Source organism: Hoplias malabaricus, chromosome 10 (assembly GCF_029633855.1).
Source record: "Hoplias malabaricus isolate fHopMal1 chromosome 10, fHopMal1.hap1, whole genome shotgun sequence".
Classification (NCBI taxonomy): Eukaryota; Metazoa; Chordata; class Actinopteri; order Characiformes; family Erythrinidae; genus Hoplias; species Hoplias malabaricus.
This window is the reverse complement of record NC_089809.1, coordinates 9,546,720-9,618,808: the sequence shown is the minus strand read 5'-3', so window position 1 is coordinate 9,618,808 and position 72,089 is coordinate 9,546,720. Positions and strand designations below refer to the sequence as shown.

The window sequence follows — 72,089 nt, the reverse complement described above, 5'->3', positions numbered from 1 at the left end:
ACTGATGCCTTAAAACTTACAGCCAAGAGGGTAGTCCACATGTACACTACTAAGAATTCTGAAGCATCTGCAGAGATTTTTCATGAAAGAATTTTCCTCAGATTAAGGCTGGGCAATTAACATTCAGAAATTATATTTGAAGTAGTCTTGTATTTATCAATGAAATCAAATTATCATTTAATGTGATTTAATAAATTATCATGTCGAGGCCAACCAAGCCACTTGTGCAGAAAAATGCTGTCTGTCATTTAAACATATTTCAACACTTGAAGACAACATTGGACATAAAGAAGTCAAATGTAAACAAAAACAAACAAACAAACAAATAATTTTAAGACAAAAGAATTGTTTCCACTACCAAATGTAACACCACCTGACTGTGTCAACACTTGAAGCACAATCACATCACCAAATTTGGACAGTTAATGTGGCTCAGAAAAAAGAAACTGACAAGCTCCCACCATCATTAGAAAAATAAGTCCCTGCTTTAACACTTGAGCAGATTTACAGTAGAGAGAAAAAACCCAAAATGAATACTCATTCATTAATCATTATCGAGGTAAAATGTTTAATTTATCGTGATACTGATTTGTTTCCATTTTGCCTAGCACTACCTCAGGTTTGCCCAGAAATCTGAAAACACCCGTTTCAATGAATGAAATATACACACACAGCTTGTATAATCTCCATACAAAAGCACTGATCAATTTACTGAGCTTATATTCACCGTGATCAGACCCCTGCACTGAAGCAATGGAACTCTATCCTTTTTCTGATGAATTAGAGTGCTGTTTGTAATCCAGAACTAATTTTTTAACATCAGTACCTGACCTCGCTAATGCTCCTATGGCTGAATGCCATCAAATACTCACAGCATAAAAAGCTTCCCAAAGAAATGAAATTTATTTTATCCAATTCTATTATCCAATACTACTACTACTAATAATAATAATAATAATAATAATAATAAATGAAAATATATTTTTTTCTAAAAAGATAATGTTTTCTATACATTTTTAGGCACATTTCAACATGTTCTGTATTTTATGTAGCCAATGTAATTCTGACACATTTGTTCCATTACTCCTCAGGACTTTTTGAAAACCCACGCCTCGTTACTGGACAAATGAGGGGGCAGAAAAAAAAGAACAGTTGCGGTGGAGTTCAAAACCAATGCCAAGGCAGCTTTGTTCTCACAGACAATGACTGTCTAAATTCAGTAGTTACAATGCAGTTATATACTAGAATTACAGTGTATATACAGCAATGTATACACACTACATACACAGTAAATTCACCAGTGTTAAAGCAACACTATTAGTGTTAAATTAACACTGTTAGTGTAATAATTTAACACTCTCGGTGTTAACACTAAGTGTTGCTTGAACACTGGTGATTTTAGTGTGTATGTCAAAAGTTAACAGGGGGACAAATCGAGAGAAGGAGAGAAAGTTAAGGAGGGAGGGAGTAAAAGAAACAGAGAAGTAGAAGTAGAGGGAAAAACAAGAATTACAGAGAGCCAAACAATTATGTGAAGAAATATTAAGAGATAAAATGAAAGAATTATATATATATAAAATCTACAAGAAATGACAGACAGGAAAATAGAGCTTGATAGACAGAGGGATACAGAGAGACTAAGAGAAAGAAAGAGAGAGTCCATACATATAAAGAGGGAAAGAAAGAACAACAGCAAGACAAACTAAACAAACAAGGAAAGAAGGAAAGAAAATATCTAAAAAAAACCAGAGAGCCACGAAGAGAAGAGAAAGTGAGAGGGAAAAAAAATGGAGAAAGAAATTGTACAAAAGCATAAAGATGGCATAAAGAGAGCGAGAGAAACCAAAAGAGAAAATTAGAAAAGAAAGAAAAAATATAAAAAGCTAGATATAAGAAAAATATGTAAGAAATTAAGAAAAATATGAAAGAAAATACACAAAAAGGAGAGAGCAAAATAAGAGAACGTGTGTGTGTGTGTGAGAGAGAGAGAGAGAGAGAGAGAGAGAGAGGTAGTAGATAGAAAGGAGAAAGTGAGAGACAGATGTGCTCCTACTTAGTTACTTAAGTTAGTAAAGTCCACTTTAAACTGTAAAACACACACGTTCACGCGAGTTACACCCAGACAAATTGCTACAGATCGGTTAAATTAACACGTTTAAGTCAGTTTTATGTTTTTATTATTCGTATCAGACACAAACCGGAATATTAGATGATTTTAAAGCATACAGCCCTGAACTGTGTGTAATACTAAAGAGCAGCATTAAGGAGGGGGGGCGCTCCCTAAGATTACTCACGCGCAGCCTGACGTGACGACAGTTAAGGGGTTCGCGCACATATAGGCGTTAACACGGGGCTTATAAAATGAGACTCTCGTGGAAAGGGCGCATATTTATGTCTGGACCGAGCCAAGAAAGGAACGAAAAAGGCTGAGTAAATAACAGAAACCAAGGTAAAGCACTGCAGTGATTGATCTTTTCAGGCGCGTGGGGGACTGATGATGGGATGATGATTGAGGGCTGATTAATTGGTGATTGGTTTTTTCATTGGATTGAGATCGAAGAGATTAATGCTAATTTCATCCGGGCTGATTAAACAGGTTGATGACGTCACGGCGGCAGCAGGTAATTCTTCTGAAACGGGTTTGAATGAAAACAAATCTCCGGCTGCTGCCGTTAGTGAAGCGATTATTATTATTATTATTATTATTATTATTTAAAGGTAATAAGAAAGCTCTTTCCAAAAAACGCAGTGCTCGTTGTTGGTCTGGCAATTTGAGAAGATGACGGTATCCTGAAGTTTTTTTGTAGACCCTTTCAGGCAAGAGTTCTCCTGAAGAGCATCAATGTATGTGTGTGTGTGTGTGTACGTGTGTGTGTGTGTGAGAGAGTGAGTGTTGGGCTGAGGAGGGTTTTATTGGGCTGTCTTCAGAAACAGTTTTTACTCCTTGGGGAAGGCTTTCTTGGAACATTTCTGTGAGGGTATGATGGCATAAGAGTTCAGAGAACGAGTTCAGTAGCTCAATAGACATTGAATGGAGCTTCATCGATCCTCCTTAAAGTAACCTTAGCTGAATTCACTTTGGAATTCATATTGGAAGGAGCGTCTACAACCACATAAAACTAGTATACTTCTAAAACGGAGGTGAACTTCACAGGTAATTTCCAGTAGTAATATTTGTCAAGCATTTGTTTCTTGTTTCTTCTATAATTAATATGTATTTTTTAACAATTTCTTCAAAATGAAGTGATTTAGAGTAGTTCATTGTGAAATGTTTCATTCTAGAGAAATGTTTTCATTTAGAATAACTCAGAATGGTTGAGATAGAAACCAGACGCCTAGCATTTTATGCTTTTAAAAGCTTGATCATAGAAAGTTATTCCAAGTAATTGTTTAGAAATAGTTGGCTAGTTTTAATATATATATATCAAGTGGGAAAGATGATGAATGAATGAATAAATATTTATTTATTTATTTATTCATTTTAATAAAATCAGTTTAATGAACTGCCAGTTAATTTTTTTAGCTATTTTTGGAAACTGAATAACCCAAATTTGTTATTAGCTCATTTTGTAGCATTGTGTTTAGTGATGGGGCAGAAGGAAGGCTATGGTGTCTTACTATGAGGGAATCACTGCAAATGAAAAACACGGAATGTCTCTGGAATTTTCCCAAGTTTGGTAGATCATAACCATTAAACAGGACAACACTGTTTTTCAGGAATATGGAAATAAAACCAATTTTAAGGAGGCTTGTCTCTGTGGTTAGAGCCTTCTTCACATTCCTCTTTGCCCTCCTCGTACTCGGTCTGGTAATATGGGCCTACGTTGCCGGGATTCCCATCATTTCTTCCCCATATGGAATTGTCTCCTTTGGCTTCTATGGCCTCCTCCTGAGCCTCCATCTTCTGGTCCAGAGCATCTTTGCCTTTGTTGAGCACCGACAGATGAGAGCCCGTTCCAAGCCTTGTTCCTACACTCGGACCATTGGTTTCACTATCTCTGCTTTTCAGGAAGACCCTGTATATCTTCGTGAATGTTTACAGTCTGTAAGGGCCCTTGAGTATCCATCAGAACTCCTCCGGATTGTCATGGTGATTGACGGCAACTCGGAAGACGACCGTTATATGATGGAAATGTTCCGGGAGATCTTCGCCGACCAAGATCCTGGCTGCTATATTTGGAAGAACAACTATCATACATGGGATCCCAAGGTTCAGCAGGGTCAGGTGGCTGGACCCTGGGGGGACAGTGGGCTTGGATTTGAGGAGGACCCTCAGCGCCGGGAGGTGGAGCAACTAATCAACAGCAAGAGGTGCGTTTGCATCATGCAAAAGTGGGGAGGCAAGAGAGAAGTGATGTACACAGCCTTCAAAGCACTAGGACCAACTGTGGACTATATTCAGGTAAGTGAGACATGGTTACAAAATAAAAGTTCATAAAATTATATATGGCTTAGTCATATCTATAATATTCAAAAAAAGTAGGTAGGTTTCATGTAGCCTTTAGAATGGTGCCCTTCAGTATAGTGGAGAACACTTTACTGTAAGTCATTGCTTATTAGGATCTGTTGCAAAATAAAAGTCCTAACAATTTTTCTGACTTAGAAATATACTCTTTAAAGCAACACTGGGTAGTAGCATTACTTTAAATGACAGCTTCCTGATCAATGTGATTCTTCCCTGACCTGTAATAGGGAGAATTTAAAAATCTTTCACATTCCCATTATTGCAAGAGAAGGGCATGAATTGAAAAGGGATGCTATAAAGTTACCACACTCAGTGACAAGTGTCAGGTAGACAGTTGTACGTCTCTCCAGTGTTGAGCTAAGTGGAACTGCATACTCTGGTGTAATGGAGATGCATTCCTTCTAATATATTGTCCAAAGCCTTCAGGTAATTACTGCTGAAAATATGTGATAATGTTTTTACTTCAGGTATGTTCTCCATTGTTTTGTTTTTTTATTCTTAGGTGTGTGACTCGGACACTAAGCTTGACCCTTTGGCCACAGTGGAGCTGGTGAAGGTGTTGGAGAGTAACCAGAGGTATGGAGCAGTAGGTGGAGATGTGATGATCCTGAACCTAAAGGATTCCTACATCAGCTTCATGAGCAGCCTGAGGTATTGGATGGCTTTCAACATTGAGAGGTCCTGCCAGTCCTTCTTCAACTGTGTCTCCTGTATTAGTGGCCCCTTAGGTAAGAACACATTCATCTGAACTTCTTACTCATTTACTGACTTACACACTCACTCATTTGCATTCCGATTCACTCCTCTCATGCACTTGCAGACCTCAAGTCCACACATGTAGCACACGGTCAGTTACTACAGAAAAGGGTCTTGACTTCTTTCCCTGAACTTTCCCTGGCATTCCCAAAATGAGTCAAGTGGGTTTCAGTTCTTTTAAGGGGAAATTACCATCTGTGGTAATCATACAGAGTATATGCAAGACCCTGGGACAGTTTCCCAGATGTGGATTAAGCCTAAGCCTCGGCTAAAAAACTTTCAAAGGTGATTCATCACTGGTGCTGCAGTTTAGTCTAGGCTTAATCCACACATGGTAGACTCAGAGTGATTAGGTCGTATTAATTTATTACATTTTATAGAATTGTATATTTTTTTCATTGTTTTCTGTATAGTCACTGAAAAGTAATCCTTAGTATGTGGATGTAATTATGTTTAAGGTTACACTGTATGTTAAAAAATATCCAGGCACAGACTTCCATTCACCTATAATATGGAGCAGCCACACACAACCCTAAGGCCACCATGCCTGGTGCCAAACATAGGTGAAGGAGTATATACTACTTTTGCATTAAGTTGTGAAGCAGTGGAACTAAATTTGGTGAAAAGTAGGAGTGTTATTTTGGACCCTTGTCTGACTTTTTGTGGCTAACTCCAATCAAATTTTTACATCGAAGTTCCAACATCCTCTGTTACACTAGAACAGCTTTGCTTAACAGAGGTGCTGGAGCACCATGGGGTGTCATCTGGTTTTGTCAGGGGTGCAATTAACCCAGTATATAATGGCGTAGCGTAGCTGACTTAAAAAAAAAAAAAAATAATAGTTACAAAATGTATCATGAAAATGCAGCATATAAATGGAAAACATCCCAGAATAAATTCAGAATATTCTGAGAATAAAGTCAATTTTTTTAAGATATAAAGTCTGAATATTTTGAGAATAAAGTAAAAAAAAATCACAATGTTCTAAACTTATCTCTCAACAAAATGAGTGTTAGTCTGTATTTTCAGTGGAACTGGACAGTGCAAAAACACATCTCATTCTAAAGCAAATATTTCAATAAAAAATGCAATTTATCGGTTTTTTCACAATTTCGTTTTCAACAAAATATTTTTTTAAAATGATGTCTGCTGGTACCTGTGTGTGTGAGAATATGTTTTTAATACATTTTTGAATGGGGTGACTTGTAATTTTGCCTACTTTAAAAGGGTACCATGATTGAAAAATGCTTGAGAAACTCTGGAACAGAGGTTTTCATATCCAAATTTTGGATCCAGATTACATGCCAGGATTTTAAAATGGCCGGTCATATTGACATTATAGCTGCAACTGCTAATGTACCTGACTGGCCAGGTGTAGTGTCATTCCGAGGTCTGGATTTAAAACTGCTCTAGAAACAATTAATTCCCTCAATTCCAGAAGTCAAACTGGATCAGGTGATCAACTGGAGCAAGTGTCTACACATATGTGGGCATATATTATACCTACCATATTATATTTAATAATAATTAAATTTTAAAAACTAACCCAGTGCTTCATTCTGTTCTTCAGGTCTGTATAGGAATGACCTGTTACAGCAGTTTCTGGAGGACTGGTACAACCAGAGTTTCCTTGGGACACACTGCACCTTCGGGGATGATCGCCATCTTACCAACCGTATGCTGAGCATGGGCTACGCCACCAAGTTAGTGTTTTTACTTTTCCTTTTATCGTCATATCATATGTACAGAAAAAAGGGGGAGTAGGATTTCAAATGGGAATTCTGAAAACATTTATTTAGAAACAAACCCCAAAGGGTTGTATTTATCTCTTAAATGTACAGCTTCAAAATCATTATAATGCTTCACTGACCTGTAACAGGGAGAACAGAGCCTCTGTTATTGCTACTCCAGGCTCAGCCTTGTAGAAACTGCACTATTTTGGCCAGTTTGGAAACAACCCTACTCCCTCCCCATTTCACTTGATTTCAGGAATTTGCTGTAAAAAAATTACACACTGCAAATGTAGAGGGAAACCAGGAGCAAAAATACCAAATCATACCTAGTTTTCCTTAAGTGACATACATATGTAAGTGCCTTAGTGAGGTAAAGTATGTTGAATTTAGATGATTAGTTGTAGATAATTTTTTTATTTACATTTGCAGCGGCTCCAGAGAATTTGAAATTATACGCTATATACCAGTAAATCTTTGCCTAGGCCAGGGGTCGGCAACACGCTTGCGGCTCTTTGATACCTCTGATGCGGCTCAGGTTTTGAAAATAATTAATGAGTATTTAATTAAAATGTATTTCATTTTGGTTTGTTCATTTTCAAAATGTAATTCTATGAAGATTATGGTGATCTTGTAACATCTAAAATATTTTAATATTTAATATTTAAAAGATTTTTGTCGCTCTTAACACACGTCACAACTTCCAATGTGCGACACCCGCCAGTGTGCAGTTTCTTTAACTTTTTGACAGCGGACTGCACGGTGCCAGTAAAAGGATGATCAATTGTAACCAATCACATTCATCCCCATCTGTTGGATGGTAGCCAATTATGTTCTTTCTGCCTCAAAGGCAGCGTTGCCTCCAGAACCATCTGAGTAGTGATTTTGCATATGTGTTTTGTAAGGGCTAACGTGTACTAGATATGTTCATGCAAGAACAGTGTCCCTATCATTAATTGTCTCACTTTACTCAGGTACACGGCTCGCTCCAAGTGCTACACAGAGACTCCAGCCCAGTTCCTCCGGTGGCTGAACCAGCAGACTCGCTGGACAAAGTCCTACTTCCGGGAGTGGCTGTACAACGCCATGTGGTGGCACAAGCATCACCTATGGATGACTTATGAATCAATCGTGTCCGGTGTCTTCCCCTTCTTTGTCACAGCCACCATCATCCGGCTCTTCTGGACAGGCAGCCTTTGGGACATCTTGTGGGTCCTGTGCTGCATCCAGTTGATTGGACTCATTAAGGCAGCGTATGCTTGCATCCTCAGACAGAAAGCAGTCATGGTCTTCATGTCTCTGTACTCTGCCCTCTACATGACCAGCCTGCTTCCTGCCAAGTACTTTGCTATTCTGACCATGAACAAGAGCAGCTGGGGGACCTCTGGCCGCCGCAAGATGGTGGGCAACTACATTCCCCTGCTTCCACTATCTGTGTGGGGGGCAATCTTGCTGAGCGGCTTGGGCTACACTATCTACCGGGAGAGCCGTCTAGACTGGACCACAGCTGAGAAGCAAGAGGAGATCAGGTTTCTGATCTTTGGCTCAATGGCTTACGTCACCTACTGGCTCATAATGTGTCTCCTCTATTGGGTGTGGTTCCGCAGAGTGTGCCGGAAGCGTTCGCAAAGTTATAATGTGAGTGTGTAACTTTCGTTTACAGTAATATACCATTTGTATTATTATTTTATTTTATTTATTACCTTGTGTACAGAATGAATATGAGGTGTTTTTGTTTTATTTTTATTTATTTTAATTTTTATTAAGATTTTTGCGTTTTTTTTACTACTAAGATCTTACATTTAGGGATTTCAGACTGACACTAATCTCAAATATATTGATGGATGTCAAGTTTACAGGACTTTGTGCAATTCTGATGAATATATAAGTAGGACTGGATTTGTACTGTATTTGTAAATTTTGTCATTTGCTTACTTAAAGTGCAAGAGATTATCCTCTTGTTTTAAAGGGGAATTCTAGCATTTATGAATAAGAAGGCAGTTAAGGCCTGAACAAAGTCAACTAGAATGGTTTGATATGAAGTGTGCCACAGTAATGCTGACAGGAATCAGATATATGAAGCTTTTAATGCCTCTAAACAAATATAATTGTTCCATGAAGTGATACAGAAAATGGTCATTTATGGTATGTTTGCCTGGGAATCAAAGAATCAAACCCAATTATACTCTATGGAAGGTGCCGTGCTATCCACTACGCTGCTGTGTATATATGACAAATATTCTTTTTTTACAGTAGTTTTAGTTAAAAATGTATTTTCTAAATTGGTAAATAATTGTCTCCCAGGTTTTTTCCTCCATATGTACCACATCTGTTCCATCACTGATATTAAATAAAAACCCAAAAGACCATTTAATATTTATTGCATAGTGAATAATATTACTTTGGCATTGTAGACATCTGGTTCCTATCTCCACCACTGTATGGAAATTTTATGTTCATCTATAGTGAATCATTTCATGTCAAAAGGCTCTAACTTTAACTAACATGACAGAATTGAGTTATTAGTGCTCTCCTGCAAGTATGTTGAACTCACCAGTGATGTTGCATTAACAGCAGTTTGAAAAAAGTAGTGGCTGCCTTCACATGTCTAAAAAAAAAGGAATTATTATATTACATCTCAAAAAATTAAATGATATGCCAATATATGACAAGTAATGAATTTCACTGTTTGAAGTAGTGTTCATTCCTATCAGTTACTCTGTTTTTTGAAGCAGCAGACTTGCTACAATCAGCAATGCCAATTTCAGTATTAGGTGAAATTATTCTACTGATGATGGCCTTAATGCATCAGTTACTATTTCTGTAATATTTCCAGTGACCTCAAGTGACTTTATACTGTTCTTTTAATTAATTAAAGGCACTTTATGTGGAACTGTTTGAGCTGACAAACATGATCTCAATGACAAAACCGTAATGGGATGCACTCTGTACAATTTGTAACAGAACACTGTTTGTTTTTCACTCTATGGTCAAATGTTTATAGACACCTACTGATCCACTATTTTTCTAAAATGAATGGTATTAATAGGGACGCTTCTCCTCGATGCTGCTCTAATGTCTTTCACAGGCTCTACTTCTTTAGGCTACATGTTGGAACACTGCTGTGAGAATTTTATGGCAGCCATGAGAACAATAACAACAGAGAACCCATTACTGCTGCTCCCAAGATTAAATGGCTTTATGTAGTTGGCACTGAGCATGGTGACCTTGTTATCCAGGTCTCATTCTAGTGGTCAGTGCATTTTATGGAGATTATACAAGCTCATGTGCCATTAAAGCTGCAAACATAACTGTTTACATGGGGTGTCTACAAAATTTGGACATAAATTGAATTTCTGTAATGTCTATTTATGTGTATTTATTTTATAGGAAGTTTTCACTGTGTGTGTGTGTGTGTGTGTGTGTGTGAGAGAGAGAGAGAGAGAGAGAGAGAGAGAGAGAGAGAGAGAGAGAGAGAGAGAAAGTCGTTGGGTTTTATTCAACAGTAATGAAGGCTTGAAAAATGGCTGAATGTTATCATTATCAAACAAATAAAATAAAAATGTTAAAACATGTTATTTTGTTACATTCTGTAATATTCTGTAGTATTATACTGGTCTGAATTGACAGATATACTTGACTTGATCTTGTTATATTGTATTGTTTTTGTGTTATTTTCTGTCAGTGTTTTCTCGCTCTAATACCTAGAATGCATTAAACATTATGTAGTTCAACATTTCTGAATTACTCCACCCTCAATATAGAAGTCCTCACATTCCTGGCATTACCATTACTATCCTGTCTTCAGCCTTAAAGTGCTTGTAGTCTCGAAAACTACCCCCTTCTTCAAGATGTGTCATCAGAAATGGGGATTTTCTAGATTTTAAACCTGGAAATATCATTCCCGAGACTGGAGATGTATGTTGTCAAATGCTGTTGATTCTGTAAGTGAGAAAACACACCATAAATACAAATGTTGGTAGACACCTGTGGCTGGTTGCATAAAACACATACTGTTCCACCTAATAAGATGCAGATCACCTGAACATAAACAAACCAGAGAGAACAGCATTTCCCCACTAATGTAGACAATAATAATAATAATATGTAATAATGTGTCATTGTACAATGTACAATTTAACCGCATGTAACAATTTAATCTGCATTTAATCCATATGTGGCAGTGAACACACACACACTAGTGCACTAGGGAGTGTCAACACACACCCAGAGCGGCGGGTGGCCATCCCCGGGAGTGTTTGGGGGTTCAGTGCCTTGCTCAAGGGGAAACACACTGGAAACCCTCTGGCACCAAGCCCGGTCCTGTAACCATTAGGCCAATGCTGCCTTAAAGGTTGTCCTTAAACCTTTAGTGCCTTAAGTGATACCTATGGGTTTTTTTTTAAAGAAAATTGTGCCTTTAATTCCCATAAAACGTTTAAGTGTTGCTTTAAGCTCTTTAACTCTCAATTCCCTTAAAATTAATTAAGGCATGTAAAAGACTGAGGTTTTTGATGCTGATTTTGTAACTATATGCACTTTTTACATAGTCCAAGCCAAGGATAGAAACCAGTGTTTAATGTGAATGACTTTACAACCCTCAGACAGCTCTAAATGAAAAATCATCATGATACTGTGAAAAATGTAGTGATCTGGTCTTAGGAGTTCTTTGGTAAAGCAAATTTAACCTTATATTTGGAGAAGGTGATGTTGCAGAAACCAGAAAGTGTAAGCCAGTTTTGGAGCGGAGGCATTAGGTCATCCTCTTTGGGTGGGCATTTGGATAGTTTAGGTGGGCAACAACAAGTATTTAAAGAGGTATATAAAAGGGTTGTAAACAAGGGTGTAGTGTAATTTGAGAAGAAGCACACCATCCAGTTTCTGTATGAGGGTCTGAGCCATTAACCTATGAGAGAGAAAAAATATCTATCAAGCTCCTTCTCACACAGATCCAGGGACCTGGAGGATGTGGATTCGATTCCTGCTCCGGGTGACTGTCTGTGAGGAGTTGGTGTGTTCTCCCTGTGTCCACGTGGGCTTGCTCCGGATGCTCCGGTTTCATCCCACAGTCCAAAATCACATGCTGGTAGGTGGACTAGTGACTCAAAAGTGTCCGTAGGTGTGAGTGTGTGAGTGAATGTGTGAGTGTGTATGTTGCCCTGTGAAGGACTGGCGCCCCCTCCAGGGTGTATTCTCTCTCTCTCTCTCTCTCTCGCTCTCGCTCTCCCCTTCACACTCTCTCTCTCTCTCTCTCTCTCTCTCTATATATATATATATATATATATATATATATATATATATATATATATATATATATATATATATCTGTATCTCTCTGTCTGAGTTAATTTCTTTTTCTCTTTGTCTTCTTAACTCTCATTTTTCTTTTTTCTCACTTCTTTCTTGCATTCTCTGCTTGTCTCACTCCAATGGCTGGCTTGAAGCTAGTGGCCTATGCCAATAGGAAGAAGAAGAAGAAAAAGAAGAAGAAGAAGAAGAAGAAGAAAGAAGAAGGAGAAGAAGAAGATGAAAGAAGTAGAAGAAGAAGAAGAACAACAACAACAGCTCAACAACACAGTAAATAAGACATAGGTGAAAATGTGTTACAGAAAAAATAAAAATAGGGTATGAGACTCTGAATGTTAATAACATAATTATATCCATGATTTTTATCCAGGATAGATATATGAGTCCTCTGGTTGGGCAATGTCTACTTCAGCTCTTCCATAAATATGCTCCAGTCCAACAGAAAAAGTCCCATCCTCCCACACTCAGGTTCCAAAGGTTCCCCTAAAACATAAACGTGCACGTGGCTTGATAAATCACACAGAGAGAGGAGCACAACACCTCGCTATCCAACACCGTTAACCTACTTCATGACTCGTTTACATGTAAGAAAACACCCAAATGCTACAGCAGTGTTCACTTTGGTTTACCCTCTGGCTTCATCCAGCCTTTGAAAGTCTTCTCTTGCTTTCAGAGTGCGAATTATACAGGTACAATTGTGGGTGTTATATCTTCTCCAGAACATAAAGAAAAACCAGTGCAGTACAGGCGTGTGTTTTACAGTCCTTATTGAAGCCGTGAATGAAATATAATCTGAGTCACACATTTGAACTACAGTACTGTGCAAATGTTTTAGCCTTTTAAATGAGATTTAAAAAGCTATTTGTCTGAGCAGTTATTGTTTATATGCCAATAAACAAATAAATACCCCCTCCCCCTTATTAAGATAAAAGCAGATATCATTACTTTAGTAAGCAGTGATATTCTGTATGTGAATTTGTTGGTTTAACCCTTTCCACATATCTCATTCATGGCAGTCCAATATTATTTGATGTTATCATCCAATACATAATTTGACCTGGGTTAAAAAAAATTATTCATTATGTTAAATGAAGTGTTATTAATTAATTAAACAATTTATTAATTTAACAAATCCATGCAATCAAGGAGAATGTCTGGAAACACACTTTGTTCTTCACACTATCAACACTTACAACACAACATCAATTTACTTTTACTGTATTTATGTTTGTGTATCTATTATAATTTTATACAAGCAACAAACGTATCGAGAAATTAAATCCTTTTTTTATAATAATTACCTTAGGTGACTAAGACTTTTGCACAGAACTGTACAATTACCAATTAATATTGGGCAACTACACATACAGATTCCAGAATTCCAGAATTCCAAAACAAATAGTGTGCCAATTATAAAAGCAGATGTCAAAAAGGCAAAAGTCTTATTACAGCACCAGAGTCACACCAAAGGCTATTGGCTATAAAATTTTAATTATAGTGATGTTTCCTACCCTCCTCCAAATGTTACATAGTGCAGCTTCTGCAGGGCTACGCCCAGACTAACAATGACAAAAACTGTATTCTTCCTATTACAGCTCAGTGTAATATCACAATGATTTTGAAGTATTTTGAAATATTATGTAGCATTCCTTTAATAAAATGCATGACCAAAGAGTGAGACAGGCAGACAAGATGAGAAATGGTATTACAGAATGTATCCAGACCTGAATAAAGTAAATATATTTGAAATTAGAGGTAAGGAACCCTTACAAATGCAAACTGATTTATTTACCTTTACATTACAAAATGGAATATTCAGATTAGCAAAAGGTGCAAAAGTCTACTGATGTTGAGGTGTAAATATGAAATTTATAAAGACCCTGCTAAGTCAGTTATGATTTCAGCAAAACAATGCCAAACTCTATTCTGCATTATTTTTGGATGTTTAAAAGTACATTCATGCTATATGGAGCTCACTGCAGAAAGTAAAAGAGTTAGTAAATTAGACTATCTCTGAATATGTTTGTATTGTAACTGTATGTAGGAGTAAATGACTGCGTGTGCTCAGTATTTCAGTGAGTAGTAATGACAGCAATGAAAAATATTATTAAATTATTAAATATTAAATTTGTCATAAGAATATGTAATAAACCTTTTGTCCTACCATAGGTCAGTGTGATATAATGGATGAAATGAAGCATTACTTCTACACTGCATTACTTTACTACTTCTAAAACAATTGTGCAAACTGCTGATTAATGGCTCAGACAATACACTCTGAAAGTAAGTCAATAAACAAAAAAGCAAGTCAATAAATAAAAAGTAAGTGAAATTTTATTTTGTGTGTGAGTGTGTGTGTGTTTGTGTGTGTGTGTGAGAGAGAGAGAGAGTGAGAGAGTGAGAGAGAAAGAGAGAATGAGAGAGAGAGAGAGTGAGAGAGTGAGAGAGTGAAAGGAATGTTTAAATGCATCAGTATTAAACTTGTATGTGCCAAACATAAGAAATGTGTAATATGCTTTTGCAATTATACTTAGGAATATGTAGTAAGTGTCACGAATTTGTTTGAATCCTCAAGAATGTGTAATTATCCTCTTAGGACTATGTTATAAGGGGTTAACATGAAATACCACTCTCTTTTTGTCAGAGCATGTCTTTTCTCACGAGCGGAAAAAAGTAGGATGTGGGCCAGCCAACACAACTGTTACTCATTCATGTCTCGGTATGTGGTCTTGCATCATCAACATCATCACCTACTGAACGGGAGGTTTCCCATCATGTCCTGAACATCTGTAGGACTTACTGCGTTTTGATAAGGCTTTACCCCGATTGGTCATTCATGAGTAGTGCCTTAATCTGGTCAACTGTGTGTTTCTCAGATAAGAAATGGAAAAACTCTGTAAGAAGAGCCAAAATGATGGAAAACCTCAGCTAATTCCTTGAGGGTGAATCTTACCAAGGAGAGTGGCTTGCTGTATGTTTGTAATTATCTACCGCCCTGTTTCGAGCCCCCATCCTATTTCCCTGCGTCACAAGGCTCTGAGATTTCTTCTATGGCACATCTGGAACTGATTGGCAAAAGGAAGCTGAGTTGTATGCTGACTAATCAAGGCCTCACACTACCACAGCCATCCCCTTCCCCCTCACTGACCTGCTCATAGCAGTGTCATGGTAACGGTCACCATCATCCCCTCCCAAAAAGACAAATGGCTATGATGCCAATGTCTAATATGTTTAAAAATACAGTCAAGAAAAAAGTATATTTGAAATACACCATGTTGACATTTTTTTTACATTACATTTACAAACCCCATTTACAGTTGGGACATTTTATAAAATGCTGTAATAACAATAAGATGATTTGTTAATTCTCTTGAACATTTATTTAACAGTCAATAAGAAAAAGAAGAAGAATTCCCACTGAATGTAAATTTCACTGAGCCACTTGATGGTATTTTGGATATATAACCACATTTAGAATTACATGTCTGCAACATAATACAAAGCTGAATCATTTGGGAACTGAGGATACAAATTGCTAAAGTTTTCAAGTGGAATTTTTTCAAGTCTCTGTGGTTGCCATTGCCTGATTCTCCTCTTCATTATTGTGCCATAGCAGGCAGAGCTGGACTGCAGGCAGGTGACTCAAGCACATGCATTCTGTGTCTACGAAGCCATGTTGTTGTAGCATGTACAGATTGAGGCTTGGCATTGTCTCGCTGAAATAACCATGGACTTCCCAGGAAAAGATTTAATTCTAACAGCAACATATGCCTCTGTGAAAGCCCAATGTTTGAACCCACATCAATGGAGAATTTCTCGCATATGTAAGTCACCCATACCATAGTTACTGATGCATCACCGTACCATGCTTTTACACCTATTGCTGAGAACAGTCGGAATAGCCTCTTTCATCATTAGCATGGAAAACATTCAATTGTTTTTCATAAAAACACACTGAAACATGGACTTCTCTGACCACAGCACACATTTCTACTGTCTTTTGGACCACCTGAGAAGTGGCCCAGAGAACTTGGTAGTGGTTCCACATAGACTTTATATATTGTCGCTGGCCAATAAAACATGTATCTCCAGTTTTGTAGATTTTATTTTACAACACCCTTTGAACACAGTATCTGTCATTCGTGTTGTGCTAAACTGCATGATGAATGAACCAATAGAAATGCTCCAAAATTACTTAATAATATAATTTTAATAATAAAATCTTTCATTGAAATTTGAGGGATTTTCCGTTCTCTTGTAAACTTAGTATTTTGGGAGACACGTGCTTTTAACTGGACAGTGAAAATATGTCTTCCTCCTTGTGTAATAGAGTTTCAGGCTGCATTTCTTGATGCAGTGGCAGAGCCTTTTAAGTGACAATTTTTTTCAAATACTCCCAAATCCATGTGGCTTTATTTATTACTGTAGTATGACAGTTTCTTATGCAGTGCCATCTGAGGATTCGAAAGGTCATGCTCATTTTAACATTGGTGGACATCTGCTGAATCCTGAATTTCCTGAATCGTTTCAGAACTTGAAGTACACTAGATGATAAAGGACCTAAATTCTTTGCAATATTACACTGAAAAATGGTCAGATTGAACTAGTAGAAAATTCTCTCATAAACTTTGGAGTAAAGTGATGAGCATCAATCTTTTTTTTTTCTTGCAAAGACCTTGGTGAATGCACCTTTTATATTCACTTGCTTATAGTGAAATGCTTATAACTAATAAACTTATAAAATGCTCCTAACCTGGTCACACTAATGCTTTTGTGATTGAATGCTATCAAATTCTCATAGAAATGTTCCAATATTTACTCAACGTTTCCCAGGAGTGTAAAAAAAATTTCTGCAGCATAGTGGGACAAATCCTTTATTGATATATATAAAAAAGATTTGATTATGTATGGCTGAGTGAAGCTGTGTAAAATACCAAAATGACACGTATAACTGCCATTTGAAATATCAACGGCATCTAGATTCAATCCACTTTAGAGACTATAATTGGCAGAGGAAGAAAGCAACACTAATGGCAGCTTGTCAAGTCTCAGTTGGAACTTAACCGTCTGAATGAAAATTACTAGGTTCCCTCCGAGTGACATATTCTGAAATTCTTCCAGCCTTACTTGAATCTGATCAGTTTAGCTCATATGTTTATATGGGCGTTTCTACTCCCACTTTATAGCCCGTTGCCAGGAGTCCTAGGATACAAGGAAACAAACTACTGAGCCAGTTTTACGCTAAATGGGTGGGGTTAAGTATTAAGTCAAGTCTGGCTAAATTTAGTAGCATGAGTCCAGCTTTAAAATCATCTGAACTGTTCAGCAGGCCATTTCACAGCCCAGACGTCCAGGGAGAAAGTGCCTTTCATTCATGTTTCTCAAGTCATACACATGATTTCTCAAACAAAAGAAGCAAATTTGAGGGTTCCTGCTCACCTCCTAATTACAGCTCCGTTTTTGTTTTGTTGAAGAGGATGGACCCCTTTTGAATCCTGGTTCTGCTCAAGGTTTTTTCCCTCTTTTCTGAGGGAGTTTTCCCTTTTCACTGTCATCTTGGCTTGCTTAGTTGGGATAGGACCTGGAATTCTGTTTAACTGATTTGGGATAACAGAGGTTATAAGAAGCAGTTTGTAAATAAAATTTAATTGGAATCGAACTGAAATTTCATTCATGCTACTCTTTAAAAAACAAAACAAACAAACAAACACTCTCCAAATGTAACAACATACACTAAATCATACTATGGCATCATTAAATCTCTATAGTAAATATTACTATAAACTCTCAGAATACAATGTATGATATTTGATATATGATAATGATATATGATTATTGGTCACTGAAGGTAGAAACAGTTTAAATGTACTTTCAAAAAGGTACAACAGTGGTTTTCAAGTCGAGTTTTGTTCCCTAAAGGTACATTACATTTTCTTCTCCAGAAGGCAGAAGGACAGGTGAATATTTGTATGATTTCATTATAGAACTGTGTAAAAATAAATACAAATAATATATATATATATATAATTCTACAATCATAATAGAATAAGGTACAGTTATGTTCCCTAACTTAAGGCACTGAATATGTACTCTTGAGGGTACCACCACAGAGAAAACAAAAGGTACCACAACATTTTCTGACCATTTTTTTTCTAACTCACTAAACAGTACCTGATAACTGTAACTGTAAAGAGTACTTAATCATGTTCTGCTTTCTTATAACTCTTTATTTTGAATACATAGGTATAAACACTGATAAGGTATTGCTTGTTTCATCATTGGCCCTGTTATGGCAGTGTTTGAACAGCAGTGTATTTTAGACTCTATCCTATTTGTACTAGCTAGGATACAAAACATGACTGAACACAAATCGTTTTTTTATGTTGCTGTAGTAATTGCTCTAAATATAATTGTACTATAAAACCACTAAGGCACTTCTGTAATTATTACTATAATAACCCAGTAAATAGTAACACACAAGAGTGAGGAAACCCACACAGACACAGGGAGAACACACCAAACTCCTTACAGACAGTCACCCAGAGCAGGACTTGAACCCACAAGCTCCAAGTCCCTAGAGCTGTGTGACTGTGACACTACCTGCTGTGCCACCATGCCACCATAAGTATTGCTATTACTACTGATATGTACATTGTAGGCTGCGTTATAGCACCACTGAAGCACCATTGTAAATTTTACTACACCACTATTAGAGAACTGCTGAAAATAATATTAAACAACAGTTAGTTCTGGCCAAACAGTCTGATTAGCTGAGAAGCATTCTAAGCATTTTTTCACAACCACTGTAACACGCTGGTGACAACTGTGTTTATGCTGCAGGTCTCCTTAAGAAGTGCAGCATAATGAACTAACAAACTATAACAAATCTAAATGGTTAAACAGCAAAGCCAGGCTAAGAACAGAATGCGAGGGCTTTTGACTCGTGCCTGCGCCTCAATGCAGCCATGCTGTTATTTCATGATAACGCACTCCCTCTGGTGTTTTGTAGCTACAATATACAACCACTGAAGTACTACTGTATATCTATATTACCAATAAAGAAATACTGTAAATAATAGCACCACTAAAAGGATTACTATAAATTTGTTTTACTAATATTAATATTACACCACTAAAGCACTGTTGTAAACAGTATTTATTATAAGTGTTGACATACAGGTTTGGTACTATGTCCTTTAAGAATTGTTTGACCTTTTGCTGTTAGGACAATTTTGGTGTGTCCTGGAAAGTCACCATACATTTATGTCTCGTCAAATGAACCACAGACCCTTCCACCCAGTGTCTGTGAACTGTTGAGCCTACAGCTGTCCAGCTGTCAGAGGGCTTTTAAAATTGCTCTACTGGAATATATTAAAAGATGGATTCCATTCATCCATACAGCATGTAAAACCCCCTTCAAGAATTTGCGTGAAATTGTAGAAGAAGCTGCAGTGAGAAACACTGACTAACTCACATTTTTCGCATTCTGCCAGGGAAATATCACAGATGTCAGAAACTGGTGTTGGATAATTAGTTCTGAATCTTAAAAGCCACTCTAACTCATATGAAAAGTACTAGATGGAGCTCCATCACTACACAGAACACAATTCCACCACTCTACAGCCCATTGCTGGGGTCTTTGCACCCCTCTAGCTGACTTTTGGTCTGTTCCTTTCTGTGGAGATTATACAAAGTTTTTGGTGCAAATTCTGAAAACTGGTTTCTGATTTCACTTAACTGTGATGTCCACAATTTTAATTAATTCAAAATGTTAGTCACATAACACTTTTAATAAAATTCTGGGAATGTTTCCTCACCATTTGCTAGCTCTCCGGTCTGTGGGAGCAATGGAAAAAGGTTCAGTGTTTGTTCAAAGCCCTGGCTCTGTGAATGGGAAACAAGCTAAATGTCTTGATCCAAACTGGCTCAGCAGCTTTTTTGCTCAATTGCCTGCTCAGGTATTACTGAGAGCATTTGGAGGTGCTTGGATTGAGGAGAGACCTCCGAACATAGAAAAGCATGAAAAGAGATGAGGATGTTGCTTTATTCTTGTTCCCCAAGTAACATTGTATTTGTCTGTGAGACAACCTCAATAAACCACACCTGTCTGGTCAAAACTGAGTCATTTCATAGTTTCAGTGAAGTTTGGATCTTATTCATTTATGCTATTTATACTGCTTCACGTTGCAACAGTTATGCTTATTTCTCCTCTGTTAACAGAAAACTAAAGAAAAGTCTTAAAAACTAAATATGATATCACATTTGTCACTAAGTCTAGGCTCTGGAACAGTCAATCTGTAATTCTTTAGAGAATAGGAGGCTTCTCTATTTGATTTGCAAAATCCCTTGTTTTGTATCTATTTCCTTTTCTCATTAATGACTTTTTGACAGTTACACTTCCTTTCAGACCCAGTGTTGTGAACTGGAACATGTAATAACTGTTCACTCTGCTAAACCTATGGTAATACCTCATATAAGTAGTGGTAGTGACCTCTAGAGGGGACTCAATATATGCAGCAATTTGGGGAAGCATTTTATTGAAACATTTTTAAGCATTTTATTCTCTAGCAGTTTGAAGAACATATCTGTTCCGGTGGCCTTTATGTTCTTCATTAACTTCCTTGTCTTTACTCTTGTAGGTCGTCTTATAGTACAGCACCCTAAAGACAGAGGTGTAGTGTTTCATTAAAGGATACTGATGCCTGGTGACCTGCTTGTATTTGCTGTAATTTGTATTTGAGATGCTGTAATAAACCGATTGTAAACATGGTCACTCTCTTTAAAGCATATTTTGGTTTATTTAGTGACTATTAAGCTATTTAATTAATCTCATGTTAGTTGCAATTTATAGAAATACATTTTGTTTCCTTAACTTAACAATATAGGTTATCTTAAGAAGAATCATGATCTCTCAGTGGTACAGAGTGGTACAGAATGTGGTAGAGTGTTTTTTGTTGTTGTTGTTGTTGTTGTTGTTTGTCATCAGGTCACAAGAGAAAATTACCATGGCCTCTTTAGACTTCAGTAAATAATAATGATAGCTATGTCCACAATGGGTTGCACCTTAAAGTAGCTGAATTCACTAATTATAAAATGTGTGTACACAAACATTTTGGCCTATAAGTGTATGGAAATTACCCCAGAGTAAGGAAGAGCAGTACTAAAAGTGAGGTCAGACACACAGTGAGAAAGTCTATCGTGGGCAGTAGCAGCACATTGAAGTGGGGCTGGGGCTGTGTTAAAGAGAACTGACCACCAGACAGAAGAGACTGGTCAAACACATCCTGGAGCTTTACATGACCTAATACTGCATCGGGAGTAACTGAAAGAGAGGGAGAAAGTTGTGTGGGTGAGATAAAGATGGGGAGGAGAGAGAGAGAGAGAGAGAGAGAGAGAGAGAGAGAGAAAGAGAGAGAGAGAGAGATATGAGTAAACTGTAGAGCTTGACCACACACATTTTGGGTGTGTGCACCATCTACTGGCCAATTCTTGAATTTGGCTAAGACATTTTATACAGAAATAAAATCTGGGTATAAATGTGTGATTTCTGTCTTACGGATAATAAAATGGCGAGATTATTGGAAAAAATATATTACTTTTAGTATTATATGCCAAGGAAGAAAACAACACATAATATTTTATACAACTTTCAAATAAGAAAAAAAAGATAAAAAATAAATGTTCATGGCCGAAACAAACCATAAAAATAAAGCTTAATTTAAAGCTAATAATAATAGCTTTGGCTATTATTGTTATTATGGATAATGTTGGCTTTCTTTTACCGTCCCGACCCGACACGTAAATGCTACTGCGTGATTAACGGTTTAAGTTTAGGCTCAAGTTGACTTTTTATTCGAATTTTCCTTTCCACCTTAAATGGAACCGTGTGCAGTCGAACAAAAACGTGAAGCCGGTGTTTAAAAAGACAAATACAACGTCATAACGTCAATTTAAGGTGGAACGGCTAAATTAAGCCCCCTGACATCAGAAAAAAAAATTAACAAGAAGCTAACATCTAACTCGCCTGGTAAAGTGCCCATTTGTAATGTTAAGAAGCTGTAAGTCTCAATTTAATGTGGAACAGGTAAAATACTTCAGATAGTTTGTTCTTATTGTCAATGTAAGTGTATTTGTTGAACTAGTTTTAGGCGAAATGTTGCTTTGACATTGTTTATGTAATCTGCTCAGTCTGTACAAACACGGAGAGTGGATTATGGTGGCATTCATAACTGGAATAAATGTCAATTAATACAAAGTCTTATGCGCGCTCATAACAAGTTTTCATGGACTGATTTTTCAAAGACCAATGGTGCAATAGGTAATGTGGGTGACACAACTCCATGGTCCTTTGGCTTAGGGGTAAATCCCTGCCTCTGGTCACTGTGGGGAGTTCTCCCTGTGTCTGCATTGGTTTACTCGAGGTTTTCTGATTTCCTCACATAGTCCATTCATTCATTCATTCATTGTCTAACTGCTTATCCAGTTTAGGGTTACGGTGGGTCTGGAGTCTACCCGGAATCACTGGGCGCAAGGCAGGAACAAACCCTGGAGGCGCCAGTCTTTCGCAGGGCGACACACTCACATTCACTCACACCTACAGACACTTTTAAGTCGCCAATCCACCTACCAGTGTGTGTTGTTGGACCAGGGAAAAACCACACCACACATTGGTAGGTGAATTGGCTGTGCAAAAGTGTCATAGGGATGAGTATGTGTGACCTGGATGAGTGTTTGTTCTTGACTTGCACCACTGAGGCCAGGTTGGTTGCCGACCCCTGGCTTGTGTCCCAGAACAGGATGAAACAGTTAAAGAAAATGAAATAATGAGTCAATCATTCGTTTTTGTCTATTCTTGCATGTTTGCTGGTGTATGCTACTTTATTTCCTGTGGAGTTTTTAATTAATTTTATTTTATTTTATTTTTCGTTTTCCTCCACACCTGCACACAATCAAAATCAAACTGATGGTCATTTACATCATCAGTCAGATGACCTTTCCCTTTTCTGTCCTATCTACTAGACATTGAGGAAATTCTCTGTGAAGAGATACCTGTGAGATGGTAGTAGATGCGGACCAGGGACCGTTCCTGGGAGAAGATCTCACACTGGTATGTGCCTGAATGTTCTGGACGGGCAGAGGGTATTGAGTAGAGTTTGTCCACACCAACTGTCACCTCCTTAAACTGGTTCATCAGCACAGTCTTCACCTTAAAACAGGTTAGTAGCTTCATGAGGAAACTTCACATTCACCTATGTGAACTGCTCAAAGCAAAGTAAAATAAAAATATTTGGGAAGGTTTATACAATTTTTTCTGTTACCTAAATTGTAGCTCTGTGGTGTCCAAAATTAGTTTTTCTTTTTTCAAAACTGGTTTAACACTGGAGCTATAAGGATACTGTAACTGGCAAGTGGTGTATATTTACAACGTATCATTTTTACAGATAATACTGTATTGTAGTGTCAGAAGCCACATAAGGCTGTTTGAGATTACTTTACATTACTTTACAATTCATACTTTGAATTATAGTAATTCTTTATTGTAAGCTTCCACTAAAACTTACATACAGAAAAATCTTTGCTGGTTCTCCTGGGGTGAGCTATCTAAATAAATGTGTTATTTACATTTTTCACAAGACTTTTTTTCTTTAATATTACTACTTAGCCAGCAGGACACATTATGGCCAAACAAATCTGGGACTGGAATCCCCAAAACGTCCGTAAGAAACAAAGTATCCAAAGAGAAAGAAGAATCCGAAGAAGTACTTAAATATTCTCATAAGAAAGTTTGAAGTATTTTCCTCAGATTTTTTCTTATGCTAGCAATTTGTTATGAGTCATTTCCTGCTGCATTTAACAGTTTATGAATGTTGTGCTGTTATTGCCATTATTTATATACATCTGTGCAGTGATTAGCAAAATGCATGAAAAGCAGAATCAAACTAAAGCGTTCAAATTTTTTTGTAAACAAATAGAGGTGATGGTGGAGGAAATAACCAATAGGAAAAAAGGCTCAAGTTTGCCATTATTTTTCTTGTGTAGAAGCTAAGGATGCTTTAAGAACAATTTCCAATTTTAATGTTAAGACATTATTGATAGTAAGCTATTAGTCAGCTATTTATACTGATTATTTTAGAGACTTGCCTGAAGTCATACTCTAGCCTAAGTGTGAGGCTTTCATATGGTTAAGAAAATAGTTAAGAACATATATTTGGAAAGAATACAAGGTGGTCTTAGAATTAAAAAAATAAGATTTTCTTAAGAATATTTTTGAAGAATAACATAATGCTCTGGTTTCCTCCCATGGTCCAAAAACACACATTGGAGAGGTGCATATTTGTAAGCCTTCGTTTTAAAATTATATAAAATAAGACATAAAATCCAGGAGATGAAATCAATTGAAAATCTACAATTAATATAGAATACGGCAACATTGTTTTCCCTAACTAAAAGTGCTGAATATGTTTACTTCAGGGTACCATCACATTGACAGTTTTTCTGAGGGTATATGACTTGTGATAAGGATTAAAAGATTCATACTTGTGTGTCAGAGTGTAGGCTGGAAAATATTTTCACCTACAGAAGGGGAGCACTGAAGAAAATGATCTAAAATAGTAGGCTTTTTGTGTGAAATATTGTGATCTATGTTGAGCTGCTAACAAGCAATGAGGTGTGAAAGGAGAGCAGTTGATTATGTTAATTTTAATGAATAATTTAAAGTAGTACCTAAATATTAAATTCTATTGCAAGGAAATATTAGGAAGAAATTATGGATTTACAATTTTGTGAGCATGAGAACACTAAAATGTGTTTGCCTCTCATTTTGTAACACCTCACCTGTGAATATCGCCATACTATCTGGATATCGCTGGGCAAAATGAATGGCACTTCACACCACATCTGAGTCCTGTTGTTTTCCTCCACGGTGATTTCACGTACTGTTAATAGAAAGCCAAACACACATTTGGGTGTCTGAATTCTTCAGCTCCTCACCTTGCAACAAGGCCTCTCTGGTAATTATAATATTTAAGCAGAGCCTCTAGAGAGAGAGAGCAGTTAAAAGGGATGATGCGCTGAACAGTAATTGTAGCTGTGCTGGCTGGAAATGAATACCACTGCATGTGGGTGTGGGGGGGATGGGGAGGGGGGGATGGGGAGGGAGGGCCCTGCCACCTTACATCAAGAAACCAAGGACTTAGAGGCTGCCCGTGGGGCTGTCTGTGCAAAATGATATTATGCATGAAAATGTGCCAAGGGATTGGTTTTAACAAACTCTGACGCATGCTTAAGAACGTTTGGTTAGGGGTTTTAAGGAGGGGCTACAGATGGATGTTTGTGTCAGGCGCATTCTATTGTTACGTAATTGCGGTTCCAGTGCTATCAGCTTGCATTAGAACACTTTTGTCAAGTCACAGGGGACAATGTGCTAGAATGGTATTGCAACAGAGAGCAAGACCGACTGATACATGTGTCGTAACCAAACCTAATGGTAAAAATTTAGCTGTGGCCCTGAGGAGTCTTAGTTTATTTTTGGCACTTTGTATACTTTTATATGCCACATTAAACAATGTTTACCATATATATTTCAGCTGTCTCTCTCCTTTGCACACTCTATACATCTCTTTCTCCACTGTCTCTCTCTGTCTTCCAGCTAGTTTGCCTCTCCCACACCCCCTTACTGTGTTCAGCTTGTAGTAAATAGTCAGAATATTCCAACAATTCCTTTTTCTTTACAAGACAAAAAATCTAAATAAATGCTGTGCCAGAGAGCATAATTTTTGATCACATTTCAGTTCAATCTCTGTTTCTACTTTGCCTATCTTATTAAAACACAAAGCACAACGTGCTTCTCGTCTTGAAGCGTCTCGTTTTGAACCAGTAACGGGGTTTGATCATTGTGATCAGTGATTTCTGAGGGTTAAAAGTAATTTCTACTGATTGTTTTTCACTGAATAATGTAAAGGTTAAAATGTAAACACATCCATTATAAGACCAACACATGATTTTTCTACAGGTTAAAAAAGTAGTCCTTATACTGACACCTAGTGGAGAAATCTGAACTTTTGTACTTAACATATCTTAAACACCCTTGTGGGGGACCTGGTTATGCCACCAATAAATAAAAAACGTACAGACAAGTTAAACTTCAGGTACATGCAAACAAATGCCGTTTTTTCCCCTGCTTCTTAATGTAAACAAATCAAAGAACAATGTTTCCCCACAATTGTAAACGTCCCATTTAAAGCTGTAAATGGTGCATTTGTGACATTTAATTGGCCCAAATAGTTACTTACTAGACACAAGTTATTTATTTTATGTATTTCCAATGAAGATTTTCCAAGCTCTTTATATGCATTTGAATAGGTGCACTTTAAAATGGTTGAATTAATTAATTATAGGGGTGTCTAGTTTCAAGATTTCATGGCAATTACTACAGAACCTTTTTTGTCCCATTTATCTTCAAATCTTAACACAATGTGAAGATTAGGTTTAGATAGTAAGTATTTATATGTATAAGTGGAAATTACTCACAAGGGCAATCCAGTGGTAATTCACAAGTGTCATATTGACAGGTCTTGCAGTTGTAGACAGCACCTAAATTCTGAAATCCTGTGCAAAAAAAACCTAGTTAGTATTATAAACATAATTGTTTTGTCAAGACTGCGTTCAGTTTCAGCACCTAACAGGCCCAAACACCGCAAGGGACAACGCAAACGATTTTATTTGGCAGCCACAAGCTCAACAAACAATAAGCAAGACAATAAACATATTTTCAAACATAGCTGCCTTTCTCCCATTGAGACCATTCAAATACAGGAGGGGGTGTGAGGAGGTTTTCTCGTTCTACAGCCAATCAAAGTGAAGCTCCTGCCTCCCAACACATTCTGGCATTTAAAGGGGTAGAGTACTGGGTTAGAAATGAGTAAACAAAGCAAGCAAACAAACAAAATAAATAAATAAATTACACTTTTTTTGCTGGATAAAGATAAATCAACAAAAGCATTTAAGTATTTTAAATAAAAGCATTTATGTTGACATGCTTTCATTTCATTGTTTTGTTTTGTTTTGGTATTGATATTGGTATTGAGAATCATTGAATTTTAGCGGTATTGGTACCGACTAATGAATTTCTGGTATTGTGACATCCCTAGTTAAGAATGGTGTTGTGACAACATGTGATCACAACATACCACAGACATTTTACTAAGACCCCAGGGAAATGTGTTACATTGTGGAAAATGGGTATGTCACCTTTAACAGACTAGCTATCTATACCATGGAACATAGAAGAAATGGTACCAAAAGTAGTAATTTACCCCCAAAATTACCCCCCTGCCAATGCAAAGTCGAAATGTGTTCTAGGTATTTGCATGTGCTAGTTGAGTAGTTAGTATTCTCCTCCAAGCGTGATGAGCCTGACTGGCATAGTTATAGTAACAAGTTGAGAAGAAATTTAAGCTGGCTCCACATGGTTTAGATTAGGGATGTTCTCAAGGACCGGTATTAGGGGATCACAGTATATTTTACTGATCTGTATCGACTTTATTGGGTTTGATCTTAAGTCAGATCCTCCGTTACTTCTAGGTGGTAAGCTCACACTCAGGAAAGAATTCAGGGCTTGAATTCCACTCTGGGTGACTGTCTGTGAGGAATTTGATGTGGTGTCCCCATGTCTGTGTGGGTTTCCTCCGGGTGCTCCTTTTTTCTCCCACAGTCCAGAAGCACACGTTGGTAGTTGCATTGGTTACTTGAGAGTGTGAGTGGATGTGTTTCGCCCTGTGAAGGCCCCCCCCCCCCCCCCCCCAAAGGGTGTGTTGAATAAGCGATTACAGACAATGAATGAATACAATTTGGGAAAATATTTTGAGAGCCAGTGTATATGTGCGTCATTACAGATTATTAGTCAGAACTCATAAAGAGATGTTAAGTCACTTACCACAGGGAGGGAAACATCCAGATGCTGTGAAACAGGCATGAAAAGATAAAAAAACATGAGCAAACATGGATTTTATGGATATTGCAGAATGAATATTGTACTTCTTGCTAATGTCAAATTTTGAGCAAAGTGGAAAAAACTGGCAGGGAATATTTGAGACAATTTGGAATAATGTGTGCTACTTTCATATTAAACCTCGTTTATCACTTCCAATTTTTTGCACAGATCAGATTTGGCTGATCCTGGCGATTCAGATTCATACATGGAAATGGATCTGTTTTTATAGTAATGAATGTGTCTCTGAAATGACACTCATCTGTACATAGACATGTTTAAGCACATCACCACTTTCACAGCAAGAAAAAATTGGACTTAATTAATTAAAACTGGAAAAACAGACACATTAATAGCTTACATGTGCATCATATTTTACCCGGGAGGACAGAAAACAGATATTTTACTATACGTGATTAGGACAAAAGAGATCAGCTCAATCCCAAATATCCTACACTCTACACCCCTTATAGTGCACAGTGTAGATCACAAAACACTAACATAGTGCACATATGTCGAATTACAACACAGTTTGTAATTGGCTATAAGCTTCCCATCTTACAGTCGTGCTGTCTGTGCTAGCTGAGATTAAAACTCCATGCATACAGACAAAAAGATGCATGACATCCGATCTGACTGTTCACATTCATGTCGCAGGTCCGGATCGGATATTTATCGATCTGATTTGACAAAGTTGGATTTTACATGATCACTAAGCCCTGAAAAGGTCAGATTTGAGTCCTGACAGCCTGGAAACGTATATGTAGGCTTAAGAAATACTTAGGCTAGGTAAATAAATAAGAATAGAAAGCCGCTCCAGAGCTGTAAAAGAAAAATAGATCCAATCATAGACTTCAGATTAACCTATGTTTGTAAAAGTTTTGATACCACTGGTCAAATTAAATGTTATTTTAATGCTGATTTTATAGCTGAAAATAAATACATTCCCTCTACATATTTTTATACACAGTTAGATGTTATTTGCTGAGTACGAATTATTGAATGTATAACATGCTTTTTTTACTTATGGTTATTTTTTTCCAATATGTTACATGATTCGTGTGTTCAAATGATTGCATCTGACTGTAGGTAAGATATGAGTTATGGGTGCCATATAATATGTACTTTGCCCATTGCCACCTGCAGCTTAAAGTTAGTGTTCTCCTCCAAGCACGTTGAGGCCCAATTACTTTGTGTTTACTGCAGTTTGTAAAGAAGTGGTGGTGGTTTCACATGTTTTGGAGAAAGCATGTGCTTGCCTCACTCTCCTAGCTTAGTAGCATTGTGTGATTCAGGGAATCCTAACAGATTGAATTGACAGTGACAACATTTAGAGGAGAAATTGAGTAAAAAAAAAAACCAACTATATATATATATATATATATATAACAAAATAGACCCAGAGCCTCTAAACATTTGTACAAAAAAAATGAAAAAGTAGAGAAGTCACCTCTAGGCAGACCCATGGCCATTATGACAAACTTATCTGCAGCAGCCTGTAACCTGTCTTCATACACTGCATCTGAAAGAGAGAGATTTATCTCAGTAACAGTCTAGAGTGATGTTAATCACCTCTGCTTTCCTCTGACCTGCTTCACACGTTCATAAATAGATGTGGTGTATAAAGAAAGTGCTTTAAAATATCACACTGACGTGAATGATAAAAAGTGCTTTGTTCTGGAAAGGTTCTGACAGAACATAATTCATATTTTGTGGCGGTTTAGAGTAAATTAATGTTTTTTTTTCTTTATCTTTTATTCTTTGTAACTGAAATTGAAAAAAGTATGTAAAATGAAAAGGAATGTTTTATTTGAAAATTTCAAATTCACATTTTCAACAGAATATTCCTTATCATATCTGAGGTCAAAAAGACACTTTCACAGGGAGCACTAGACTTTTACACTGTTACTTTTTTTTTGTAATGTATTTTGTGTTTATACACTGAATAAACATAGACCATTATGGATACACAGATCTTGCCATCAAATCTCTCTACATAGTGTATATAGGCTGCATTCAATATGCTATATTGAAAGGATCATGCTGTTGCAAACGGCCTTCTGTAATGTAACAGCTGAGGAATGCAGCTTTTGAATGTACTGTAGCTAATGTGCTATGCGTGAGAAATAATTAAGCAAAATGTATGAAGAGGTGTTTCAAGGCAAGTGGTACCGTAATTTAACATCTGATCAAATTCTTGTACAATAGGCATGATTTCTGCTGTCAGGAGCTCCTTTAGCACCACGTCATAGCCTCTACCTGACAAAACAAACAACAGACACAAAGACAGAAACAATGAGAGACATGTGCATGCCCAACAGAGGATGTTCCTGTGAGGATAGAAGCAGCAAGAACAGACTCTACTCTTCAGACAAGACTAGAGGCTGGAACAGGGGAGTCATTAGACCCAATGTACTGGGCCACTAAAATCATGGTGGAAAAAAAATCAATTTTATCCAGGATTACTACAGGACATGTCATCCAAAATCACTACAACATTACATTTCCCATAATGCCCCAGAGCCTTTCAAAAAGCTGGAACAGCTAACGGTTTCAGTCAGAGCTAGATTATTTTGTTTTTTTGCACAGAGCAATTGACATTTGTAAGTATTTAAAAGAAAGTCTTCACAACCTCACAACCGACAAAGTAATGGTAGCTCATAGTTACATGTATTGTTTATAGCCACCTACCAAAAATGCTGATTAAATCACTATAGACACTCACACATTCCCTGCCCACAGAAAATAAATGTAAGAGCATTGAAGGCCACCCAACATAATTTCTCATGAGCATGTTCTTTTTAAAGGCTTGTTTAATTCTAAACTATTTAATATTTAATTAATGGCTGCAGAAAGTCAGTAATACAATGCTCTTACATTTTCAATAAACCTCAAGCCCACTTTAGTGTTAAATCTCCTAAACTATTTAGTGTTTAACATGCTTTCTTCTAGAGGCCCGTTTGTGCCCCTACAACCAATTGGCAAGAAGAGGGGTGCAGCAGAGCCCCTCTAAATTCTGTGTGCCCAAGTACAACATGTAGTCTAGAAATGCCCCTGCACTGGAATATTGCTGTGAGGATTTGAAGGCATTCAGCCACAAAAACATTAGTGAAGTCAAGTACTAATGTTGCATGATTAGTTCTATATCATGAACACCAATATAACAAATGCCAAAAATATCACTCCAGAGAACACAGTTCCATTGCTCCAATGCCTGGGAGTTTTATTATAACCCTACTGAGTCAACACATTCATTGTAAAGGATACCCACAAATGCACAGTTGTTTGGACATACAGTGTATTTATTTAAAAAAAGAAAAAGAAAAAAGTTATTTGTAGCTTACCCACTTTAGCTGCATTAATCACACTTTCCTCGTTGAATATCCTATCCAGCATTGTGAAGCAGGCATCCACATTACGAATGTTGTATTCAGTGACAAGGTGGCCCCAGCAGAGTCGTAAGCTGTCATCTGGATCTATGAAGCACTCATAGCAGCTTAAACCTGTGGGAATTAATGAGGCTAAAAGTAAAAACCTACTTATAAATCCAGACATTTTGCTTGATATGGATATGAGCCTTTTTATGGACTTTTGGAAGTCATGTACTTCATAATCACAGAATGTGTGATGTCACAAGCAGTTCAATGCAGCCATGGCATTATTCTGAATTATACAACACGGTTCCAAGGGCTCAGTCTGATTGGCTGGAGAGTGTTCTACTAGTGTTGCTTTGCCCCTTCCCCCCCTCCCCCACAATAACACTAATGCTGTGTCCAAAACTGTTCCCTATTCACACTGCACTATTCCGTGGTTCCGCCATATTGTGGTAGTGTCCAAATACATAATGGACAAATTTCAGTGCACTCAAACAATCCCACAATGCACCAAAAAGTAGTGTTGAACCCATGTACACTACCTGACACTAATTCATATCAGATACCCATAATGCCCTGTGCTATTTGGTAAAACTCGCATGAGGTAATGTCCGAAATCATTCGCTACCCTCCTGAGTTCAGTTTCCTGTAACAGTGTACTATATAGTGAGTAATATAGGAAATAGTCAATAGGCAGTCATTTCGAAAAACAGGGTGAGAACTTGATGTTAAGTAATGCTTCATGTTACACTTTTAAAAATAATGGTTCTACAAAAGGTTCTTTAAGCAATAGAAGAACAACTTTTGGTTCAACAAAGAACAATTTTTGCTAAAGAAACTTAAGATCAAGTGATTTTTAAACTTTTAATAATTTTTTCTCACTCACACATTTCTTAAACACACAAAGTTCTTTATGGAACCAAAATGTTTCCCCCTTGACATCACTTCCAGAACCCTTTATAGCACCTTTATTATAAGCTAACTTGAATTAGCTAAGTGTTGCTCAGGTGTAGCTGCTCACATTTCTGGTGCTGCATTTCTTATTGTGTAGTCCAGGTCTAGGTCTGTGCTGAGGACTGTGTGGTAGGACTACTATTTTTGGCAGGATGAAGTGGTATTAGTGAAACCTATTTGGTACAGCGTGTCGGATAGTGATCAAATCACATCTGTGACATTATTTAGGGTAACACACTCCAGAAAAAATGTCATGCATAGTAGGTACAATGTTATTTCCTTAAAATCATAAAACATCAGATTCCTTTTTTGATTAATAAAAATAAAGAAAATAGAGTTTGTTTGGTTCTGGAGCTGGACTATAATTCAATATCTGTATATTATATATATATATATATATATATATATATATATATATATATATATATATATATATATATATATATATATATATATATATATATATATATATATATATCACTGTATATATATATATATCACTATATAAAATGTTTCAATAACAATAATGTATTTTTTTAAACATTTTTTAAATATTTCAATATACATTATTTACAGTGTCTGTAACTGACTGATGGCCATTACAGGGCACTCAAGGCACTTACATTATAAAGTTAGTTTAAATATATTAATATTGACAAAGCCTTGAGATTTATGTTTGACAGTGATGTCATGTTTCTTGTTTGTTTTAGCAGTTTTTTCAATGGATTTTTTGTTATTCATATCAGTGTCTGAACTATATAGTAATAATACATTTTGGCCATATTGTCCAGCTCTACTTTGTTATGATGTATCTTGGTATATCAAGGTTGCAGTTCTTTTATTGACTGATTTTTAAAAAAAAGATATTAGCTCATTTCTGTAGCATTTTGAATCCTAAGAAATTGGCACATGAAATCTGTCCATGAGAGAGTTAAGCTTTGTTCACACTGCAGGGCAGATCTGTTTTTCTTAAATCTGATTCCTAGATTAAGTGTACACATTGCAAGTTACAAGTGACATGTTCAGAGATTTTAATTTGATTTATATTTAAAGCCACATACCGTTTAGATTGATTGGATGTTTGACCTTAAAAAGTCTGATTTAATGTAGGTTCTTGTCATTAGGCTCCAGAGAACTTGCCATTCTCAAATCAGAACAAGGCTGGGTTGAGAATGAGTCTGGTTATGTCTGTCAAACTCTGTTGACTGTTCTAAGTAAAGTAAAAAACTGGAACAACTACAGAGTTCTCAGTTCATAGGATTGGCATGCACCAGGCTTAAATCTTTTATTGGCTAAACTTACGAGTACCAGTAGTCTGTATAGACTATATAACACAATTCCATTGCACCTAGAATCAGTTCAGTAAAAATCACAATAATATAATAGTTCAATAAAATAAGAATATGTTAAGAATATTGATAAAATGGACAAGATACACATGGTCATTGCAGAATCAAAATTGGTAACACTTTAAATTACAGCCTGCTAATTACTGGGTAAGTACAGAGAAAGTACTTGTTAAGTAAAACGTGAGATAAAATAAGTACTGAGTAAGTAAAGTGTATGAAACTAGAAATATGTTGTTATTACTGAGTATCTTACAAACATTTTACAAATAAGGAATAATTACAGATTATAAAATTAAATTAAAAGTATGACAGTTTATGCAAGTGACTATTAGTGTCATCTTTTATAAATAAGGAATGCAGCTCCTGTTTTGAATTGACTGTAGTTCTGAATGTAATTATAAATCCTTCACAGGGAAGGACATGGTCAGCTACTTTCATTACAGGCACTAGCAGAGTTTCATGGTGCTTTGTACTCATTAGGTTCAGGACATGATTTACCACAATAATCATCATCACATACTTAGGAAATATTTTACACTGCTTAACCTCTTTGTATTGAGTCATCATATGTACATAGCTGACTAATGAGTAAATGGGTGTCTACTGCTCTTCTTCCTTATTTGTAAAATGTCTGTAAGATACTCAATAATAACGACATATTTCTACTATCATACCCTTTACTTACTCCGTACTTATTTTATCTTACGGCTTATTTAACAGGTACTTACTCTGTACTTATCCAGTAATTAGCGAACTGTAATTTAAAGTGTTACCTCAAAATCAAATCAAACCAGGCTTCCAGGACACTTAAAAAACATGATTTACATCATTCATAATTGTCAATCAAAGAGCCCATATGGTCTGAATTTTGAAAGGATTTGTTTTAAATTTCAGTATGCCAATGGCTTAGGAATAAATCTATTTTATTTAAGTCTGGTGGTGTGAATTTGAATGATTCTGTAGCGTTTCTGAGAGGGCTGCACTTAGGATAGGCAAGGCAGGTGGAGTCTATCCTTCTCCCTTTATCTGCTACCTCCTGTTTAATCCATTGTCTCACAGCACTCTCTAATATGCACAATTTTTTCTGCTTTTCTGCAGAGCAACATGATGGAGCAAGAGAGGAGGATAGGCTGAGCTTAGAATGGTTCACTTGTTTATTCATTCACTTTTTACTACATGGCATTTGCTACATAGGGATCTGATTGGGAAACATGCATGGAATTGGCAAAATAATGTCCTATTTAGAAACAACATTCACACTACTACTTCATTAATATGTGCTGGTTTGCTCATTTTGTTTGGAGTTGACTCCAAATTTGTGAGTGCATTCTTCAGATTTAAACTTAGACCAAACTTGCCATAATTTCCACATTTGTATCATATCGCACACCCCTAAAAATTAAGGTGCTACAAAAGGCTCTTTGAATGATGCCAATGATGAACCACTTTTGATTCCAAAAAGGACCATTTTTGGTAATAACCTTGACATTGATAAAGAACCTTTAAATCGAGTGATGTTTCTTTAAACCATTAAAAGGTTCTTCACTCACACATCTCTTTAACAAACAAGGTTCTTTATGAAACCAAAAGTGGTTTTTCAGTGGCACCTTTTGTAGCACCATTATTTCCAAGAGTGCAGTGATGTGTATCATTTCTAAAAAGTGGGTAAACCATGTTTAAAATAGGTGAATCCTGACTCTTTCTGTTTATCTCTGGCTCTGGTGCTGTCCTGGCTAAGTCAGAAAAGATTCATTTACACATACTTTGTTAAAAATGAAGTGGAGTCGAGGAGACGGAAAACCCAGCCTTTCATCACTGGCATGAATGAGACCCTTAGGCACTGAATTATGGGATATATTGTGCCGTGCAGCGTACATCATTTGCAGTGCATAGCTGGCCTTCTGTAGCACATTATGTATTGTGTCATATTTAACAGTGTATCCAAACAACCCCACAAAATGGCAGACACACTTTACAATGCCCTATTTCTATAATAGGGAGTGATACCCAACGCAGCTATAGGCAAAGAGAGATAAAAAGAGAGGGAGGGAAATATAGAGGACATAAGAGAAGAAAAAATAGAAAGAAATAGAGAAAGGGAACAGAAGAGAGAGAGACAGACAGAGAGAGAGAGTGATGGCCAAAATGTCTGTGGGCATTCTGAGGTCAAATAAGATTGGATGCCAAAAGGATCAAAAATGACGCTTATTATTTTCTAAAGTGAAATGAAAAAAAAAAAATTATTAAAGGACAAAAGGGATAGTATAGCAAAAGCACTGAAACAGAGAGGTACAATGGGGTTAATGTGAGTTCCCCCTTTAAGTGATTAACACAAGGTATGGAATCATATAGACCATGCAGTACTGTGAGACAAAAGAAAGCAGAGAGAGAGAGAGAGAGAGAGAGGACTACTGGTGGAGCCCACATCTTCCTCACATCCCATATCCCCCAACACCCCCTCCACCCTCCCCTCGTCCTCCTGTATCCCCCCCATCCCCTCCTCCAGCTCGCTCCCTCTGCACGTCGCCATAGAAACGAGACAGGGTGCCTAATACGCCAAGTTAATATATTTCCAGTGGCAGGGAGCGACTTGGGTACTAATGCATTCATCTGTCTCCTCAAAGACAAGCCAATCAATAGTGTGCCGGAGCCCAGGCCGAGAGCACGTCTCTCTATCTCTCTGTCTATCCGTTTATCTGTCCATCCGTCCTTCCCTCCGCCCGTCTTTTCAGGGGCCTCTCCAGCATGACAGGTAGCACTGCAGCAGCCCCTGTCCAGAGACTGCTCATTCAGCAATATTCTCCACAAATAGGAGAACAAGGAGGGGCTGGTAAGGACAGTCTGAGAAGTGGATGCTCATGTGGACGCTTGAGGTTCCATTGCTGTTTTGTATATTTTAAATTTTTGTGTTTTCCTTTGCTTTTTTTTAATAATCCAGTTTTCTAACTATAGCTCCCACATTTACACAACACTGGGGGGGTGTAGGCAAACAAATTCTTCTTTCATTGTTTTCAAGCTGCCAAAAACATAATGTCATTGAAGTTCAACACACTTGGAGGAGAATGTTAAAGATCCCCTGAGGGTAGGGGCAACACTTAAACACTTGCACTTCTCAAGAGCATGATTATTTGTTGGTACATTGTGCTCCCATTGCTCGTAAAGGAACACTGTAATATTTTTACCTTAACATTGCAGCTTCAAAGTCACTGTGATGTTCCAGTAATGGAGAGAATAGAGCCTCTGCACTATGCAACTTTCACTGATTTCAGTATAGTGATGTAAAATAAATTACACTACACTCTCAGAAAAAAGGGAGAGTACAGGCACATCATTGTTCAATAAAGGTCCTGTGTAAATGTACCTTTAAAGGTACAACAAAGGTGTTAAAGTCCAGTTCTCTTAAGGTATATTACATTCTCTTCTCCAGAAAGAAGTGACTATGAAATAGGGTGTATGAAATCAACACAAACCTAGAAAAGCTGGAAAATTTTATTTAATCATCTTTGTGATGCCACAAGTATGAGCCCCTTTACATGGGACCCTCAATTCTGCATATAGCAGTTTAGCCTTGCCTACATATTAAGGCTTATAATACTATTTTGTAGGTTACTGTGTGGTCTGTAGCAGAGTTATTGGAGTGAAAATATCTGTGAAAAAATATGTAGTGTTGTTACCGTTTACATGACTGTTAACAAAGACTAGTAGTTGTATTATGGACAGAACACTAAAGGCTAGTATATGTCACTTAAAAGTCATGTAAAAATTGTTAAGTAATCAAGCATTGCCCTGCTAAGTATGTCCACCCAAAAATTTTGCTGAAGTACTGGCTGGATTTGAAATGGTGGTCTCCTTGGTTTCAACAGATATATTTGTAGACAAACTAGACAGAATCTTGCCCCAGATTTTTGGTCCAATCTGGAGCCATTTTTAGGGTTTAGCTAGCAATAATTACTAGTAATACCATCTGATAATTTAACTAGTTCGCCATCTGATCTTGTTTCATAACTGAGCCTTTATATAGTTCTATACTTATTATTACCTAATGACTTCTTCACAGTAAGTACATGATACCTGATATTCATATTAATATTCATATTCAGATCATATTAAGAAGACATTGTCTATTAGAGTGCAAATCATGTGTAATAATGCTAGGGAAAAAAAATGAAGAGAACAGTGGTAGTTGGAATGAGATTTTAATAATACTCACACAACAAGTTTAGAATCAACAGACCAAACTGAAGCATCAGTGAGTAATAGTCGACATCCTCAAATCAGAATTGACCTTATTGACCTCGGGGATCATTTCTGCACCTTTCTGTACCTGTTGGTGCTGTTGCTTTACTAAATGTATTCATAAAAATTAATTGCCATTTTGAAGATTGACGATTGTGGGATGGGGTCACCACCCTTAGCTGTCTTCTGATTGGACTGTTCCACTTGTCGGGACACAAAGCCAGCTCACAGGGTGTGCCCCCTTGGACCGCCTTAGGAACATGAGGACACTTAGGAAGTCATTCTCTTTTAAAAGACCAATAATTGAGAAAATATGGCTCAATGCAACATGAAAGTCTATATAGTGGAAGAGACGACATAGTGTTTGCAATACTGATTATATCATGGATTTCATGTCATGACGATGTTAATGACTTTAATAAATGGGATGCGTACAATGTTCCGTGCTATGATTAAAACCAAATAATCACCATTCAGATGAAATTACTGGTGCAATGGCATGTAGCCCTGTTCCTGAGGACCTCACCTGTGACCTTTGTTGACCTCACAGGTTAAGGGTCTCAGGGACAAAGAGACACACTGAGGGTATTCCAGACACATTCTCTTCTTCCAGAAAAGGCCAACGTTAAAAGGTTTACAGGTACCCACAATATTTAGTTGCACTAAATATTTTTTTTGTTCATTTTCCCATTGCTTTTACACCCTGTGTAGAATGAGGTTATTATTGTAAAGGAGCCGATTATATTCATAGTCACTTTTATTTATTGCAAGATAACTTTTCACCATTCATATTTACCTTAAGTAAAGGTAAAACAAAAAAAAAATACTGTACACATATAACACATCTACTCATTCCATCCAACTTGACTTGACCACACCTAGAAAAAAAAGGAGTTTGCTGCATTGCACTGCAGAAATTAAGGCCTCTGAATTTTTCACCTCAGACTTCCCTCAGACAAACTCTCAAGACATTAATCCATAAAATCTGTGCATGACGGGGGAAAATGCGCAGCTCTGGATTATGTTTGCACCGACCCGAGTTGTGTCAGTCAATATAAAAACCGTGTGGTGTCTATGGATAATTTTTTTTTCTTTACTGCAATATGGTTATGCCGTCGCAGAGGCTGTAAGAGGCATATCTCCCCTCTGCCTGACTCCAGCACTGGCTTTATGAAAAGACCGCTCTTGCTTTTTAAGCCGCTTTAGCTCTGGAAACCGTGGCTGCATACGCTGACTTCTGGGACAAAAAGCGGATGAGTGTTCTCCCGTGAAACACCCAATGACATCTCATTTAGCTGAGACAGTGACCTTATAGCAAATGCACAAAAATAGGCACCTGATTCAGCACCAGGGACAGAGAGTGTAATGTCATTTTCCTGTTACCAGGTGATGTGGGGACATGCCAGAATGGAGTATACCTGCTGTGAGAGGTGGGGTCATGTTCTTGAAAGGCTGAATTCTGTGCACATGAAATGAACAAAGTTTAGTGTCTTGCCATGGTAGTGATGCAGGAGCTTCAACTCCATTTTTTTCTTATTTTTTTTCGTTTTTAAATTTCCAAGAGTAGGTTAATTTGAAGAAATAAGGTCAATTCTCATTCAATCAGCTTGCACACTCTAATAGTAGTAAAAGTGAGCATAAATGATTTTATATTTGAAATTTTAAGGTTGCAAGTCATATGCAATATGCATACTAATATGCAATACATGTGGCCTAATTTGCACAAACATTACATTAAGTTAACCTGAAAGAAAGCTGGAAGAGCACCCTCTGTTGGTAGACAGCTGCTACAACCGACACAGTGACTGACTCCCAGAGACTCATTTACCATTTGCTTTTCCAAATCTTCTCACTGGAAACCAACTTAAGACATCATCCTAGTCTCAATATACGATTGCTCTGATGGATGAATATCCAGCAGCAGCTTCCAGCGATGTATTGTTCAATTTTTCTGAAATCACTTTTATCCATCCGGACATGAAATACTGCAGAACAGTCACGGCACGTTGAATACTTTACTGGGATGAGCACAAAAAGCATCCCCAAACATCAAAACATTGATGAATTATACATAGCTCTGCGTTAGACACTGGACCAACAGTTCTATTGTTTGAAAGATAGCAGAGAAACTCATACATATGAAGGTTCCGCATACAGCGCTGTTAATCTTTTCATTGCCCTTTGGAAGATTATGGTTCCTTGGGACCTTTTTCATGCAAAATAAATGTATAAAATAATCTCCATGATGTTACACAGTAATATGAGTGTAAACGGTAAAACTAAAGTAACATACGCACCTGCTCAGGCAAAACTTCTCCTTCTGCCGCCTTAACAGCTCATGGCGCAACCTCCTAGAGGAGAACTGGTGAAGAAGGAGGCTGAGGAAGGAGGAGAGAGCTGAAAAGTGAGCAGCCAGGCAAGAGTCATCTCCTAACTCTACTGTTGGCATGTAGACAATGCGAAACAAGTCATATGGACATGGAAGCAGAAGCAAAGAATACAATATTTCAACCCGTCTTCATCAAAGTGACCTGTGATATAAAATAGGCAACATATGACAGTGCATTGGTAGAATATACATAGGCGTAATACAAGTATAACACTTTAAATCCAACAAAAACCCACAATGTTGATTCGAAACGCTTGCACGCATGCTGAAAATGCAGAAAAGTTACGCCTTGTGAGACAAAGGGAAAGTGCGGGGTGGAAAAATGCAGCCTTGTCTGGTTAACGCTTTGGCATCAAATTTGAGTGTGTTAATGCAAGTAGCTTTGAGGTGTTAGCTTGGTGACTGAATACACAGACAGACAGACGGATAGATATATAGATAGACTGGCAGACAGACCGATAGACAGGCAGGTTAGCGAGCAGACAGACAACCAGACAGACATTCAGACAAGCCAATAGTACTTAGGCGCTTCTGCTTGACTTACCTCCCCACGGCCATCCTTCTGTACTCTACGCTGGCGAAAGCATGCCGTCATTTGCCAGACATGCCAACGTGAAGTGACACATGCTACATACATACGCTTAAGCGTAGGGTAACCAGCCCAGGCTACTTCTCTCCTCATCTCCCCTCATCTCACCTCTCTCGCAGTCTTCTCCCTCCATCTCTCTCTCTCTCTTTCTCCCTCTCTCACTCACTCTCTCTCATCCCTCGCTCACGTTTTTTTCAGGCATCACGTCTCTTTTACTCCCCCTCCACCCCTTCCCTTGCAGTCTGTGTGTTCGCACGCCCCCTGTGTGTGTGTGTGTCTGTACGTGTGTGTGTCTGGAGAGGAGAGAAAACGTGTGCGAGACGGAGGGAGCAGGGAGGGGGCACAAGACTGGAGGAGAAGAGAGGGGAAATGTAGGGGGAGGGTCCTGAAACCTCAAAGAGGCATCGAGCCGGCGAGAGATGAAGCACAGGAAAATATCACTCGTGTTTTGCGGCAGTCATCTCTTAATCAATCTCGCTCTTTATCTCTCTTTCTCTCTGTGTATTTATGTATATCTCTCTCAACCACCGTGCGAGCACATGTAGTGTTCACCTATACCCTATTGGTTTCATATTCCAACTGTCAGTTCAAAGAATAGTCAAGGATAGCAAATGGAATCCAGCTGCTGCTAATTAGTAATATGCAAATGACATCATGCTATCTGATGGCGACTAGTTTCCCAGTGTAAACAAGTCTTGTTAAGTTCTATTCATTTAAGGTGTATAACAATTTCCCCAGCCCTTGCTTTAAACCTTGTTTTGACATATAATAGATACACAGACAGTAGCTCATCTGTTGCTGTACTGTAATTTTGTAAGTCCTTCATCAGTGATAATAAGGACACTGCCCTCAGGACGCTGTTGTCTCTATTTTTTTTGGTTGGTGAGATATTCTCAGGCGAGCATTACCATTAAGTTGCTTAAAAACTCCAGGAGCACTGCTGTGTCTGATCCATTTGTACCAGCACTTTAACGCACCACCACCACCAGGTCAGTATCACTGTAGTGATGAGAATGATACTCACAAAGAATCTCTCAAAGAATACTTCCTTTCATGGTCCTTACTATTGATGAACAGGGTGAAAGGGGGCTAACCAAGTATGCAGAGGAACCGAGAGACTAAATTCTGTATTTACAAAGTTCACCTATATGGAAAGTAGAGCTGATTAAATGGACAGTGACTGTAGCAATGTCATTTTAATGTTTTGATTAATTGGTGTTTACAGTGAGAATTGTGATTTCACAAAGTGTTTGCAAAATTTTGGGGTACTAAAAGTATATACATATATTTATACATTTTACCTAGATTTTTTAAACATATTATTATATATTATTTAAATACAATGTATATATAGGTCTACTGATCATTTTGATTCTAAATTTCTAAAGTTCCAGGGGAATCTGTTTGGCTCACAATGATTATGATAGGAACCAGACGTCTGTAGACTTGTGGTTATGGACTGATTTCCAGATTTCGGAGGGGTTGTTTTTATTTTTAAAGTTTTGCGATGCCTGGTTCCTATCACCTAGCTAAGCTGCTACATTTTTCTACAGTGAATCCTTTCATTTCAACCCACTCTGAATGACTTGGTTTACCTTACATTGGTAGATTTGTTAATATTTTTCCTTTTACACAACAGTCCCCACAAAATATTTACTAGACTAGTTGGTTCAAAAATGCATATGCTGCTAAAAATGAATAAAATATAGTATGTACCAATAAGCAATGTGCAAATGACAAGACAGATTGCTTTAGAATCCTAGAGCTAAGCTATGTTGTACTCTCCTTTAAAACGACATGGAACGTTGCATAAATAAAAGAACTCAAAGCAACAGTTCATATACAGAGGGCAAAGTAAAGGAATATCACTGCTATGTTAAGGTTAATTAGTGGTCAGTTGCACACTCACAGCTTGTATAATCCCTTACAGACATTGACCAATAGAATAGGAATCTCTGGAGCAGCTGTACAACATGGGCCTAAAATTACCATATGATATTTCATATTATTTGTTTTAAAGAATGTCTGTAAATCACTTTGAGCTTTTAATGAATTGCGTTATACAATAAAAGTTTATTATTATTATTATTATTATTATTATTATTATTACCATGCTCATTGCCAAGAGGGTAATAAAACCCAATGACACTGGAGCAAGTGTTGGGAGGATTTGGAATGTTTGTATTCCAGAACCTATCCTCCAACCTTCACTGTTGAGCTTCCAGAGGTATCCTGGACTTAATTCAGCCTACCCCACGACCCCTGTGAAAAGCTAGTGATGCAGTCGATGATTTGACTATCCAGGGACTGGTTGCTGATTGGATCATAAATGGCCCCAGTAATCTTAGCAGTTAGGAGTTAAACAATAGGTGATAACAGACAATTTGTTGCTACAAGTAGGAAGAGAGTGTAGTGGGCCAAAGGTGAAGCTCTTTTGGATTGGCATAGGATAATTTACACCATATCCTGAGTATGATTAAAATTACTCCAGCACAAGTACTCATGGCTGAATACAGTGAAAATCTTACAACTACTCTCTAATGCCTAGGATTTTAAATCCAGACCTTGGATCCAGATTCCAGGACAGGATTTTAAAATGGCAAGCAGCTATGACACTATAGCTGAAACTGATAAGGTACCTGACTGCAAAGTATAATGTCATCCCGGCAGCCATTTTAAAATCCCATCCTTGGATTTGGAGATCTCTGCGCTAAATAATTAAAACATTTTTACAGTAATTTGCTGTAGATTTTTAATAGTACCAATGTTGTCTTAAAATACAGTATGTTATTGTATTTTGCTGTGAATTCTGAAAGCTACTTTCCACAACAGTAACACAAAACAAGCAAGAGTGTCCCAAAAGGCAGCAGTGTCACAGTCACACAGCGCCAGGGAACTGGAGGTTGTGGGTTCATGTCCTGCTCCGGGTGACTGTTTGTGAGGAGTTTGGTGTTTCCTCCGGTTGCTCCGGTTTCCTCCCACAATTTGGGGGTTCTCAGTCCAAAATCACACATTGGTAGGTGGACTGGCAACTCAAAAGTGTCCATAGGTGTGAGTGAATGTATGAGTGTGTCACCCTGTGAAGGACTGGAGCCCCCTCCATGGTGTGTCCCCGCCTTGCTCCCAATAACTCTGGGTAGGTTCCGGACACACCGCAACCCTGAACTGGATAATCATTTACTGATAATGAATGAACGAATGAAAGTGTAAAAGCATTAGAAATAATTGAAAGTTAGTTAGTATCCACAATGTACATTAATATGTCCTTGATGGTATAAATGTTGCTGGGGTGAACTGGGTTTCAGTCTCATAGAGAATCCAGTAATGGCACTTATATTTTCAGGAATATTTCGTGTGTTCCAACATCTAAATCCTATAAGAAGCAGAAGTGCGTACTGCAGTAAAAGGCCACAAACACCATGTTAACAGTCTAGAAATATTTGCCCATACAGTGTACAGAGCTGCGGTATGAACCACCCTCTCACACAGACTAAATACTGTGTAGCCTAGCAGACTCATTAGGTAAGCCAACTGGCAGAGGTGTACTCATTTCAGTGTGATTTATGATACAGTGGTCCAGTGAAGGTGTTTTGTGTGTGTGTGTTTGGGGGGTTTTCAGAACCAAGGAAAACAGAGACAAAGACAACTATGAAGCTCCAGACCCTCGATCATGTGGTTGGTGAGAGGGAAGACTGACCCTGTGTGGTATTTGCAGGAGTAATGGGGCTCAAATTCTTTTGTTCCCAGAGCTAAAACTGCCTTGTAGGTGACAGTGAGGGGGCTGGCGGAATGAAGACAGCCAGACGGCAATCAGATGCAACATGAAAGAATAGCTATAGATTATTGGAGCGCTCCTTTTAGACTTGAGACAGTTCCCAGCATGCAGAGGGAATATTTAATCTGCCTAATTTAAGCCCAGTGAGGCTAATAACTCTCTCTCTCTCTTTCTTTTTCTCTCTCTCTCTCTCTTCACTTTTTTTTAATCTCCCTGACTCTGTAGGATATCCTGCTCAGCTCACTAAAGCCACTCTACAGGGTTGAATAACAGACTATAGTATATATGATTAAAAAGTATTTCTTCTTGGTTGCATGACACCTTCTAAAAAATTAGGGAATCCACAGAAATATTTGTGTCTAAATGACAAGACTGAAATCCTCAACTTGTTCAAACTGGAGATGAAAACCACCCCATACGTTTATGAACGCTTTAACAAATAATCGTGTTGTCAATAAACACATTCTTTGCTTGGTCTCTGTGCTCAAAATTGTCTGATGGACCAGATGCGCAGTGCAAGTGTATGCTGTGATCAGTATGTCAACCATTCAAAATAGTAATTTAGGAAATAACTGGTATCATGTTCTCATGCCAGAAAAACATAAAAAAACTGACCAAATAGTCACCAGTGTAAAATTTCAAACATAGTGTCTGTTGTAGAATAGTAGTGACCTGTGTATTTGTAAATGTCCAATTATAGTGGAAAGATCCATATAAAATCTTGAAAAACATGCTTCCTTCTAGATGACATCTTTTTCAGTGATATCCATGCTTATTTTAACATGACAAAGATGGGCCATATTCGGGTTAGGATAGGTGTTTAAGACTGACCTGCCTACCGTTCAGATTTGTATTCAATTAAAGGAACACTACATAGAAATCTTACCTTAAATTAACAGATTCCACGTCAGTAGATGAGTTTCAGTCCAAAATGTTTGCAAATGTTATGTGCAGAAAAAAATGTGAAATGAGCCATGTTTTCATCCATTATACTTTTGCAACAAAACCTCAGATGACATAGCCTCCTGTGATAAGAAGACGGTGTAGAAATGAGTAAGATGGACAGCTCTGATCAGGTTTTTTCTTTGATCACAAAGGTTTTTACAGACATTTATATCAGAATCAAACTTAGCTTCTGATATAACAAAAGGCTCCAGACCGCACTGTGCAAAGTGCCTAGTGGGTGTGAACCAGCTGAAATGTGCTCGTTCCTTTGCTATTTTGCATTTGTGTTTTAGCGATAGCCTAACCTTTCCACCTCGTCCGAGTGCAAAATTCTTTTCTGATATAAGGGTGTTTTTACGAAAACACTCTGTGGATGTAAAACCTACAATTGTGGTCCTCCACTGACATGTAATTGGGAGAATAGAGCCTCTGTCATTGTTACTCTGGGCTCAGCACTGCAGAAACTACACTACCACCTTACAGACAAATAAGTTGTGTATGACTAGAAAGAATTTGGACTCCTATTACAAACAATCACATGCAAATTATTGTCTATGGTAATCAACAACAGGCAAAAGATACATTATATAAAGTGTTTTTTGTGACTGTGAAAATGATTCCTTCAAGATTCATAATCAAATAATCAGCCTAGATTTTAAAGACTCTTTGCTCAAGCCACTTGACCATGAAACAACCCCACAATACTCAGCACAGAATGTGTATGTGTGAACTAGAAAAAAAAACTAAACCAAGAGTAGAATCAGCAGTGTGCTGATGCATGCGCTTTTTACCCCCCTGAGGAGAACAGTGAGAGAGAGAGAGAGAGAGAGAGAGAGAGAGAGAGAGAGAGAGAGAGAGAGAGAGAGAGATTTAAAAGGATAGGCATGGAGAGTGAGACAGAGAAAGCAATATACAGGGCAGAGAGAGGGACTGTGTGAGAGAGAGAGAGTAAAAGAGGGAGGCACAAAGAGAATGACAAAGAATAAAAGAGGGAGCGCAAAGAGAAAGAAAAAGGCTGATGTATTCATTAAATGTGTTCTACAAGCGAGAAAGTAAAAGAAGTGGTAAATGAGTTAGGCATAGTGACAGTGAGTAAAAGACAAGGTGAGAGAGAACATGAGAGTAAAACAAAGCATGAAAGAAAAAGACAGTAAAAGAGTGGGTGTGGGAGAGAGTAAGAGAGGGAGTAAAAGAGAGCAGAGTGTAAAAGAAGCAGAATAAGAGAGAAAGTGGGGGAGAGAGAATAAGAGAGAGGCAGAGAAAGAAAAAGAGAGGGGGGCGAGAGAGCTGCAAACGCAATGCGGATGCTGGCTGTCTGAGTCCAGACACACTGGGGGGGAGACACGGGTGGCGGACAGTGGAGGGCGGAGTGGGGGGAGGATTGGGGGGGGGGGTGGAGAGAAAAGAGAGGGGAAGGTGAAAGAGGGTAGACACTGAAATGAGAGAGACACACAAACAAACACACAGACAAAGGTTGTCAAATCCTGAATTAAGGATAGATTATAAATGTTATCAATACCAGCATCCAGTTTTGACCTTCCAAATCTCAATTGATCTTCATTCGTCATTTCTTTGGAAGATGGTCTGGTAATACTTTATATATTAACATTTTTAAAATTGTAAGAAATTTGGACTAGTAACAACCAACCATGCAAGAGCACCAACCGACCCACATATATTTTAAAAAGATCTTTCTTTTTGGAAACAGAAGAGAATCATTCTCCATCCTCGCTTCAGATCTAAAAATCCACAGGTGTTCTATTCAATCTACTGTGAGAAGACAGCTCAACACTATGGGTCTGAAGAAATGGGAGGTTATCAAACACCACAATGTAACAAAGACGAAGACAAAAGAAAAACCTTTGCAAATTAAACCATGTTTACCTGTGTTTCTCGGAACAATGGAATGACCACACAGGAACCTAAACCTCAGCATGATTACATTTGAGATTACTTTGATCATGAGAATCATCAAATACAATAAACCTATTAAACTGAACTCTTTTTTTAACAAGTCTTCTGAAAAAGAATACTAAAATATTTGAATAAATATAGTTTCTGTATAATTCTCTGCTAAATACCAGTTTACTGTTGCTAAAAAAACAGTCTCTGACTTTTACAAACTACATAGGCTACATTCATTTTACAAGCTTCATTTATCAATTCAGATTTTTTGCTCAGATCAGATTTGGCTGTCATGAAAGTGGCCTGTATCTGTCTGTAATGTGAACATATCTGTCCCATGAAATGGCATGTATGGGCACTTCTACATTTATGCACATTACATCCTTCACCACCAACAAAAACGTCATTGCCATATTACCTAATTATGAAAAACCCACACATGTCCACACTTCTCTGAAAAATAAAGTTACTTATCCTGGTAATGTGAACATAACCTTAGTCCACTATATACAGGTGACTCAAAAGATGCAAGACACCATTTTATCTGAATACCCCAGCAAGTAATGGGTGAGGGAGCCTATCTTTTATCATAGGTCTGGAACATGGCTGCCATCTTACAAACTGCCATATTAGATCAAGAACAAGTTTTTCCAACGGGAGGGTGGTCCTGTAGCATGTCAAATAAATTAAAGAGTGTCCTGCGACTTCTGACTCACCCTGTAGATATTAGAATGCTATTTGAGATCCAGCTTCTGTGACTGAGGAATGCGACAAATGATGATTAGCAGTTAGAAGTTCACAGATCATTTGAGCTGCGTTCTTTAATGAAAAGCTGGATATTGCTTTTGACCTTGTGGCTGAAACGTTCAAATCAAGACTCTTAAAGTTGCCTATGGTCTTGAGAGGTTTAAAGAGCAGATATTCCATTGAACGAGCTTCTTCTCTGTAGGAGATTCTCAAGGTGACATTCATTCATTCATTCATTATCTGTAACTGCTTATCCAGTTCAGGGTCGCAGTGGGTCCAGAGCCTACCTGGAATCATTGGGCACAAGGCGGGATTACACCCTGGAGGGGGCGCCAGTCCTTTACAGGGCAACACAGACACACACATTCACTCACACACTCACACTTACGGACACTTTTGAGTCGCCAATCCACCTACCAACGTGTGTTTTTGGACTGTGGGAGGAAACCGGAGCACCCGGAGGAAACCCATGCGGACACGGGGAGAACACACCAACTCCCCACAGACAGTCACCCGGAGCGGGAATCGAACCCAAAACATCCAGGCTCCTGGAGGATAAGATATTTTATATCCCTCCAAGCTTACTTTTAATCCAAGCTGCATCCCATTTAGTATAAACCCAAACCAATTGACTAAAGTTGTACCCAGTCCCACTGGTACCGTTAATGTAGTGCCACCAGTTCCATATAGGCTTTAGGCATTATGTTACAAGTTCACACATCTGCCACCACGCAACCCATTACATCCACATTACATCCACATTTATTACATAAACTCTATACCCAGCAACTAAGGCTGTACTATAAACTATAGATTCTTATGGCACAATTCTACACAATTCTACTCAACTCAATTTTTTGCTTTGCCATTAGGCTGGAACTGGATACTTTTTTGTACCTTCTCACATGTTGTTCCAAGCGAACTGAGTAGGGACTAAACCGTGACCTAACAGTAAACCTAGCAGAACACTGATTGATCAGAGAAACTTAATCAAGATGGAATGCAGACAACCAGCACAAACAAGCTCTTCATAAGATCCACAAGCTACAACAGAGAGCACAGCTACATTTCATTTTAGTGGAAAAAAGAACCAGGTACCAGGGATCAAAATAAGCACCAATATTAACCTCTTGGTTGAATAAGGTCACTGGCACCATCAAAGAGATTATCTATGATTGTGGAGAACTGCAGTTCTCTCTGGTTTGTATAGGTTCAGAAGCTCTACTTTTAATGTGGAACAGTATGTTTGAGGAAACAAACAACTGTTTTTTGAACATGGTGGAATAAATTGGGAGTTCTGGATTACCCCAGAAACTAATTTGTAACTCATGTTGTTTAGTGTTGTAGCACTTTTGGTTTATTTACTTTCATGCAGTTAACTCCCAATTTAGTCTCCTGAATTTAGAGTTGGTTCCCACCTAAAGTGTCTGAAAAGGCAAAAATAAGTCAATATTACCCATATATGGAGCAGGAATAAAGCAATATCCTCATCTCTTTTCATAATTTTCAACATTTGAAGGGCTCTTACATATTAAACATATTAGTTCGATCCCTAGTGATGCCACAGTCCTTTGTTACCTGAAAAAGTATAACCTGACAAAGAAGCTGGGCAGTTTTTTAAATGAGTAGTTGACAATGTTGGTTGTGACAGGAGGCTACAGGAACAAAGATTCAAACACAAACAAAAGTTAAGCAAAATGTTACTGTATGCAAATTAGGAATGAAGCAATGTGGCAATTACCAATGGGAATTAAACAGGGTGGTACGCACTGCTTTATGGTTGCCATTCCATGGCAGATGACTTTGAAATTGACTAGTGAAACCATGGCAACCAAAGGTCAGCTTGAGTCCAGAAACAACCACAGGCGATTAGCGACAAGCAACTTGGCCAATGAGAGGCAAAAATCCATTGGCGGTGAGTGCGCAGAGTCCTGTTTAAACTGGACAGATTCTCCAGAATCCAAATGGCAAAAAGCAACTTATTTGGACTTTTTCGAAATCAGAATCAAGCCACATTTGTAAGTAGTTTTAAAGCTGGTAGTTGAGTGAATTGGGGCAAAACGGGATAAATGACACCTCAGAACATTCGGATTTTAATTTGAATTCTACAGTAGGTCCGTATTGTAAACTAATTGGTGACAATTTCCTTGTGTCACATTTGTGTATTTAAGCAATATACAATAAATTTCACACAAATTAGAAGTTACAAGATACATGTTCCTAAAAATAGCTAATAGAAGCAAGGGTGCCATTCATTAAATTCTCGTTTTATCAATGCTATGCTAATTAAATTTAGTTACTTTAATGTAACATTAATTGAAATTCCCATTTTATTTCATATGTAAAAAGATCTGCTGAACATACATGAAAATGCTGATATTCACCATAAATTGTGCTTGATTTTTAACATGTGAAAACATGGGGAATGGACATAATTGAACATACATTCTTGAAACTTTAGCTGCAAGATATTGTGCTGTTTGTTTACAGGATGCAACGAGGGTCGAGGTGCGGAATCCTTCATTTTTTTCAGAATGTCCTTAAAGATGTTGTCGCTTCTCTTCATACATGCAGCATGGGCCTTGTTTGAGTAGTTGTCCGGTGGTGCCAGGCTTTGTGATTGACGTATGGGTGCTGCCGCGAGGAAAGCTAGAAGGTTGTACAGTTATCTCCGGGCTGTTTATTGTGCAAAACCATACAACCAACTACCTCACACCGCGACGCACAAAACCTTCTCCACATCGCTTCTCAATCCATCCAAGAGAGTCACTGTTTAGCCTACTTGTCCTCAGGTCACTGGTGGTCTTTCTGCATCCATGGAATTTGGACCGTATGGTGAGGTCTTTTATTGAGGCTTCTCAGTAGTTGTCCAAATAATTAATAAATACAGATACTAGAAAAGTATCTCAATACTTTGTCATTAAAAATGGTACAATACCCATGTAATGAGTACTAGTACTTTAACACAGGCTATTTTAAAATAACAGCTGTATTTCAAATGAGTGCTACAGGGAGATAATGTGAGTCAACAGCGCTTTGCCTCCTCTCCCATCCCGAATGATTTTGATTCTAGTTTTGCGACTTTTCAGACCTTCTAGTGAGTTATTTAAAAATAAAAACAAAAACCCGACTAGCAATAGCGACTTTCTTTACAAGCCTTAGCTACTTTTTATAGAAGAGAATAACTGGTAGCACAACTCTTTAGAACACCAGGACTGAGCAGGAGACACAGCAGCTTTTTTTTTCTGGAGTCCTGAACTGAGATCACATAATTGATTGAGGCATTCAGCTTTATTCAGATACGTTCAATGAGTGTATGACGCTGGGCCGAAGGCGTGATTTTACTCAGAAATGTCAGATGCAGGAACATCACATGTGGCGTCACACTTAACAAACAGATACAAGCAATTTTGCTGACTTCCCTCAGCGTGTAGAGAAAGTACATTACATTTCCTGATGTTTTAGGTTTTGCCATGGTATCATTTCAGTATTGGTATCAAGATATCAAGGCAGGTATTGTATCGTGACAACACTACTAACAACCTTAATGTTGCCTCTAATGGCACACAGAGCAAGGTTTTCTAGGAATGTCTCCACCAAATAAACATTCCTTTGGCTTGCCTGATTCACCAGATTTATTGCCAGCCAAGCTTTTATGGGACCAGCTGGGAAGCCAGCTTTGGCAACCTATGAGTATGCAGGATCTACAAGCCCAGCTGCAACATCTGTGGGCAAACGTTCCAAAGATTGCTATATGCTACCTGTATGTCTCCATGCCCAAACGTATCTTAACTTGAATTTAGGCTAGAAGCAGAACAACTGGACGCTAGAGTCTCCTTTCATTTGTGCAGTTTTCCCTAATAAACAAATCCTTTTGATCTAATATTGTAATCACTTACATATTACTCACATATAACGTTTCATTCAATTCCAGCAAAAAAAAAAAAGCACATTTTTGGTTTTTATAGTAGTTGTTAATGAGTGTTCTATTAATGGAAAACATGAAATGAAATGCAATGCTCTGGAATAGCTAGATAAATTCACCAAGTGCCAAGTGTCAGCTACAGAGCTATAAAGCACCTCAGCAGTGGGCCAGAGTGGTGTCTGTGATCCAGATGTTATCACCCAACATTTGCTCTGACCTCACTTATCCTTTTTTGACTGCCGTCATATCCTAACAGCAATGTTCCAGTATCTAGTGTAAAGACTTTGCAGAAGAGTCGAAGCTGTTCCTGCAGCAAACAAACTCCTTAATAATGCCTTTAATTTCAGAAAACTATTGGATAAACAGGTGTTCTCAAATTTTGGCTTTCTTGATTACAAACAGCACTCTACAAAACACAGTTCTTGTTCTTTTCTGCTCAGTGTTGCCTGACTTTATACCTCTCTATCTAACCTTTGGCTCTAGGCATTGTGATCATAGGTTCATGTGCACTCCCATCCTTTTGGTCTGTGTCTGTGAGTTAGCGCACCTGTGTCACTGGTGGTTGCATCTAAAATCCTAAATTCACTGATTAGGAATATGATCCTTTGGCCATATTGTGTATGTTATATAACAGCATGTTATATGATATTTATGTTCAAGTTTCAAGGACCCAATATTTAAATGGTGTTGTTATGCCCTCTAGTGGTGGCATAGAAACGTGCACCTCCTTCTCTTGTGAAACCACCCACTTTAAATCCCTGAAAAATTCATGCTGCCCTTGTCATGTTTTCTTTAACCAGCATGACGACATACACAGCTGTAGCAAACACACAAACAATTAATATATTTGTATGACTACCTTTGTGATATAGCCTATATGTTCATTTATACCTACACAGCTTGTATAATCTTCATAGAAAAGTATGAAATGAAATAGGGCTGTTTTGTCACTGCACGTGAGTCTAAGGTCACCATGTTCAATGCCAAGAGAGGGGCACCAAGCCCCTAAGTGTTAGACTGTGGAGCAGCAGAAATGCGTTAACTGTAATGATGGAACTAATAGCACTTGAAAAAAAATCTAAGCTAATATTGCTAGTTAAATCAGTTAAATCTGCTGTATGACACAAACTGAGAACTGAAATATATCAGTTTTTTATATTTTTAGAATTCTTTTATCAAATTTTACATGCTGGCAGAAGGGACGGTGCTTGTATGCAACCCTGTCTTAGTAACTGGGGAAAGAAATGTATTGGTCTGGACTGGCCCAGTTATCGGCATACACTGATTAGATGAGGATGTTGCTCTATTTCACTCCAAAGGTGAGTAATACTGACCTTTTTTTACTGTTTCAGGTGCATTACTTTGGTGTATATCACAATTGTAATTAAAAAAACATTTTATATAAAATTCAGATGTTTCCTCACAATTTGCCTGCTCTTCACCCCACATGCTCAAAACCGGTCTAATGTGTTTGCTCAGCCCCAGTGTCTGTAAATTAGTAAAATTTGAAACGGCCTTGGTCTATTATGCTAGGATTTTTCTTTCTCCTTGTGGCAGAGGCATCTTGAGTTGTTTTAGAAAAAGTAGAGAACTCTAAACACTGGAAAACACAAACCAATATGAGGATATTGCTTTATTTCTGCTTCATAGGTGAGTAATATTGACTGATTTTTGCTGTTTCAGATCATTTAAGGTGGAAATATCTCCAAACTTGGGCTAACTGAAATACTGAAAGTGCTACAAAATTAAATAATTGGGATTGCGTTTATTCACAATAGTAGACATTCCCTCTAAGGAATAACTGACTCTAAATTTGGGAGACACCTAATTACATGAACATAAACACACACAGTAAGTGCTACAAAACTAAACAACTTAAAGGGGACATATTATGCAAAACTCACCTTTTGTGTGCTTTTGTATTTCCACTTGAGTCTGTGTAAACATGGGATGGGTGGGGTGTGGCCAGCAACAGCTTATTTGCATAAAAGTTACAGCGCCCTTAAAGCCTCATTCTGAAAGGGACTGAAGCTGGCAAGAATAGAACTGGTGAGAGTCATTTTGTGCAAAGAGCTTAATGAACGTGTTTTGTATAGCCCATAGACCGATTCTAACTTGTTTAAAATGAGGTAGTTTAAAAAGAGGCAATTCAAACATTCATTATCTGTAACCGCTTATCCAGTTCAGGGTCGCAGTGGGTCCAGAGCCTACCTGGAATCATGCAAGGCAGGAATACACCCTGGAGGGGGCGCCAATCCTTCACAGGACAACACACACAGTCACTCACACCTATGGATTCTTTTGAGTCGCCAATCCACCTACCAATGTGTATTTTTGAACTGTGGGAGGAAACCGGAGCACCCAGAGGAAACCCACGCAGATACGGGGAGAACACACCGACAGTCACTGTCCAGTCCCTGGAGCTGTGTGACTGCGACACTAGCTAATGCACCACCGTGTCGCCTTAGTTCAAACAATGAATGAAATGTTACAAGTAAGTTAAACTTCAACCACGAATAAGCTACATTTGGCTTCTTGCTCAAGCATACCATTCCACCTTAAGAGACGCAGAGCTTCTGAATGAATACTAGTTCCTCTGAGAACACTTTAATAGAAATGTATATGAACTTCATACAATTTTGCATCATTCCATCTTTAAAGAAGCACTATGTTACATTGTTTAAGTTGGAACTAAGTGCAGATTCAGGACACTGCTAAATGCGTAAAAGTAAACACAGAGCAAACATCAAACAAACCTAAACACCTCAAGTTACAGATGAGTTTCTCTGGTGAGTTAAACAGTGATTTACAGACATTAATTTTCAGTCACCAACAGACTGTATTTGGCTTTTTACTCAAGCATTATTCCACCTTAAAAGCTGCAGAATGAACAAACACAAATGGGAAGGGCATTTTGTTAGCTTTGAGTTCTTCAAAATTGTCTACATTTCCTTTAATAGAAATTGATATGAACTTTACACAATTTTATACAATCTTTGCAAAAGCAGGATATTATAAGGTTTTGAAATGCCATAGAAAGGGAACTTGGTTTTGAGTCAAACTGATAGGTGCTTGAAGAGGGAAGTGGGGGTGTTTGTAGGTAGAGTCCTGAGTTTTGGTGGAATATGTAATAATGTAATAAATATTCCTATGCGAAAACTACAGTAGATGAGCAGAGGAATAATACAGTATTAGTGTGAAAGCTGCTGTACAGAAGTTGTATATCACTGGCCTCCTTCCCAGGTCTGTCTTTGCAAAGCTTGCAATTCACACACCAGCGTGTCTGTCTACTCTGTAACTGCACATTCAGCAACACATCACTCCTCTGAGACCTCTCATGTTCACTCACACACACACACACACACACACACACATACATACATACATTGAGTGCAAAGGTCTAAAGGTTCAACTCATATTCATCTCCCTGTACACACACACAGAGAAATTTCACAACCATGCAGATAAATACAATATATTGCAAAATAAGTACAATATATTGTGACACTTAAATATCATTGGGTAGCATAGAGTATGGTGTATTTATGCTCCTACAGATTAAACTCATGAAATATCATACTCATACGCCTTACTTGACATGTAGCAGCATCTGCCAACCAAATGCTGGCATGCCAATTGATGCAAATATGTTTATTTACATTTATGCAGTCACTGAGTACAGTTGCAATCGCAGAATCAGTACACGTCCCTCAATATTTTAGGTTGCGATGCCTGCAATACAAATATACAATGTTCTAAAGATCGTGTACACCACTTCTTGTTAGTTAATTCAGGCACTTTAAGGTGCTCCCATCAACATTTAGTCTCTAAAGCTTTTCCAAAAGTGTAGAACAGCAAGATGAGACAAAATTCTCTTGTAAAGTAACACTAGGTACTATTTTCACTTTAAAATTACAGCATTAAAATCATTGTAATGCTTCACTGACCTGCAGTAAGGAGAACAGAGACTCTGACCTCGCTACTCTGGGCTCGGCACTGCAGAAACTGAACTAATTAACTCTCCCCTGCTGCAAAAATTAATTACACTCTGCAACTGTAGGGGGCGCCAAGAACCAAAAACACCAAATCTTACCTAGTGTTCCTTTAATATCCTTCATTTTGGAGAATATATTGGACAAACTGAAACCTTTGTCCCAATAATGTGGGTGTCAGTGTAGCGTAGTGCACCTCAACCCCATTCCCGTATATTGGACATAAAGACCATCGTACTGCAGCTTGGTCCACCTGTCCAGACAACCCCCCCCCCCCCCCACACCCAGCCCCACACCCCCCGCTGCCCGTCCCACTGGCGCATACATCAAACGTCCAAGCCAGCAGCCTGTCGCCACGGCAATGCCGGAGCCTCCATTAGCACGCAGCCAGGTGGACGCTCTAACCCTGGTCCTTTTACTCCCGCCTTTTTTGTTCTATCCTCAATTCCTTTTCCTCGACCCAGCTCAAATTGCTAATCCCCCCTTAGGCAGGGCCCCTGCCAGATCTGCTCCCTAATTCTCTTCTCTCTCTCTCTCTCTCTCTCTCTCGCTCTCTCACTCTCTCTCTCTCTCATGCTTTCACTGTCCCGAAATGCCCCCCTTGGACCTCACTGTACTGACCTTGGTCGTCCTCCTGTCGCCTCGGCCACACCCCCTTCCTCCAGCCCACCCCTTCTTCCCTTCCTCTTTGTTCTCCTCTTGCAGCTTTTGCAGGGGTATCAGGAAAAAATACACAGCACCGGATGGACTGTATCCCAAGTCTTTACTCTGCGTGTTGAAATATTGCTGTGAGGATCTGATTTTGGGTGTTTTAGTGGTATTGGTATCACGCCAGAGAATATAGTTTCCCTACTCCACAGCCCAAAGCTGGGTAGTTTTACACCTCTCTTGCCCAGCTTGGCAGGGGCATGGTTATCAAGCTCATGTGCTGCTGCATGGTACATGAATGGAATTGTTTATCTATGGACATTGTAAAAACTGTGTGTGCATAGCTGATCGCCTGTGTTAGAATGGGTATACCTTAAAGTAGCTGAAATCACTTCATAGGAGAATGGTTTACACACTTTTTGTCACAGAGTGTATTTGAATAATGTGGTGATGCCGCTTCATCCAGTTGTATTTAAATTAACAGGAGTAAATCAGTACCTGTTGTCATTAAAGCAGCAGTAGGTCGTATTTTTGCCTTAAAATTAAGGCTTTGGAATCATTGTGATGCTTCACTGACCTGTAATAAGGAGCATAGAGCCTCTGTCATTGCTAATTCCGGCTCAGCACTGCAAAAACTACACTGTGTAACTTTTGGAGGAGGGTAGAAAACCACACCTCCCTCCCCCTTGATTTCAGGACAGTGCTGTAAAAATTAATTACAGTCTGCCATAGTAAGGGGGCCCAGGTTAAAAATAGATAAATAAATTAAATTAAAAAAATCAAACCTAGAGTTCCTTTAATGTTTGTTTATATGGCTAAAATTCTCAAGTTAATATTCCAAACCTAGAGTGAAGCCTTCCCATGTATACGCTGTTAGGGCAGCATATTTGGGAAACATGGTGCGAGTGGGTGTCTACTCATTCACCACATGAGCGCTCATGTCAGATGAATGAGTTTCTCTTAAGAGAAAACTACCGTCCGACTTGCACTTGAAAGCAGCATCTCTCCCTCCGTAGACCCCTCACACCTCCCCTTTTTCTTCCTCCTCTTTCACAGTCGGGTCACGGTGAAATGCGGCGCGGCTACACCCTCCTTGAATGGATAACTCTGATCCCTTCTTCTCTTCATTCTCATATTTATACTATTTGACCAGAAGTATGTAGACATATTTCTGGTTAGTAAAGCCAGATAAGTTTTCTACTATCTATTAGGTGCACAAATAAATTTAAAGTGTTTTGAGTGACATATAATTGTAATTAAAAACTCAAACCTTCTCTTGCTCCTTTGTTATTTTATGTTGACTGTTGTGTAATATTTAAATGACAATTGTCATTTATTCAGCAAAACCTAATCTTAATAAAGAAGAGTGTATTCATCACTGCATTTGTTTCATCAACGAAATGTGTTACAAAAACATATGCATCGATTTGTTTGGCTCCTGAGGGTAGTATTGTACCTAGAAGTATATGGGTTTTTTTAATGGTTTATATAGACAATTTAGAAATAGGGATTTCCATGTAAGTGATTGTGAACTATCATATTAGTACTTTATTTTTTATTATTCCTTTTATTAATATGACAGTGCTATTTTAATGTTACGCAATATTAATTAATTCATTCATTCATTTATTATCTGTAAGTGCTTATCCAGTTCAGGGTCGCGGAGGGTCCAAAGCCTACCTGGAATCATTGGGCGCAAAGCAGGAATACACCCTGGAGGGGGAACCAGTCCTTCACAGGGCAACACACACACACACACATTCACTCACACACTCACACCTACGGACACTTTTGAGTCGCCAATCCACCTACCAACATGTGTTATTGTTACCCGGAGGAAACCCACGTGTAAACGGGGAGAACACACCAAACTCTTCACAGACTGTCACCCGGAGCAGGACTCGAACCCACAATCTCCAGGTCCCTGGAGCTGTTACCATGAAAAGAACAGAATAAATTGATACACATGCTTTTGCAGCACTTTTACTTTGATGGAACTCGTAACGAATGCAGTAACGAGTAAATTCTTCTCGCTTGTCATTTTCAGACATTTTAATATTTAGGTTATTTTCTTGTTGAATAAAAACTATACCATGAAATTACAAAGAGCAGGAGATTGTTTGAATTTTGAATTTTAAAAAACGCTTTAAAACATACACCTAAGAGAAAGGACTATCCACAGTACCAAGTGTAGATGAGAGGGATGTGAAACCCCCCAGCACTGGGATGTGAAGTAGGGCAATAATAGAGTTCCATCAAGTGCTTTTGGTATAGCTGGAGTGTGTCTCAATAATGCCATCGGATTCTCACAGAAATGTTCCAACATCTAGTCTAAAACATTCCCAGAATGGGAAAAGGGTTTTCAACATTACTGCAGCAATATAAGGCCAAATATGTATCAATACCCTTGATTTCGAAAGAGATACTGAACTTGAATGTGTTTGGCTACCATAAATGTGATGTTTTTAGAATACTACAAATACTATACATGGAAAAAGGGACAAATGTTCAAACCGTGAATCTCTCTTTGACAGATTTCCTGTGACAAAGACAACAGCTCTGCACAAATTCCTCTATCATTTAGCGCACGAACCAGGATGGATGTGTGAAAGCATGAGCGAGATGCGTGTGGATATGTGTGTGTTGATTGGACTCCTGAGCACAGGTACACCAGGAGGGGTGCTAAACTGTAATGCAGAGGTGTTTTTTGAGGCTTGTTAACAGTGGAAGTTTCCCAGTGCTATGTCTAGCATTGATCTCACCAGGTGTAATGCTGTCGTCCTATGCTAGTCACATGGCTGTGTTTCCTAACAAGTCATAATTGCTAACACTGCTGCTATAGTCATTATTGTTGGCGGCATGACCATATAATGAAATCCAGGTATGAGACTGTGTTCCCTTTGAGGACAAATGTATAGTGTTTTTGAAATTGTCACTGTGTGATGAATACAAATATGTCAGAGGGGAAATGTTTTTCCCCACAAATATCACTGAATCATCTGAATTGAAAACAATGACACATCTACAGATGACACACTTGTGCATACTCAGAGGGGACTTATTAAATCCCTTTTTCAAAAGTTAGCACAGTTCTGTGAGAGAATACAACAACACACCCCTGCTCAAAATGTTTCAGTGCCTGTTCCTTTAAATGAGAAAGAGCCACAGCTGACTTCAGCACTAGTGCCCAGAAGTTAGGAACATGTGAGCACATGCCCTGGTTTTTTGAATGTTTTTATTGTTCTCTTTTTTCTTCTTTCTTTTTGGGCAATTTTAATTAACGCCAAGTGTTTTTCCTTGTTTTTTGTGTGTTTTGTTAAATATAACTTTTCTTGCACTCTTACATATTCATTGGTCCAGGACTGTGATTGTAGACACTCAGACGAGGAGGTGGGACAATTCTGAGTCCTCTGTAAGCTACGTAACAAGCAACAGAAAATAGGAACAGCTCATTTTTTTCCATGTTTATCGACCACAAAAAAACTTGCCTGGTTGTCTTGTTTCATATGCCCCTTTCACACTTGAACTCCAGAGAATTTGTAGCGAAACTCCACAGTATCGGTCCGGAGATGTCCCGGAGTGGTCGTCACACATGTAGCTCACAACAGGAGAGCCGGAAATAAAACGCTATAGGCATGGTGCAGCACCTTGGCTTAGCATGCAGCGCATTTTCCATGCCATTCTTTCATGTGCTGACTCTTGGCACTTTTCCACTGCATGAAACCGACACGACTCTACACGACTCGGCACAGTTCTTTTGCATTTCCACTGGCCAAATATGGTCCCTGGAACCAGGTAGGTTTTCAGTCCCAGCTCACTCCCAGTTCCAGCCATGCCGAGTAGGTACTAAATGGTGACATGTAAACCCTGCAGAGCGCTGATTGGCCAGAGAGACATGTCTATAGCCACAAAATGCAGAGCTCATTCAAATCCAGCACAAACCGCCGCTTGTAAAATCTCTAAAGTTATAGCAATAAATAAAAACAACATGCAAATACATGATGAATAAGTAGTGCATAACTTTACCACCACCGTTGTTGTGGTTTTCAAACCCAACGATCACTGGCTCCATTTTGTGGGGGAGCTGTGCCAGTGGAAAAGCAAGCATGCCAAGCTGAGCCAAGTCTTGTAGAGCCGGACCCATGTGATGGAAAAGCACCATCTGACTTTTCCCGGAGTCTTTACTAGGGAGCAAAGAGGATAAGGACGAATCCAGGACGAATGTTTGCAGGTGGATGCATTCACACATAACTCCTACCGGTCAACTCCCAAAATTTTCTGGATTAAAAGCGGCAATAGATGGTAGGTTGGTAGGCACCAGATACACAAATTAATATGCTAATTAACTGAGGTTTTTTTTCATAATGTGTCCCTTTTAGTATCCCATACTCCCTGAGCACCCCCCACAGAATACCCCGAGGGACACGGTCGAATGCCTTCTCCAGATCCACAAAACACATGTAGACTGGTTGAGCAAACTCCCATGCACCCTCCAGGATCCTAACGAGGGTAAAGGGCTGGTCCTGTGTTCCATGACCGGGGCGGAATCCGGAATGCTTTGATTCTCCTGGATCCGAGGTTCAACTATCAGTCGGACTCTCTTATACAGTACCCCCGCATAGACCTTAATAGGGAGGCTGAGGAGTGTGATCCCCCTATAGTTGGAACACACCCTCCGATCCCCCTTTTTAAAAAGGGGAATCACCACCCCAGTCTGCCAGTCCCAGAGGCACTGCCCCCGATGTCCACGCGATGTTGCAAAGACGTGTCAGCCAGGACAGCCCAACAACATCCAGAGCCTTGAGGAACCCGGGGCGAACTTCATCCACCCCGGAGCCCTACCGCCAAGGAGTTTCCCTACCACCTCGGCCACCTCAACCCCAGTGATAGACGAGCCCCCCCGGGGATTTTTATACGAGCCATCTAGTCCCTGTATAAACAGAGCAGGAGTCTGGTTCGTATGTCTGGCAGTAAGTCTGACTGGTTTCCAGTCGGAGTTGGACTCTGTCAGGGCTGCCCGTTGTCACTGGTTCTGTTCATAATTTTTATGGACAGAATTTCTCGGTGTAGCCAAGTGGCGGAGGGTGTTTGGTGGTCTCAGGATTCCATGTCTGCTTTTTGTGGATGATGTGGTCTTGTTGGCTTCATCGAGCCGGGACCTCCAGCTCTTGCTGGACCAGTTTGCAGCCGAGTGTGAAGCGGTAGGGATGAGGATCAGCACCTCCAAGTCCGAGTCCATGGTACTCAGCCGGAAAAGGGTGGAGTGCTCTCTCCAGGTTGGAAGTGAGATCCTGCCTCAAGTGGAGGAGTTTAAATACCTCGGGGTCTTGTTCACGAGTGAGGGAAAGATGGAGCGTGAGATTGACAGGCAGATCGGTGCAGCGTCAGCAGTAATGCGGGCTCTGTACCGGTCGTTGTGGTGAAGAGAGAGCTGAGCAGAAAAGCAAAGCTCTTGATTTACCGTTCAATCTACGTCCCAACCCTCACCTATGGTCACGAGCTTAGGGTAGTGACCGAAAGAACGAGATCGCGGGTACAAGTGGCTGAAATGAGTTTTCTCCGCAGGGTGTCTGGACTCTCCCTTAGAGACAGGGTTAGGAGCTCGGACATCCGGGAGAGACTCGGAGTGGAGGCGCTGCTCCTCCACGTCGAGAGGAGCCAGTTGAAGTGGTTCGGGAATCTGGTTCGGATGCCTCCTGGATGCCTTCCTGGTGAGGTGTTCCGGGCATGTCCAACGGGAAGGAGGCCCCGGGGCAGACCAAGAACACGCTGGAGAGACTACATGTCTCGACTGGCCTGGGAATGCCTCGGTATACCCCCGGAAAAGCTGGAGGCGGTGGCTGGGGAGAGGGAGGTCTGGGTTCCTTTGCTCCAAATGCTTCCCCCACGACCTGGATCCAGATAAGCGGTGGATAATGGAGGGATGGATGGATGGATGTCCCTTTTAATGCACATTTACTGCTAATTTGCTGAATTTAAAACATTTAGAAAAAAAAAACATTTAGCTTTTGCAAAAGCTATGGCACCTTTTACAGTTTATTTTTGGATCGTTTATAATTTGAAAAGGGTTGCAATAAGACACTTTGGAACTTTGGATCCTTGGACCATGTGTAATCCCCCAATAATTCTTGTAAACATAACAATATAATTGTACATAATAAATAACTATATGTATTGAAAACAGGTGCTAATTACATGCAATATATTATTTTTTAGGTTTGAGGTTTTGAAGGCTTGAATTCCCTTTTCATTTTCTTCACAGTGGTTTGCTCCACAAAAGGTAGTGTCACTCTCACACAGCTCCAGTGTCCTGGGGTTGTGGGTTCGAGCCCTGGATGCTCCGGTTTCCTCCCACGATTCAAAATCAACTTTGGTATGTGAATTGGCCTCTTGAATATGTCCGTAGGTGTGAGTGAATTTGTGAGTGTGTGTTGCCCTGCGAAGTACTGGCGCCTTCTCCAGGGTGTGGTCCCACCTTGCGCCCAGTGATTCCAAGTAGGTTCCATACCCATCACAACTCTTAATTGGATAAATGGCTACCAACAATGAATGAATGAATGAATCATCATGAGAGTTGACAGGTCCGCATAGCTTAAGAGATGTTGTGATTATTGTTCTATGAAGTTGCTCACAAATGTTGGTTTATATAGTTATTTGGATTTGCTCACTGATACATTCTCTCTCCAACATATCTATTTAATAAAGAAAACTTGCCAGTCTGTCCTGCTACAAGTGGTTTATTTGTCAGCCTGCCATGATGGCTTTCCATTAAGAATCTGTTAGATGAGATCACGCTATTATGCCCATGTATAATGTGTCATCCACATGCCATTGTCGGTATTACTGTTTGAACATACTACTTTTAGTCTGATAGCAACAGTAGTTGTGGTTTGATGCCTTAGAATAGAATAGTAGAATAGTAAAATAGTAGAGAATAGTAGAGTCTGTGAATCTCAAGAAAAATGCATAGTGTGTTATGAATGAATATTTAAAAAGAAGCATTGTTACCAGGCATGATTTTTACTATTAGGAAAAAGTTATTTGTCCAACCCAAACACCACTGGGTTCAGGTTTTCGAATGTTGTGGTCAGGGTAAATCTTTTGACCATTTGAGATCCTGAGGACTGAGAAACAGGATCTGAACAGTAGTAGTGATCTGAACAGAAGTGGCTTATCTCTATTTTAAGCACTGTTGAACCAGTGTACGTATGTGATATAGTACAGATTTATTCAGCTGGATGAATTGTTCAAGCAGCTTCACATCATTTTCCAGTTAATTAGCAGTGCAAAGTACTGAGAGCTACTTGCTGACCTTCAAGTGTGACGACATGTTGAACTCCACTCAACTTTGTGCTATGCTCTAGTTCTGAATGTTCTTCGGTAGTGATGGACCAGCTGTATTTTGAATAGTGGATTATTCTTGGGTTGTATTTGACCAGATATTATTTGAGTAGTGGACAACTGTCAGTTCTCTGTTCCTTTTTCTGGACCCAGCTCAAATTGCTAATCCCCTTTTGGTGTGGGCCCCTGCCAGATCCACGTCTTTCACCTCCCCCCACCCCCCCATCATGCCTAATTCCCTTTTTCCCTCCCAATCGCAGTGTTTGAAAAGTATCTGTCTCTCTCTCTCTCTCTCTCTCTCTCTCTCTCTCTCTCTCTCTCTCTCTCTCTCTCTCTCTTCTTTCTCTTTCTTTCATCCCCACTGTCCCAAAATGCCCCTGTCAAATGCTTTGGTTGTTATGGTGTAATCATAGAGTTGCATTTTTCAAAATACAGATAAAAATGCACTTCGGTCTATTACAGCCTGTCCATTTAATTTTTACCTAGACAAGTTCCTTACAACAGGGATTATCCTCCCTTCTGTGTCTTGCGACTCACCAAAATTTAGACATGAATGATTCTTTTCCTTCTTTTTGGACTAAATCATACTAGGGCAACCTCCATTTTCTCTCTGTTTGGACCACACTGAAAAAATCCTTTAGCTCTGTAATCCACAACTTCTTTAAACATTATACTTTGCTAAATCTGCTGCTTGTTTCAACATGTTCCTAATGTTATCATACACTATGGTAATCCAGTGTGAAGAAGAACTTGGTGATGCTACCAGTAACTAATATATTTTTGGCCTATAGTTGGTGAAGTGAATTTGCACACATTTGTTTGTTATCCCCACTTTCTCTTCTGAGATGTGCTATACAGTTATGATATCTTAATTTACTGATGAACATAAGAAATTATGTTCATCATAATTTCAGAAATATTCAGAAAATGTTATGTATACATGCCTGCTACCCTCCACAGTAGTGCAACTTGAGGCTACAATATCTCTCTAACACACATACACACAATGCAAGACAGAGAGAGAGAAAAATACAGAAATTTAAACTCTCTTATAAGTAGTTTACTGGCAATGATCTTTTAAAAGGTTTTGCTTAAAACCATTTAATTTAAGATTGTGCCACAATCTTTCTTAAGATTCTAGAAACACATGGCATTAGTCTTTTCTTTTCCTTTTTAGTTGTAGTGGACCGATCTCAGGTAGTGGCAATAATTGTGTGTGTGTGTGGTGATGGTGTGTGTGTATGTGTGTTAGCCCCACATAAAAGCAAAATATCCATACAAGTGGTCAGAATCTAAGTTGTGAATTAACCAATGGGATTCATTCTCTAATTGCACACCAAGAATATGCATGGTAAAAAATTGTAAGCAGTCTCTAGGCAGAAGTGATGGCTTTTGTCCTTCCCCCTTTTTCCATTTCCAAAACCATAGGCATGGTTGGAAAAAAAAAGTGGTTAAAAAGGGTTTCCATGGGAACAAGTTCCCTGGTAACCAGTGGGCAGCATGGCAAAGTGCCAAGCAGTTTCCATGGCAGTGTTGTCAGTCATGTGCATGGGGTCTGCATATGCCAGGAAACAAGTGATTGCACATTTTTCCGTCACCTGCTCTGGGATAATGAAGGTCAGTGGGGCACCACTGGTGAAAAATGGAACCTAGAGTGTATTCAAAAGCCACAATCAAAGGGGTGAGTGAAATTCAGCACTGAAAATTTCACTTAGGAGATGCTTTCCAGGTTTCCAGGAGAGTTAAAAATAAATAAATAAATGAAAGTCAAGGATTTGGATGAATGTGAAATCTTCTATCAGATATACACCATGTTCTAAAATTGGTGCAATCTTTTTATAATTAGTGTATTAATCTATTTTAAAGTGCACTTTTTTGGGCAGGTGCAGCATGTATAATCACTTGTAAAGCAAGAAATTAAAGGAGATGTTCTAGAGCAGCTGTACATGCATACTTAACACAAAGAGTTTTTCAGAAGGGTATAAGACACTCCAGCATCGGCCTGTGTACTCTGAAATAATGCAGCACAGATACCTTTGAGATGAATTGGGGTGATGATTGTCATTCGGAACTAATTTCAGAAGGTTTTCTAGATGAGGATGTTTACAGATACATTTATCAATATAGTGTAAATTTTTAAGACAAGTTTTACAGACTGAATATGCTACCAAAATAGTGGTAAACAACCACCTAACACTTCTAATTCAGCTAATAAGAAAGGCAACGTTAGCAGTTGTAATCCAGTAGACTTTTTATAAAATGCTTTAATGTTTCCTCACCATTTGCCAACTCTCAGATCTGTTTGCACACTGGAAAATTGTCCCGTGTCTCATTAAATGGGAAACAAAATGGACTCGCCATAAATTGGCTCAGTCTTTCTCTCTCTGTGTTGCAGGCTGAGCCACAGCAGAGAAACTGCATCTAGAGGCATTTGGATTGTGGAGAGGTCTCCGAACATTGAAAAGCATGATAAGGGCAAAATGTTGTTCTATTCCTCCACAGGTGAGTAAAATTTACTTATATTTGCTGTTTCAGACATATTACTTCAAGTGGAACTGGGTTACTTTCGAGTATAGAAGACACAGACAGAGAGTGCTACAACTCTAAACAGCTCGAGTTACAATTGAGCTTCTATTCAAATGTGAATAAAACCTTACAGGCAAGTTAAACTTCAACCACACACAAGCTACAGGAGGCTTCCTACTCAAACATTCCGCCTTAAAAGAGTGCAGAGCTTCTGAATGAAAACAAACCAGAGGGTGAGTTTGCTGTGATTTGCTGTGAGAAAAGTAGTTCTCCAGAATTGTGTATGTTCTCTTAAATGTTACAAATTTCACCCCATAATGAACTGTCATTATAAAATTTGATTTACATGTTCATTTTAAATGTCTAGGGTATGTACTTATGTTGGCTAACAATTTTACGTAAAAAACAAAATCCCTAAATTGTCATGTTGGTTAATTTGAGTGTTCAGAATGTTTTAGTAGCATTTGGTAAGCAGCATTTGATGCGCTTTAATACAAATAGAGATTAGGTTAAACAAAAATAAAATATTTAAAGCTACTATCCACATATTTTTAAGCATAAAAATGTATGTTAATCCTAAATATATGTGATATAAAAAATATCTAACCATGTTAACATATATTTATATAGTAAAGCAGTTTAATAATGTTTAAAATCTTCAAAAATCCCTTTCTGCTGCCTGCTCTGAGTTGCGGGGATAGGTTACATTTCAGAATGCTTGACAAAAGTTTCACAATGGCAGAGTGAGAATGCTAGCAAGAATCTCAGTGAAAGAAAAACCCTCAGGCTAAATAAGTTAGCCTGGGTTTGGATGCCCCTGCTGCGGACTAGAGTTGAGAGGCAGCCAGAAACAAACCTGGAGTCTAAAATATGTGGCATACACACACACGCTCCTTTGTGCTGTATCTTACGTAGATAGCAGGCACTTTAGAATTGTCCTATTTCCTTGTCTGAGTCTCCAATCACAGTGCTGGATCTGCATTTATGCGAGACACAATTGTAAACAGAGCAAAACAATCATGAATGTGTAGAAGTGAGGGAATTGATTATATATGGTGAAGTTGAGAACACAGGTTAAAAAGAGGTGCTGGAATGGGCCTCTGAAAACAGTCATTTTGTACAGGGCTGTTTAGGCAGGGTAAGAAAAGTGCTGTGTTGTTTGATATGTGTGGTATTTTGATTATAGCATGTCACAGATGTTTTATTCAGACCCCAGGGAATTGTGTTAACCTCTGGAAAGAGGGGTATAGTATGTCCTATTTAATGCTGGCAAGGCACCCCCAGTAAAGTTGGGTTGCTGGAGAGTGGAGAGTGCACTATTGAGGTGAGTAACAAAAACATAATGCTAACTCTTGTTTTTTCATTTTTCATTTCAAATGTAATTGTTTAAAAAATATATACAAAATAAAAATTAATAATAATAATTGTAAAAATCTCTCTAAAGACGTGGGCACATTCATATAAGAGAAATATGCTCATGAAAATGAGATGTGGTTTTAGTATCACAAGTTTACAGACAAACCAATGTCACATGATGACCAAGTTAAAGTAGTCCATTGTGAGGGGGCTGTGGGAGATGGACCGAGGAAAGTGAGAGACAGAAGGAGATCTGGTTACTTGATCACTGACCAGCTGGCCTGTCCACTGCTGAGGTCAGAGCACACCTGCCATCCCTGAGGAGGAGTGAAGGAGAACTGGAGTGTGACATACAAGACTAGACCCTGAAACACACAAAACACACCAAGGTTAGAAACAGGAAAACCTGGGAAGGAAGGACGGATTGATCAAACATGTAATATATCCAGTCAAATACAAAACCTTTGGCACATCTGGTGACCTAAAATACAGGCTACAGTGGTAGTCTACTCTTTCCAAGACTCTTCTTGTTGTTGCTGCCTTAGCTGTGTAGATAAGGCTATGTTGCCTATAAACCTTCATGAACTACTAACACTATAATGGCAGTTTTCCACTGTAATGTACTAGGCATGAAACGATTACCTTTTTCATGGCAAACTACTGTAAAATTCTTGATAGTTACTATTACCGTTTCAATCTAAATTACCATGATTACCACAGTTAAAAAAAAAAAAAAAAAAAGCTTCAGCCTAAGTCAGGAACAGTCTACGAGTGGTTGCTGCACCATGCATGGGTTTGTTTTGTGCCAGGGGAAACATGGTACAGTGACAGAGCCTGGAAAGTGCCTGTCCATATATATTTGGTGGGTGCTACTTGTAGACATCACTGGTAGTCCTCAAGCTGCAGTGAACTCAGTGAACCCATGCCTTTGTCCTCATATAATGGCTTTGGCTTTGTATTATGTAGTAGGCTGGAAACCCAGGGGTTTACCCATGATGTCGTTACACCATGTTGAGAGCATTTACGGATGTTTAAGTGCGTGCATACACACATACACACATACACATATACACACACACACACACACACACACAGCCAGCATGGAATCCATTTTTCATGCCAGGATTGTGTTCATCTGCTTGAGCACAGAGTCAAAAAGACCACTCATCCACTGAGCATTTGACAGGGGTCAAACACAGGGTCAGGCCAGCTCCATCATTTGCAATTTGCAAAATGATCTGTTCTTTTCAAACAAATCTTTATAACTACTATATTTTTAAAAATTTAAAAATTATGTTGGTAAAAGGGGTGAAGCGGGTGACTAGAAATTGCTGGTGGGTGTAGGTAAAAAAACTACAGTTCCCCGAGTGCATTACTTTAACTACACTGAGGCCAGACATGGTGTTGTACTCAGAAAGTAAGTGGATATTTTATTTCATAGAGCTAACAAATCCATCTGAATTGCTGTACATGATTGAACTTAAGTGAAGTATGCAGATTTGACGAGCGAGGTGATAGAATGCGGGTAGCAGGTGAATGTATGACCAGTGGAAATTAGAAGATAACTAAGTATGCTACATCACTGCTTGTGTAGTTCAGTATCAGCAGATGAAAAATAAGGGTAGCTGTGAAAGAGTTGTCAGAAGTAGCTGAAAGGTCCAATCAGTGGTAGTGGATAAGAAGAGCACAGACTGGTTGGGGAAACTGAGTGTAAATATGTTATAGGTACGTGGAGGACAGGACAGGACAGGAACTGGTGGTACTGAGCATGTATTAACGGTGCCAATGGGTCTTGGTACAGCCCTAGTCACCCGGGAGGCCAGTGTGGATTTATGGTTGTTGATGGTCAAGGGTATGGTAGGACTGTACATTACAAAATCGCTATAAAACTAATTTGTATACCTAATAAAAAATAAAAATGTCCAGAAATTGGCAAATAATTGGCAAATTCAGCTACTGTAATTGGATGTAATACATTACCATATGTTGCTATTTGCTGTCCAACTGTGTGCTATCCAATTCAACTCAAAACAAGGGTATTAGTGGTGAGTTTGTTCCCCTTTGCACTAAATGACAGAACATTGCTGTGAGGATTTGATGGCATGCTGGCACTTAAACATTAATGAAGTCAGGTACTGATATTGGATTAAAATGCCTTGTGATCATTCAATCAGTCGTTGTATACCTATGAAGATTATACAAGCTGTGTGTGTGAATAATTGAACGTACACCTATCAACCGTTACATTATGACCACCTCCTTGTTTCTACAGACATTGTTCATTATCTGGGCGGCACGGTGGCGCAGCAGGTAGTGTCGCAGTCACACAGCTCCAGGAGCCTGGAGGTTGTGGGTTCGATTCCCGCTCCGGGTGACTGTCTGTGAGGAGTTGGTGTGTTCTCCCCGTGTCTGCGTGGGTTTCCTCCGGTTTCCTCCCACAGTCCAAAAACACACGTTGCAGGTGGATTGGCGACTCGAAAGTGTCCGTAGGTGTGTGAGTGAATGTGTGTGTGTCTGTGTTGCCCTGTGAAGGACTGGCGTCCCATCCAGGGTGTATTCCTGCCTTGCGCCCGATGATTCCAGGTAGGCTCTGGACCCCCCGCGACCCTAAATTGGATGAGCGGTTACAGATAATGGATGGATGTTCATTATCTCAGACAGCAGTCCATCTGTTGCTTTGCATACTTTGTTTGCCCCTTTTCTATTTTTCAATGGTCAGGACCACCACAGAGCAAATTTTATTTGGCTGGTTCATCATTCTCAGCACAGGAGTGACACTGTTTTAGTTTGTGTTGTGCTGTAATTTTAAATTTCTCATTATCACTACTGAACTGGGGGCGGCACGGTGGTGCAGCAGGTAGTCACACAGCTCCAGGGACTTAGAGGTTGTGGGTTCGATTCCCGCTCCGTGTGACTGTCTGTGAGGAGTTTGGTGTGTTCTCCCCGTGTCCGCGTGTGTTTCCTCCGGGTGCTCCGGTTTCCTCCCACAGTCCAAAAACACGCGTTTGTAGGTGGATTGGTGACTCAAAAGTGTCCGTAGGTGTGAGTGTGTGATTGAATGAATGTGTGAGTCTGTGTGTTGCTCTGTGAAGGACTGGTGCCCCCAGTGTATTCCTATCTTGCGCCCAATGATTCCAGGTAGGCTCTGGACCCACCATGACCCTGAACCGGATAAGCGGTTACAGATAATGGATGGATGGATGGACTACTGGACTGAGCATAGTTCACCTATGAAAAATAACCAGCCCATAGGGTCCTGTGGACAGTGTCTATTGACCACTAATGAGAGACTTTAGGACGACCAACAAAAACATGAGCAAGCATGGGCAGCAACAGATGTGCTGCTGTCCCTTTACATCTACAGTTTTGATCAACATGTTAGGGGTGCCTTATAGTGTTTAAAAATTCCAGCTACAGTGTTGTGCCTGATCCACTAGTACAACACACCATTCCCATGTTACTACAGCACTGAGAATCATCCATCTCCCAAATCATACTTGCTCTGTGGTGGTCCTTTGGGGGTTGTGACCAGTGAAAAACAGGTTGAAAGGGGCACACAAAACTTGCAAAGCAACAGAAAGACAGCAGTCTAATTGTAGAACTACACAGTGCTCCTGTATGATCAGTGGAGCTGAGAGAATGGAAAGCGAATGTCAGCAGTGGATGACCTTAAAGTAGCTGAATGTACTTATTAAAACGGGTGTCTGTAAATGTTTGGACATGTAGTGTAAGTCAACATCATTAAAATAACTTTCACTTATTTTCAGTAGGTTGTGAGTTCAAGTCCAATAG

General features: G+C 38.8%; 2 protein-coding genes across 2 annotated transcripts; one reads left to right on the top strand and one right to left on the bottom strand.

Annotated features, from left to right (window-relative positions):
- Nucleotides 1–2,812: 2,812 nt before the first annotated feature.
- Nucleotides 2,813–10,339, top strand: has1 (hyaluronan synthase 1). The gene is made up of 5 exons (XM_066683564.1): nt 2,813–3,154; nt 3,718–4,402; nt 4,968–5,193; nt 6,792–6,924; nt 7,926–10,339. Exons 2-5 carry the CDS (start codon nt 3,722–3,724, stop codon nt 8,599–8,601), a joined length of 1,716 nt encoding a protein of 571 aa, XP_066539661.1. The 5' UTR covers nt 2,813–3,154; nt 3,718–3,721; the 3' UTR covers nt 8,602–10,339.
- A 10,476-nt stretch (nt 10,340–20,815) lies between these two features.
- Nucleotides 20,816–31,801, bottom strand: spaca6 (sperm acrosome associated 6). Its single transcript, XM_066683234.1, has 9 exons — nt 31,591–31,801; nt 30,419–30,505; nt 29,697–29,768; nt 28,193–28,216; nt 26,788–26,865; nt 25,093–25,193; nt 23,308–23,464; nt 21,397–21,580; nt 20,816–20,918 (listed from the first exon to the last, which is right to left on the bottom strand). The coding sequence occupies exons 1-9, from the start codon at nt 31,799–31,801 to the stop codon at nt 20,816–20,818; spliced, it is 1,017 nt and encodes a 338-aa protein (XP_066539331.1).
- Between the last annotated feature and the right edge of the window lie 40,288 nt (nt 31,802–72,089).

What these genes read in the sequence shown, in the direction of transcription:
- has1 (XM_066683564.1), top strand. Translation starts at nt 3,722, where the DNA reads ATGGAAATAAAACCAATTTTAAGGAGGCTTGTCTCTGTGGTTAGAGCC. An exon ending in CTGTATTAGTGGCCCCTTAG is followed by an intron (nt 5,194 to 6,791) that starts GTAAGAACACAT and finishes TCTGTTCTTCAG; the next exon opens with GTCTGTATAGGAATGACCTG. An exon ending in AGCATGGGCTACGCCACCAA is followed by an intron (nt 6,925 to 7,925) that starts GTTAGTGTTTTT and finishes CACTTTACTCAG; the next exon opens with GTACACGGCTCGCTCCAAGT.
- spaca6 (XM_066683234.1), bottom strand. Translation starts at nt 31,801, where the DNA reads ATGTCTGGATTTATAAGTAGGTTTTTACTTTTAGCCTCATTAATTCCC. An exon ending in GGCCATGGGTCTGCCTAGAG is followed by an intron (nt 28,217 to 29,696) that starts GTGACTTCTCTA and finishes CCTGTTTCACAG; the next exon opens with CATCTGGATGTTTCCCTCCC. An exon ending in TAGTATGGCGATATTCACAG is followed by an intron (nt 23,465 to 25,092) that starts GTGAGGTGTTAC and finishes ACCTGTTTTAAG; the next exon opens with GTGAAGACTGTGCTGATGAA.